Raw genomic sequence first — 72089 nt, forward strand, 5'->3', positions numbered from 1 at the left:
TTCAAGTTCATATTTCAGGCATTTCTATCACAAATGTATGCTACAGGTTAAGCTGTCATATTATTTCTGCAACGCTCTATCAATTCTACCATAGAACAAGTACTGGTATAAACTTGGTCATTATCAACATATCCGGGCATTACAGAACATATTACTCTTTTGACAGTATTTCAAATATGACTTCTTTATTTCGAACAGAATACTTCTAAAGGAGTATGTTTTGTTTAGGATTGCATGTAGCATATTAAAACAATCGATATTTTACAAGTAACTTATTAAGTGATAATTAACAAATTGATATTTTATAATAAGCCAAATGATACCGCGAAACAAAGGTTAGCTCTAGGCTAGAAACCGTTATTGTATAATTACAAAAGGGCTGTATTTGCTACCAAATGTAAGATAAATCTTTAAATTACCTGTATACATGAAGAACAACAGCAACATTAGGGTAGAGATAAGAAGATATCTGGACATTTGTAAAGCTGACCAAGTTCCTCCTTTCTCACAAAAACACAAAAAGGGATAATCTCCTTCGGCTTCTAGTCGAGATAAGACTACAGGTTTAGACAAAGAAAAAACAATTTATACACCATGTATCGATCAGATCCTGTCAGCCGGAAAAAGTTGGAAACAATACACAGCCAATAGATGTTAGCGAATAAATCCATTAGCTGATTATCAACCATTATCGCCAGAACTAGGGCGTATGTAATCCTCAGAAGTAAAAGAAAGAGATTTAAGCATTGGAATTCCCACGTACAATGATTTTAACAGAATTTTTTTTTGTACTTATCGTGTTTTTCAAAAAGTTTTAAAATGAAAAGCTTGCTCAGAATAACAATGTAGCGTTAGTGATGATAGCAATATTAAGTAGGACAACGGCGATTGTGTCCCGGGTTAAACAAAACACATTAATTCCTCAAAAACTAATAAAAAATATTCCAGAATTCCAAAAAAAAAAAAAAAAATGTAATATGTCGCATAGTTCCCGTGATAACTGAACCACAAGCATGCCGTAACCCCCAGATAACACAAACACGTCATAGTTTCCCAGATAAATAACAAAAAATAGGCCTTTGTTCCCCGGAGTACTTCTATACGTTTACTTTGGATTTTAAATGACCTGGTTGAGGTTGTTAACGCTGACACGATTTGAATAGCCTATAAATAGCAATGGTTGTTGATTGCACGATTCAGAAAAAAATGAATGCAAATCCCGGCAACCAAACCGGACTCAGTCATCAGTGACTCCGTTATACGCCTGGCCGTTATACGCCTGGCCGTTATGCTGATATGCATATTGGAGGCGACATCGTTATCCTCATGATCTACTGACACTGTAGTGTTAATTGCATGAAAAAACCCGAACATGTTTGAAAAATCAATTTATTCGGGTAATTGCTTGAGGTTTGATATGAAGAAGTCAATAGGTTTGTTTGATGTGAACATACCGTTGCAGTACTGTCAAGAAATTGACATGGGTTTGATGTCGCTATGTTTGATGTCAGAGCAGTGAGAACAAAGTGAAATAACGGCAATATTGAAAGTCATGCATAGCGAAGGTGTGATACATTCCCAATAGTTATGTATTGTGCATATCATACAAGCTTGATGACTGATTTTAAAAGTGTATCATAAAGAAAAATTAATATCACTTTTGAGGTTGTGTATTTAAGTAAAGGGTGTGGGAAAAAGAGAACTATTAGATGATCAAAAAGAAAAACATACCTAAACGTCAACAGAATGTTTGCCTACTGGCATGTTTCGCTAAAATGGGAATAATAAACAAAGCATTTAACATCTGATTACATTTACCAGAGTTTTGATGTGGCAATTACTTGAAACAACACGGAGCAGGTCTACTTACACGGGAGGGACGAAAAAATTGCATCTCGGACAATGTGACCATACAATAGTACAAACGAAGATTCACGGTCTTGTGAGCATACACCTCTTTAAGTACAGCTATTTAGTAACCAGACTCGGGATTGTGAACATAAATATCTTTAGGTACAGCGGACTTTTACTCATATTCCTCTTGTACTGCAACGGTCTCAGGAGATACACCTCTTTTTGTACAGTGGTCTACAGAACATACTTGTCTCTTAGTACAACGTCCGGTGAGCATATTCTACTCTTAGTAAACGTCTGGTGAGCATACTTTACTATCAGGATTGCCCTGGTGAGTGTAATCTCCTTCTAGTACAACAGTTTGGTGAATAAATGTAACTCCTAGAACAGAGTAGTATAAGTAAACAGTCTCCTCTCATATTATAGCGATCCTGTAATCATACCTTTCCCTTTGTACATCAGTCTAGTGAGTATACATCTCTCTTAATACAGCAGTCTAATAAGTAAACGTCTCTCTTAATACAGCAGACTAGTGAGTATACGCCTCTCTGAATACAGCGGTCTAGTGAGTATACGTCTCTCTTAATACAGCAGTCTAGTGAGTATACGTTTCTCTTAATACAGTAGTCTTGTGAGTATATGCCTCTCTTAATAGGCAGTCTAGTTAGTAAACGTCTCTCTTAATACAGCAGTCCAGTGAGAATACGTCTCTCCTAATACAGCAGTCCAGTGAGTATATTTCTCTCTTAATACAGCAGTCCAGTGAGTATACGCTTCTCTTAATACAGTAGTCTTGTGAGTATACGCCTCTCTTAATAGGCAGTCTAGTTAGTAAACGTCTCGCATAATACATCAGTCCCGTGAGTATACGTCTCCCTTAATACAGCAGTCTAGTGAGTATACGTCTCTCTTTATACAGCAGTCTAGTGAGTGTACGTATCTCTTAATACAGCAGTCCCGTGAGTATACATCTCTCTTAATACAGCAATCTAGTGTGTGTACATCTCTCTTAATAAAGCAGTCTAGAGAGTATACGTCTCTCTTAATACAGCAGTTCAGTGAGTATTCGTCTCCCTTAATACAGCAGTTTAGTGAGTAAACGTCTTTCTTAATACATCAGTCCAGTAAGTATACGTCTCTTTTAATACAGCAGTCTAGTGAGTATACGTCTCTCCTAATACAGCAGTCTAGTGAGTATACGTCTCTCTTAATACATCAGTCCAGTGAGTATACGTCTCTTTTAATAAAGCAGTCAAGTGAGTAAACCTCTCTTGATACATCAGTCTGGTGAGTATACGTCTCTCTTAATACAGCAGTTTAGAGAGTAAACCTCTCTTGATACATCAGTCTGGTGAGTATAAGTCTCTCTTAATACAGCAGTCTGGTGAGTATACGTCTCCCTTAATACAGCAGTCTAGTGAGTATACGTCTTCCTTAATACAGCAGTCTAGTGAGTGTACGTCTCTCTTAATACAGCGGTCTAGTGAGTAGACGTCTCTCTTAATACAGCAGTCTGGTGAGTGTACGTCTCTCTTAATACAGCAGTCTAGTGAGTGTACGTCTCTCTTAATCCAGCAGGCTAGTGAGTATACGTCTCTCTTAATACAGCAGTCTAGTGAGTATACGCCTCTCTTAATACAGCAGTCTAGTGAGTGTACGTCTCTCTTAATACATCAGTCTATTGAGTGTACGTCTCTCTTAATACAGCAGTCTAGTGCGTGTACGTCTCTCTTAATACAGCAGTCTAGTGAGGATACGTCTCTTTTAATACAGCAGTCTAGTGAGTAAACGTCTCTCCTAGTGAGTATACGTCTTCCTTAATACAGCAGTCTAGTGAGTGTACGTCTCTCTTAATCCAGCAGGCTAGTGAGTATACGTCTCTCTTAATACAGCAGTCTAGTGAGTATACGTCTCTTTTAATACAGCAGTCTAGTGAGTATACGTCTCTCTTAATACAGCAGTCTAGTGAGTGTACGTCTCTCTTAATACAGCAGTCTAGTGAGTATACGTCTCTTTTAATACAGCAGTCTAGTGAGTATACGTCTCTCTTAATACAGAAATCTATTGAGTATACGTCTCTCCTAATACATCAGTCTAGTCTGTAAACGTCTCTCTTAATACATCAGTCAGTGAGTATACGTCTCTCTTAATACAGCAGTCTAGTGAGTATACGTCTCTCTTAATACATCAGTCTAGTGAGTGTACGTCTCTTTTAATACAGCAGTCAAGTGAGTATACATCTCTCTTAATACAGCAGTCCAATCAGTATACGTCTCTCTTAATACATCAGTCTAGTGAGTATACGTCTCTTTTAATAAAGCAGTCTAGTGAGTAAACGTCTCTCTGGATAAATCAGTCTAGTGAGTATACGTCTCTCTTAGTACAGCAGTCTAGTGAGTAAACGTCTCTCTGGATAAATCAGTCTGGTGAGTATACGTCTCTCTTAATACATCAGTCTAGTGAGTAAACGTCTCTCTTAATACATCAGTCCAGTGAGTATACGTCTCTTTTAATAAAGCAGTCTAGTGAGTAAACGTCTCTCTGGATAAATCAGTCTAGTGAGTATACGTCTCTCTTAATACAGTAGTCTAGTGAGTAAACGTCTCTTTTAATAAAGCAGTCTAGTGAGTAAACGTCTCTCTTAATACATCAGTCCAGTGAGTATACTCCTCTCTTAATACGGCAGTCTAGTGAGTATACGTCTCTCTCAATACAGCGGTCCAGTGAGTAAACCTCTCTGTTAATAAATAATTACAGTGAGTAAACGTCTCTTTTGATACAGCAGTCTAGTGAGTAAACGTCTCTCTTGATACATCAGTCTGGTGAGTATACGTCTCTCTTAATACAGCAGTCTAGTGAGTAAACGTCTCTCTTGATACATCAGTCTGGTGAGTATGCGTCTCTCTTGATACAGCAGTCTAGTGAGTAACGTATCTCTTGATACATCAGTCTGGTGAGTATACGTCTCTCTTAATAAAGAATTATAGTGTGTACACGTCTCTTTTAAATACAGCAGTCTAGTCAGTATACGTCTTTCTTTATACAGCAGTCCAATGAGTATACTTCTCTCTTAATACGGCAGTTTAGTGACTATACGTCCCTTTTATACAGCAGTATAGTGCGTAAAGGTCTCTCTGAATACAGCAGTCCAGTGAGTATCCGTCTCTCTTAATACAGATTTCTTGTGAGTATGCGTCTCTTTTAATACAGCAGTCCAGTGAGTATACGTTTCTCTTAATACAGCAGTCTTGTGCTTATATGTATCTCTTAATACAGCAGTCTAGTGAGTATACGTCTCTTTTAATACATAGTTCTAGTGGATATAAATGTACGTTTCTCTTATTACAACAGTCTAGTGAGTAAATGTATCACTCATTACAGCAGTTCAGTGAGTATACGTCCTTCTTAATACAGCAGTCTAGTGAATATATGTATCTCTTAATACAGCAGTCTAGTGAGTAAACGTCTCTCTTAATACAGCAGTATAGTGAGTATAGGTCTCTCTAAATTCAGCAGTCTATTGATTATTCAAATGTAGCTTTAGAAGGGAAGGTACGTGTAGCTTTAGCAAAATTGAATAGTTCTTTTCGAGCTAAAAGGTGCGAGAAAAAATCAATTACCTGTAACTGAGCGAGATCAGGTTATCTCAGTCTCGGGCTAAGATTCTGTAACTTACGCTTCGGTTGGAATTTTTGTTACATAATCTTAACCCTCGACCGAGATAACCCGATCGCGCTCAGTTACAGGTGAAAGATTTTATTAGTCTCATCAAAGCCTTACTAAACGCCTGGTCTTGTCTCATGTCAGCCTTCCTGAGCACCTCGTTTTGTCTCATTATAGCCTTCCTGAAAACCTTCTTGCCTCATGTCAGCCTTCCTGAGCACCTTGTCTTGTCCTATGACAGCCTTCCTGAATACCTGATAGTTTCTCTGTATTCGGTGGTTTTGCGGTGTATTTCAATTATATTGAGTGTCTTCAGGCATTTTGTTATTTTTTTTCAATATGAATAGGTAGATATCAACCGTTTCTTCATTTCATTGTATAGGGCTTACATACAAATTAATTGGTTAACTGATAAAGTCTATTTTAACACTCTCCCATAGTGTTAAACAGCTCGTACTATGTACACACCATGTTATTTAGATAGATAATCCTTATATAAAAAAGGTTCATATGACAGCATTCAGTTATGATTTGCACTTGTTGCCTTGATTTTGTATTCAGTTACCGCTCATCATAACTCACCAGTGCAATGTCATTACACCAGCGTGTTTTCACTAGACATAGAACCTAGAAGTACATGCCACAATCGAGGGAAGTACATGCCACAGTCGAGGGAAGTACATACCACAGTCGACGGAAGTACATGCCACAGTCGAGGGAAGTACATGCCACAGTCGAGGGAATTACATGCCACAGTTGAAGGTACATTGTAGTACATGTCACAGGTTACGGTAGTATATGCCACAGTTGAGGGAAGTACATGCCACAATCGAGGGAAGTATATGCCACAGTTGAGGGAAGTACATGCCACAGTCGAGGGAAGTAAATGCCACAGTCGAGGGAAGTACATGCCACAGTCGAGGGAATTACATGCCACAGTTGAAGGGACATTGTAGTACATGTCACAGGTTACGGTAGTATATGCCCCAGTTGAGGGAATTACATGCCACAATCGAGGGAAGTACATGCCACAGCCGAGGGAAGTACATGCCCCAGTGGAGGGAAGTACATGCCACAATCGAGGGAAGTACATGCCACAGTCGAGGGAAGTACATGTCACAGTCGAGGGAATTACATGCCACAGTTGAAGGTACATTGTAGTACATGTCACAGGTGACGGTAGTATATGCCACAGTTGAGGGAAGTACATGCCACTGTCGAAGGTAGTACATGCCACAGATGAGGGTAGTACATGCCACAGTCGAGGGTAGTATATGCCACAGATGACGGTAGTACGTGCATATGTATGTCAAAGTTGATTTGCTGTTCTTAGATTTTTAAAATATCAGCATGTTTTTAATACATTTGTTTGACAAATGCATGTACACAGCGTAGCAATAGATTGCTATCAGATATTTCCCATCGACGCTGAGGAACGTTTACGGTCAAATTGATGACCTGATTTCCATGTCTGTATTTTTCACTGTATATAGATTAATTGCGAGCTGCATTAGTCTGAAGGTTCTCTTTAAACGTTTGATTGTTGGGGATATTCCGAACGACCTCCATAGGATCTTTTTTAATGCAAATTTTCCTGGACACTTTCATGTATATCGGAGCATCTCTTTATACTCTCCATACAGAGATGGATTATTTGTTAATCTATGACATTTTTTTAAGGTTGACGGTAACAACACAGGAAGAAGAGGCCGGACATTGCACGTTGAAGGTTAAATGGCCTTTATCAGTGCAGACTCATCATTTAAATTGCCTTGATCAGAGCAGACTCATCAGTTAACCGACACAAGGATATATGAAGAAGAAAGGCTTATCTTGAAAACTGTCAGTGCCTTAACAAAAGATGGTGTATATAAGGTATGTATAGTCAGCCATCACTAAAACATCTATCTTCTTTTGAAAGAGATGTCACCAAAATATTGACAAGATATTGATCCACTACGCCCACCTTATATGTGTAAGTGATTAAAAATATGGTCTATTACAGAAAGATACGAGTCAACCATTGATAAACGTTTGTGATGACTTTAATGTGTAACTTGTTATTTAATAACCAAGTTGCTATGTAAAAAAAACTCAGCGGTTGATATATTGGTTACAACTTAAAAATATCAGTTGAACCTGTGAAACCGTTAATTTCAAGTTGTAGTCTTTATGATTGTCACAAATCGACAGCAACCTCTTGTATACTGAAACAAAAATGAAAATAACATTAAGAAGCCATACAATCATCAGTTAGGCAGGCTTAGCGACATCCTCGATATCCCTGGCTAAGGGTCATGTTCACTTGCGCCTAAAATATGTCATAGGAAAATTTAAAGCGCGCGGCTAGCTAAATGTATTTGATTTGTAAAAAACACCTGACCAATGACAAGGCAGGTAACTGTCTTCTAAAGATCACATAGGAGCGACGTTCAACTTCAAAACAAGTCAATTTTACCGCTACGGGACAGTGAGATTCTTTTGATGAACATATTAAAGGATCAAACTAATTTTCTTGTTTTATCATCAAGGTGGCGCACATTGAGCCTTCGAATTTGCTATGACATATTTCTGGGGTCCAGAGAGCGTAAATGACCGTAACCCTGAGGACCTCTCCCGAGTGTCCGTTCTATGTGGCAAATCTATTTGATGACGTGGATGATATGTACGGGACACATGAAACACTTTTAAGATAAGGTCATCGATGATCAAAAACCACTGAAACAAAGCTACCTGGGTGTAAGCCAAACCTTCCATCCTACATGAATTATTCATATAGGAATATTATTTAAAAAATATGCCAAGCTAGAAATGTAAACAATCGAAAAAAAAGACCAGATTGAAAGATTTCAAAACCAAACCCAAAGGAGATTCAATTATGATATAATATAAAATGATATGTTATGGGAAAATGTTGGGGAGTACCAAAGTCTTATTACCTTTTACTCACCAAAAACTCTTTCCTGTCACAAAAATATTTTGTTACGAATAAAATAAAACAAATAAAATATTAATACATTTGTATTTGACCCGAACACTGTTTGTGAGAAATTAGCAGTTTATTTGTAGATATTGTATGAAATATTGGTATAAATATATATGATATAAAACAGACAGGAATGAACACCGACAAAGTATCAGCGTGATCAGGTAAAATAACCTTTCACTGTGAATATGTCAATGAAAAGCAAGAACTAACCAGTATTAATCAACTCAATGTTTAAAAACAAACAGATGGAAATGATATACCAACTATAGTTGCGTATCCAGCCTTGGTCAAACCTATATGTGCACAGACAAAGAAGTTATTTTCTACTGGCACATAAAGGTATACAATTTACACGAACTTGTAAAAAATGAACCGTTGCTAGTGGAGAAAAAAAAACATCGTTCTGTTAGCATTTTAACCATTTTATCAAACACAGGAAAGCTTACTGAGCAATCAGCTAAACATTCACGTAAATGCTATTGACAGTTTAGGCCATTCGGGAATTATTTGGTTGTCAAACTTGCATAGAAATTTTGATGAAATTCAAACATTTTTCACGGGATATCGCACAGAAACCATGTGACGTTTCAAAAAAGGCAAGATGGCCGCTGGTGGCAATGCCTGTTCATAATCATCATTGGTACGGTATGTTTCACAATCGAAATTGAGTGGAACTAATTATTCCAATGCACATGTAGAAACTTAAGGCCTTCAAGGGCTATTGCATGGAATCGTTCGCGCGGACGACGACGCCGACAGAGTGCTATGCCTCATTTGCATCCCAGGCGACAAAATAGGTTACAGAAGAAGAGTTTCTAGACACTTTCGGTTGTATTTCTATATTAAAGCCGATATTGAACAACAAATGTTAGCCGACTCAGAAGGTTAAAGATTCAAGGGAAGGAGAGGCCGGACGTTAATAAACATAAGGTTCAAGTTGTGTGTAAAGAATGTGATCAATGTCTGGCCTAATGACAATAAACATACATGTTTCCTCGTTGACACAGGTACAGTACAACGCAGTGTATTTAAAAAGAAACTACCAGGTAACCAGTTCAATCCACAATCTCAATTACATGTACAGTTCCCATGTGTTTTTCAGATATTGATTCCTCACACTTCCTTCTCTCTGTGTGTGAAAAGACGTTTAATGGAATAAGCGTGTACATTACAGATTCCAGCATCGACGTTTCAAAAGATTATTTTTTTTAATTGAAAAAAAACACATTGGCAAAACTTTTTTCTATTATTCTTTCACCTGCGGATTGATCAAACGAAAAGAATGTGTCTGTCGGGATACCTAGCCCAAGTGGTGTGCGCTGTATGAATAGGCATTTCAATACCATTAAAGACGTTGAAAGCATCAACATATTGAGCATGTCGGGTGGAGGAGGTATGTCTGTCAAAGGTAGTTGATGACTTGTTCCGAGGTGTTTTGTCGTAAAGACTTATTTATTGTGATTATGACTTATGTCAAACAATCGTCAGTGTGTCACATGTTGGTGTGAGATATTAAACTGTTACTGTGTCAGTCAAGAGGTTTTAATACATATGTATGTTACTGTATATTTCAACCGGAAGGTTCTAAACATTTAAATGTGACAGTCAGTAGGTTTTTGACGTGGAGATGCGCAAGTCATAGGTTTTCAACGTATTTATGCGTCAGTATTTTACTGTTTAAATGTGTCGGTCAGTAGATTTTGATGATATTTTAATGCGTCCAGCATTAGGTTGGATCAAAGTTTTAATGCGTCAGTCAGAAGTTTGTTTATAATGTGTCATTGCGTCAGTTAATAGGTTTTCAATGCTTAATGCTCAGTCAGAAGGTTTTCCCAATGTTTGGAAAGGTTTTCAATATTTTAATACTAAAATGAATTGGGTTTTTTTCTGTGCTTTAATGCGTCAGTTGTGGGTTTTGTCATTGTTTTAACGCGTCAGTCAGAAGTCTTTTTGTTCAATGTTTTAATACGTCAGTAAAAATATTTTCATTTTTCCAATGCGTCAAACTGAAGGCTTTTCCAATATTTCGAAAAGGTTTTCAATGTTTCAATGCTATAGTTAATATTTTGTTCAATGTTTTAATGCGTCAGTCAGTAGGTTTTTGTCAAAGTTTTAATACATCAGTTAAAAGGTTTTCAATGTTTCAAGGCGTCAGTAAATATGTATTTTTCAGTGTTTTACTGCGTCCATCAGAAGGTAAATTCAATGTTTAAATACGTCACAAGCAATAGGTTTTCAATGTTTTGATATGTTAGTCAAAGGGTTTTCAATGTTTCACTGCGTCAAGCAATATGTTTGCAATACTCTGATGCATTAGTCATTATGTTTAAAATCCATATCAGATCCTTCTGCGGCACATTAAATGAAAGGAACAAAACCTTAGTTCTTACTTAAAAATCGAGTTTCCAAAAATATACGGTTTTAAGACATTAAAAGACATTGGTCTAAAATAAGGACTGTGTTACTAGTTAAAATTGGGCATAGGTACCAAATGTGTCGTTCTGGGAAGTTGTACAAGCGGAACATGCGCCCACAGCATTTTTTTCTGAAGTAGTTTGGATACCATTTAAGATAATACAAATCGATTTCGAGATCTCTATCTAGAATAGGTGAAAAATGCGAAAGCTACACGGTTCTTCTTTGTCTTACTTACAAAATAAAAATTCAACGCGATATACCCCAGGCAGTTATTCACCGATTCTTAAGCAGTTGGTCTCGTCTGAAAGTTCGTAATATTGACTTTCAAAACATACCCTGTTTTACGACATTGGTCCATCAATAAGGAGTTTGGACCATTTTGAAAATCCTTCTTTGTTACTAGTTAGTAGGCATAGGTACCAAATGTGTTTTTCTTGGAACCTGTACAAGTGGAGCATGCGCACGCAGAATTTATCTGAAGTAGTTTGGATACCAATTAAGATAATACAAAACAATTTCGAGATCTCTATCTAATGTAGGTGTAAAATGCGAAAGCTACACGGTTCTTCTATGTTCTTTCTTAAAATACAAATAAATTCCAGTGCGATATACCCGAGGCATTTACATTGTACAAAAAGGTTTAACGGTAAAGTTAGTGCATTTTAGCTTATATAAGAAATGATTTAGAAAAGCCAGCTTGTAATCTGGATTACTATGTTGCATGTATGTAAAACACTATACAAATATATAAGGTACGTACGATTAATTTGTTTTATTGCACGTATTATCAATAATACTTGATAATTGTACAATTTGGGAAAACAAATTAACAACAATATTTCAATGTGCTCTGAATAAACTGGATACTGTCCGATCCGGACCTTTTATCTTAACCGGTAAATTTGTTTGGAGTTATAGTAATTTACTCTGGCTTATCCAGACGCAGTCTGTTTTTGTAAACCGGCCTTGTTTCCCGGACTTATGCCTTCTATTTTCTAGTAAAAAATATTATCTGTAAACCGGCCTTGTTTTCCAGTCTTATGCTTTCTATTTTCTAGTAAATATTATTATCTGTAAACCGGCCTTGTTTTCCAGTCTTATGCCTTCTATTTTCTAGTAAATATTATTATTTGTAAACCGGCCTTGTTTTCCAGTCTTATGCCTTCTATTTTTCTAGTAAATATTATTATCTGTAAACCGGCCTTGTTTTCCAGTCTTATGCCTTCTATTTACTAGTAAATATTATTATCTGTAAACCGGCCTTGTTTTCCTGTCGTATGCCTTCTATTTACTAGTACATTTCTAAACTGTAAACCGGCACCGGATATTATTCTGGTGTAGTGCTGATGTTTATACAGTCCTAATTACTTTACATCTTACCCAGGTACAATGTTAATATGCTAGATGAACACCTGATCACTTTTTATCTATTATAATACTTAACTTGACTTTTGTCATTGTGACGTGTGATGTGTTTGGTTTGACGTAGAGTAAAAAAACATCCGTACCAATTCTTTGCATACTTGAAAAAGAAAACATCTCTTTCACATATGCATTCTTTTTTTTGTTGTTACTTTGTTCATTCAGAAATGATATCTATACATCTGTAAATCCTGCAACGACCTCTTTTCAGTACTCTGTGCAGCGTGCGCGTCAGCTTGTTTAAAACGGTGTTCTAATAAGTGCAGGGCTACTGAACTGGCAGTAGTAAGTAAAAGGAAGTGGAAGTGTTACATGTTTTATATGGTAATTTATTTGTAGATAGTAACGTTTCAGGATAAAAGATAAACTATTTGAAGTTAAAACAGGGGTGGCTTGCTAGGGTCTAGGCAAGCTGACAACGCTAACAGCCGCCTTGATAGAATCAATAGTAGAAGAGGTAATTATGTCTGGAGGTAGAGCGTTCCACTGGACACGGGCTAGGGGAAAGAATTAATATTTATAATAGTCTTTAGTTGTTGGTATCTGTGTGTATGAATGTTGATGAGCATTTCTGGATTATCTCAATGGATGCTGTATGTATTGCGGCATTGACATATAAACCAACTGATATAAAACCTTGTAAAACAGACACAACCTGTCCACTGACAGCCTGTGTTGGAGAGTTTGCCCACCCAGACTCACCAATATGTCGGAGACACTCGAAAGAGGGGTATGGCCACGCTAAACTCACGTGCTGTTCTGTGGTGGACTATCTCTGATTGGTAAGTACGCTGTTGTGTTGGCGGATCCCAGACACAGGCTGAATACTATAACTGGGGACGAACTAGGGTCGTTTACGCCGTACTACTAATTTTCTCGTTCTTTACCGTCAAGTTCCTTTTTAAAAACCCTCATGACCTATTAACTACTCACCCGATTTACATGTTTATTCCACGTAACGTTGTGTGAAATATCAACTCCAATGTATTTTTCGTGTGGAACAGTTTCTAAAGTTTGGTTGTTAAGTACGTAACTTGATAGAATAGGGTTTTTTACCTTGTAAGTTGTATGAACTGACATTTACTGGGGTTAAAATCCATATTCCAGGTATTTTCCCAGACTTGCAAATGTTCAAGGTCTTCTCGGAATATGGCTGCATCATTGATATTGCAAAGGGACAAATATAATGCGGTATCATCCGCAAAAAGACGGACCTATGATGTTATATGGTCAGGGAGGTCATTAATAAAGGCTAAAAAACAAGATCGGACCGTATACTGACCCCTGGGGTACACCGGATGTTTTCTTGACCTTTGACGATGTATCACCCTCCAGGATATCCTGCTGGTACCTGTCTGAGAGAAAGCCTCTGAGCCACTGGAGGTTGTGTCCCTTTACTCCGTACTGTTGTAATTTGTATAATAACTTAGAATGATTAACTTTATGAAATGCCTTGCTTAAATCCAATACAACCACGTCTGTTTTCTTACTTATATGTACATTTCTTGCAAGGTCTTCTGTTAACAGGACTAGCTGTGTTTCGCATGAACGTTTTTATCTTAATCCATTTTGAAGGTCATACATGATGCTATTGTTATGAAATGTTGTACCAAGTTGTAGGCGATGACGTTTTTTAACACATTACATGGGATACAAGTACATTGTAAGTGAGATCGGACGGTAGTTAGACGTTTTATTTTTCTCACCTTTTTTGAAGAGTGGTGCAACATTTGCTGATTCCATGGAGGAGGGAGTTGACCACTTTGGTATGACATTGCAAATACTACCTGCAATATAGGGGTCAATGTGTGATGGAGCTCTCTCAGGACTAGGTGCTTTATAGAGTCTGGTCTAGCTGCCTTGTTCGGGTTGAGGTTTTTGAATAACTTATCAATGCCTGGGATCAAAAAAGAAATATCTGCCATTAGTTCATACTAACCTGTACAGGCTGTAGGAACTGTCTGTGGATTAAGGTTTTTATTATACAACATATTAGCTACTCCCTGCTGCTGGCATAGATGTTTCAAGCTCAGTGGGTCATTTGGCTTGAACACGGATTGAAATTGTTTTTTTTAAATATTAGCCTTGTCAATGTTACCTGTGTAAAGGAGTCCATCTCTTTGTATTGGTCCAATACCGTGTGCGTCCTGCCTGCTTAATTTTAAGAAGCTGAATAGGTTTTTGGTTGATTAGGATTTTCTGTTTCTAGTATAACGAGGAGTTCTTTGAGGTTTCTGTTATGTGATGTTTCGATTAATTTCTGAGTTAGCCGGTTTATGGTGCAAAAAGTTATTTAGTCTCTTACCATCCGAGACTCCCTGTACTTGTAGTACAGACTGTCTCTTTTCCGGATATGTCTCCTGATCTCCTGCGTTATACACGGACGAGTTCTTGGATCCTACCATTTTTGCTGGGATAGCTTCATCAATACCGGTGTTGAGTTCTGAGATAAGCTATAAACAGAGACCCCGTGGTGTTAAAGTGGTGGTTCTTAATGAAGTCTGATTGAAACGACTTCATTCTTACCCTAAGTTTACCCCTGTCTGCCTTTTTATTCAAGTGTATAACCTAGGTTTCTGCTTGACTGACTTACTTTGTACAAGTGTATAACCTAGGTTTCTGTTTGACTGACTTACTTTGTACAAGAGTATAGGCCTAGGTTTCTGCTTGACTGACTTACTTTGTACAAGTGTATAGACCTAGGTTTCTGCTTGACTGACTTTTTTGTACAAGTGTATAGACCTAGGTTTCTGTTTGACTGAATTATTTTGTACAAGTGTATAGACCTAGGTTTCTGTTTGACTGACTTACTTTGTACAAGTGTATAGACCTTGGTTTCTGTTTGACTGACTTACTTTGTACAAGTGTATAGGCCTAGGTTTCTGCTTGACTGACTTACTTTGTACAAGTGTATAGACCTTGGTTTCTGTTTGACTGACTTATTTTGTACAAGTGTATAGACCTAGGTTTCTGTTTGACTGACTTACTTTGTACAAGAGTATAGGCCTAGGTTTCTGCTTGACTGACTTACTTTGTACAAGTGTATAACCTAGGATTCTGTTTGACTGACTTACTTTGTACAAGTGTATAGACATAGGTTTTTGTTTGACTGACTTACTTTGTACAAGTGTATAACCCTTTGTACAAGTGCATAACCTAGGATTTTGTTTGACTGACTTACTTTGTACAAGTGTATACCTAGGTTTCTGTTTGACTGACTTACTTTGTACAATTGTATAACCTAGGTTTCTGTTTGACTGACTTACTTTGTACAATTGTATAACCTAGGTTTCTGTTTGACTGACTTACTTTGTACAATTGTATAACCTAGGTTTCTGTTTGACTGACTTACTTTGCAGACTTACCTTAAGTTTACCCCATTCTGCCTTGTGTACAAGTGTATAACCTAGGTTTTTGATTGACTGACTTACTTTGTACAAGTGTATAGACCTAGATTTCTGTTTGATTGACTTACCTTGTACAAGTGTATAGGCCTAGGTTTCTGTTTGACTGACTTACCTTGTGCAAGTGTATAGGCCTAGGTTTCTGTTTGACTGACTTACTTTGTACAAGTGTATAACCTATGTTTTGGTTTGACTGACTTAATTTGTACAAGTGTATAGACCTAGGTTTCTGCTTGACTGACGTACTTTGTACAAGTGTATAGACCTAGGTTTCTGTTTGACTGACTTTCTTTGTACAAGTGTATAGGCCTAGGTTTCTGTTTGACTGGCTTACCTTGTGCAAGTGTATAGGCCTAGGTTTCTGTTTGACTGACTTACCTTGTGCAAGTGTATAGGCCTAGGTTTCTGTTTGACTGACTTACTTTGTCCAAGTGTATAGACCTAGGTTTCTGTTTGACTGACTTACTTTGTACAATTGTATAACCTAGGTTTCTGTTTGACTGACTTACTGTGTACAAGTGTATAGGCCTAGGTTTCTGCTTGACTGACTTACTTTGTACACGTGTATTGACCTTGGTTTCTGTTTGACTGACTTATTTTGTACAAGTGTATAGACCTAGGTTTCTGTTTGACTGACTTATTTTGTACAAGTGTATAGACCTAGGTTTCTGCTTGACTGACGTACTTTGTACAAGTGTATAGACCTAGGTTTCTGTTTGACTGAATTATTTTGTACAAGTGTATAGACCTAGGTTTCTGCTTGACTGACGTACTTTGTACAAGTGTATAGACCTAGGTTTCTGTTTGACTGAATTATTTTGTACAAGTGTATAGACCTAGGTTTCTGTTTGACTGAATTATTTTGTACAAGTGTATAGACCTAGGTTTCTGCTTGACTGACGTACTTTGTACAAGTGTATAGACCTAGGTTTCTGTTTGACTGAATTATTTTGTACAAGTGTATAGACCTAGGTTTCTGCTTGACTGACTTACTTTGTACACGTGTATTGACCTTGGTTTCTGTTTGACTGACTTATTTTGTCCAAGTGTATAGACCTAGGTTTCTGTTTGACTGAATTATTTTGTACAAGTGTATAGACCTAGGTTTCTGCTTGACTGACTTTTTTGTACAAGTGTATAGACCTAGGTTTTTGTTTGACTGACTTAATTTGTACAAGTGTATAGACCTAGGTTTCTGTTTGACTGAATTATTTTGTACAAGTGTATAGACCTAGGTTTCTGTTTGACTGACTTACTTTGTACAATTGTATAACCTAGGTTTCTGTTTGACTGACTTACTTTGTACAATTGTATAACCTAGGTTTCTGTTTGACTGACTTACTGTGTACAAGTGTATAGGCCTAGGTTTCTGCTTGACTCACTTACTTTGTACAAGTGCATAACCTAGGATTTTGTTTGACTGACTTACTTTGTACAAGTGTATAACCTATGTTTCTGTTTGACTGACTTACTTTGTACAAGTATAGACCTAGGTTTCTGTTTGACTGACTTATTTTGTACAAGTGTATAGACCTAGGTTTCTGTTTGACTGAATTATTTTGTACAAGTGTATAGACCTAGGTTTCTGTTTGACTGAATTATTTTGTACAAGTGTATAGACCTAGGTTTCTGTTTGACTGAATTATTTTGTACAAGTGTATAGACCTAGGTTTCTGCTTGACTGACGTACTTTGTACAAGTGTATAGACCTAGGTTTCTGTTTGACTGAATTATTTTGTACAAGTGTATAGACCTAGGTTTCTGCTTGACTGACTTACTTTGTACAAGTGTATAGCCCTAGGTTTTTGTTTGACTGACTTACTTTGTACAAGTGTATAGACCTAGGTTTCCGCTTGACTGACTTACTTTGTACAAGTGTATAGGCCTAGGTTTCTGTTTGACTGACTTACCTTGTGCAAGTGTATAGGCCTAGGTTTCTGTTTGACTGACTTACTTTGTACAAGTGTATAACCTAGGTTTCTGTTTGACTGACTAACCTTGTACAAGTGTATAGGCCTATGTTTCTGTTTGACTGACTTACTTTGTACAAGTGTATAGACCTATGTTTCTGTTTGACTGACTTACTTTGTACAAGTGTATAGACCTAGGTTTCTGTTTGACTGACTTACTTTGTACAAGTGTATAGACCTAGATTTCTGTTTGATTGACTTACCTTGTACAAGTGTATAGGCCTAGGTTTCTGTTTGACTGACTTACCTTGTGCAAGTGTATAGGCCTAGGTTTCTGTTTGACTGACTTCCTTTGTACAAGTGTATAGACCTAGGTTTCTGTTGGACTGACTTACTTTGTACAAGTGTATAACCTAGGTTTCTGTTTGACTGACTTACTTTGTACAAGTGAATAACCTAGGTTTCTGTTTGACTGACTTTTTGTACAAGTGTATAACCTAGGTTTCTGTTTGACTGACTAACCTTGTACAAGTGTATAGGCCTATGTTTCTGTTTGACTGACTTACTTTGTACAAGTGTATAGACCTAGGTTTCTGTTTGACTGACTTACTTTGTACAAGTGAATAACCTAGGTTTCTGTTTGACTGACTTTTTGTACAAGTGTATAACCTAGGTTTCTGTTTGACTGACTTACTTTACAGTCTTACCTCGACATACACTGCATCGTCATCCGACAACCCTGGTAGTGTGGTGACTCGACTGACCAAGGTGGGATTGCTTGTCAGGAAAAGATCCAGGATATTATCCTCGCTGGTTGGTTTACTTACCATTTGTCAAGGTTATGATCGTCCATGATATTGATGAACTCTTGGTATATGGGAGTGATGGGCTGATCGTCCTTCCAGTTTGTAAAGAATCCTCCCATGTGAATCGGGGGAAATTTAAATCACCCAATATCCAAGTATGACTCTCGTCATTTGTTTTTTGTTTTAATGTGTCTGATTTAGTAAGCTCTTCCACACTCACCTTATCATGCTCCTTTGGCTTGTAATAGGAGGCTGCATCACAGGTACTAGCCTCGTCTGTCAATACACCTATAATTTACTCAAGGTTACTAACTCTCTCCCTCTAGTAAAATGAGCCCGTTCCAGAAACTATGTGATTTTGTCATAACCGTTCATAGTATCACATCGGGAGTAGTCTAGATCGACAGGGAAATATTGTTTCTTTAATTTGATGTATGATTTGCCATATTTCATGCAGGTCAATTTTCGGTAGACTTCATGAAATATCGAAAAATGGTCGACCTCTGCGCTGATTGGTCCGTTAAATTGAGAAGCCAATCAGCACAGAGGTCACAGAAGTTAGAGAAAATGGCAGGCTTTGTTCAGATTTCCGATCGTCAGCCCGAACAGCTTGAAAACTGTACTCGGGTGTCCGACATGATAATGTAACGTCATGAACTATAATACAAGTAAGTTTGTTTCCTAGAAACACTTTACCGACATTGAATAGTGGACATGGCGTGTGTTAGGCGCTACCCACTAGGGATAAAGTGTGTCATCCCGAGGACAGCACAGCGTCCAACCAACTGAAATTCGATCATTTTTCGATGTTTCTTAAAGTCTTACGAAAAGTATACTGCATGATATATGGCAAATCATACATCAAATTAAAGAAAACAAATGTTTCCTGTCGATCGATACTGCTACCGACGTCATATTGTGACACCATTGCATGTTTTATGTAACGGGGTCATTTTACTAGGGGGACGGGGTTAGCAACCTAGATTATATTATAGGTGTATTGACAGACGAGAGTCTAGTACCTGTGGCTACATATAGCGGTTTAGAATCACAGATTTCTTATCTCACCCGAATCAGCTCACAGTTGGTCGTAAGATGTGGTTGACCACATCCTCGATCTCTCTACACTCTTGGAATATGTCATAGCAAAATTAAAGGCACGGAGATAGCTGTTTGATTGGTTTCATGTGGAAAAAACCTGACCAATCGCTAGACTGATACCTCTCCTCTGGAGATTACAAAGGAGAGACGCCCGACTTCAAAACCTGTCCATTTTTACAGTTAAATGATGAAAGACATGTCCTTGGTACAGAGACACATACATCGACATGAAGATATAAGGGAGATAACTCGTATGGAACTGTTACAATTGACAAATTCTGGTTACAAAAAAAGCGATATAAAATGAATAAGGTAATTGACGCTGTTGCATAAACGATGAATAGCAATATGTTGCAGCAAAATATCTTCTTTGTTTGGCTTTCTGCATCCTCAAATAAATATTTCATTTCTTCATATATTTACCAGTTATTTTACACTAAACAAGTTAATTAAGTACCTTTCATAATTGAACTTTGCAACGGACTTTGAGCACTTCTACTCACACAGGTGTTAGGTTTCACATCCCTAGTACCCCGAGGTGGCAGAAATAGCAGTCACTTTTTCCCAATATTGTTTTGTGGTTCACCTCGCAGGAATCTTTCACAATTATTAGAACGTAGCTTTCGGGCGCTGAAGGGGCCCGAGCGAAGCTCTTTAATTACATATGCGTGCGTAAACAGAGTTGTTCCATATTGCCTTCAATTTTGTTATCGCCCGGAAGTAGACGTCAAAGGGGGAAACCGGAAGTGTATTATTGATGCAAAGACAATTGTGTTTCAATCCATACATGGACATCTTAATATAGTGAAAACAATCTTCATGTTTTATTACTTGTTTATTTAGATAAAAAAACTAGTATACATTCCTAGTAAAAAAGGTAATCACACAAAATGTTATACAAACAGGCATGAACTTTCGTTCAGAGATTATCAAACTATGACGTCACAAACACGTCCCACTCAATCGGCTTTCATCGGTTATTTTCGGAAGGATGAAAAATAACCGGAACATTTTGGAACTGATGTCCTTTGCATTTATCTCTTTCTCGGAGCTTAAAGACTTTTTTTTAATTCAGTTTTTGCCACAGGGACACCAAGTAAAAATGCGTATATTTTCTCGAGATCCTTTTTGTCATCAGCCAGATTCTGTTAAAATTTCTACCGGGAGATATCTTCAAAAAGAGCCGGCTTTAAACCAATAAGTCAACGTGTACATTTATGTTTTCATCATCAAAAATTTCATCAGCTTTTGATTTCCATTTGTTGAGAATACGAACGAAACATTTTACATTTTTGAAAGTCTGGTTACAGTGTTTACATAATTTAGTTATGCATCGCCACCACTCGTAAAAGAAACAATAATTAATGCATTAATGTCGAAATCAGCAAAAACGCCTCTTTTCAGCAACGTATTACTTGTTCACAACGCGTGCCGATTTATAACTAGTAACAGACAGAAACTGTTTAATTCTATTTGGCATCATTACCTGTCAAACCTCGGTGACAGTTACACAATTTGATATTCAATCCGGTGTTTCAGGATGGAATAGTAATTGAGACTGCATATCGATATAACGACAATCTCAGTTACATCAAAGTATTACAATGTTGTTGTTTTTTTCTTTCTCTTTTTAACTTACATCTCTATACACTTATTTAGACTAATTGTCAAATATGTAATATGCACTTTTTTCTGTAGCAATAACCAAACAGATTTTTCCCAATTTATCTCAATCATTCTTTTTTTGTGCCGTGACGGAATCACGCAGAGGATTTAATTCTTAATGTGGGAGAAAGCTAGAAAAATCCAATGTAAAATAACTAAACAATAGAACATAACTTTTGAGAGGGTAGAAAGAAAACCATGATCTCGCTTCTAGTAATGCGAACTTTCTGTAATACTATACTGCTGTACGATAAGAATTTATTGAAATATCAATTTGGGACTGAACAGGTTCAGCCAATGATACCGTGGCAAGTTCGACCCATGTAACACATACAAAGTCGTAAAATTGGCGGTAAAATCTGACGTTGCATGCTTCAGGACGTCATAATTGAGCTGATTCCAATGAGAACCGAACTTAAGCGAATGACTGTCCGAACTCACCCTATGGTGGGGCTTGTTCGGCCATCAGATTTTCCGTTATGAAAAGTTAAATAAGGTTCAAAAACGGACGTGCGGCTATACTCCCAAGAACGGACCATGACAGAAATGGGCCGAACTTGCCCCGGTTTCCCCTATTGTTATGTCGGTCATAATCACATTAGAGCTTGTGTTTTTTTGGTATTCCTCGACTTGGCGACATTAAATAAAGTTTATCTTATCTCATTCTGAAAGCAGTATTCTAAATCAGTAAATATCAGAGCTCAACAAAAGCTACGCTCTTTTACGGCTTTTCATATTAAGTGGTATTTTGTGTTTTTGAAGTTGTCTCCCTTTCTTCATAGCTTACAGGTTTTAGTGGCAGCCATAATACTCAGAATAGTGTTGGTACTTTTAAGACTATCTTTCTGACATTATCTACAGTTATCTCACTATTAAACTGTCGAGGAAGGGATCGCAGTCTGTCGATCAACCTTTGCTGATCCTGTAAAACTATTGGATATATATTTTGTTTGTGTTTTGTTTTTTTTGTATTTGACTTTCTTTCCTCACCTTGTAATATCTGGAGGCAACCAGTTTGCAATTCTTAGTCCTCGTTTACATTAGGGTCGACTTTTTATATCATCAACATATTCTTATACATCGTATGCACTTTGTAACGACTATGTGTGTGATAAATTAGCTTTAGTTATTTCCAAAGAATGAAATAATCGCTGAAGCCCATTCATTAGATAACTTTATCAATAAGTCCAAGGGGAACAATGCATCTTAATTAGACAATGTGTTTCACGGAATCAATAGCACTCTTTGTGTGTGGTACGTGCTGTTGGATTGGTCTCTCGATAGAAGGGGAATTCCCCGTTATGTTAATTACATAGTAACTAGTAATATGTGCACCTACCCAATGGGAATATAGATATTTAAGTGGTATGCAAGAGGGCATTCTTTAAACCGCTGTTCTGCTATTGACGAGCATGAACGTTCCAGTGATAAAATGTTATTAATTACTGCAAATGCGATACTACTCGCCTTCATCAACCTGTTACAGAATACAGGAGCACAAGGTATGGACACGTTTCAGTCTAATCAGTCCCCGTTATAGCTTAATACTTCATGCTTTATATGTATTTCTACAAATCTACCATTTTTTTATGCTTTAGACATCTGAGTTAACATTATAATGTTTGCATGTTTTTTAATGCCAATCATCCGATATTGACTCTATTAAAGACGCCGATGAATGTTTCTACGATCAATTAGTTTGCAATTGCTTACTATTCGGCATTTAAATTTTTAATATCATTGATTACTGATTTTAATGAATAACATATCTTAACATATGCAGGAATTAGTTACATCTGTTTTTACGAAAAAATCGTATTTGATCATCGATATTCCTTTTTTGATATTTAAGGCAGCCTTAACTTTGATGAAGCTTTATTTGTAGCTTTTTACGAAATTTTGTTTTGTTTTCAGTTGTTATCAAAGCAGTATAAGTTATATTATGTACTCCTCCTGTCTGAGCTGACTTTACATTTGGTTCTAAGGACAGATTTCACTTTGCTATCTTGAATCATCATTAGTCCTACAATACTCTGTGGTGTACATGTATATACGTATTCTACATTAGCTGGTTCTTGTTCATATACTGACATAAATCAGAAGCGTAGGAATGTTAACGTTATTCTCAAATACATAACGAATTGTTAGGTTGTAATGGGTTTTTTTTCGGGAAGGCAATGTCAAACTAAGTCCTGAAATGTATCAAAACATGTACAGCTGTGCATTATTTCACCAATGTAAATATTTGATTGGATTAAAAAAATACAAAATATAAAAATATCTTAATGATCGTTACGCAAGTTTATTTCTCTTGTCATATTGATTTCATTTTATCGCGAACAAAACAAGTGTCTTAATAAGTGTCATATGACAATGACCTTTTGTTTATTCATGTAAACAGTTACAAAGAGATTTTATGGAAGCAAGAACATATTGTTCTTTCATTTACTAGGGAGTTTCATAAAGTTACTAACATGTGTGTACATATGTAAGTAACGATTTGAACGAAATAGACACGGCCGTAAACAAATAATACTACATTCTTCAATGCGTATGCCTTGTTGTATAACCGTTATAGACTGAATGATGACTATGCTGTAGGGCCTGGTTAAAGTTCTACAGTTAAATTCAATGTTTAACCGGAGCACTCCGGTACAAGATAGCTATTATAATCCTGAGCTTGGTTTTGTTGGTTAATTGGTTGTATAGGGTTTAACGTCATATTAGTAACTAAGGTTTGTTAAGGACGTATGTGATCACTGACTAAGAAAACACGTAAACTACTAAATTGTATTTACATTCTGTATGCTTGGACCCATTGGCGAAAATTACATTTATATTTTCATAATACAGGTGACCTCATCACTGCGTATTGGTACTTTTTACTCTTGGGAGCAGGTATTGATTGTTACGTCATTGGTCTGTGTGAGAAAATTATGTCGTGTTCTCAAAAATTGATGACGTTTCTCTCACAAACAAGTGACGTAACAATCAATACCTGCTCCCAAGAGAAGATAAATCTGCAATACGCAAAGACGGAATAGCTCAAATGAGGTGTGTAAGGTGCATGACAATAATATCCGACTTGTGTACATTCTACAAATTAAGTTTTGAAATAGGAAATATATTCTGTTTGTTTTGTTGTCATGTTGCTAGGACCCCCAGCAAAAGTTTTGTATTTTCCCGAAAAAACACAATGAAAGCATAAATAAAAATAATTCCGGCATTTGTTTTTATTGCTGTTCGTTACTACATAAATAAATAGAAACAAATGCCGGTATTATTGGTATTTATACTTTCATCAGAAAAAATCAAAGCACTTAAAAATGTAAATAAAAGGAATGAAATTATTTTTTTCAACATTCATGAGGTCATAACAAAATTGGCTTTCTGAACATATACCATGAATCGCGTTAGAGATATTGCGGTGTACTGTGGTGGTGATTAAATCATACAAGTAAAAAGAAAATTGCATATTATATATATATATATTTTACGCCTTTGATCTCTTGTTGTAACTAAATGTATTCCTGCTTGCTGCTTACGTCTCCTTGCTAAGGTATATTGTGTTTTAATGGTGGTGATCAACTTGAGTCGCATCATGGATATAGTTAAGTTTGGTTTCAGTAAAGAAGAAATTAGGTGTAGCTCACCAAACACTCGCTTAAATGGTATTTAACTTCCATTTTAGCTTCCTATCAAAACAATAATAGAAAAGTTGAACGTTCATATACCACAAGGTCAAAAATATATGCCAAATTCCGAACCGAGCGTACTTCAAACAGATTTTAAATAAACGTCAACAACTATGTCTGATCTTTGTTAGTCAAAATGTTAACAAGTATTATGAAACATTAACCACTTTTCAAACCGCATGATACTTACATTTGTACATGTATTTTCAATTTTTTTTTATGACAAAATGTACTTCAAATCGCAAACAGATGACATGGCTTCACATATGTAATGTGCCCTGTAGAAACACTGTTTATCATTTTCAATGTGAAAAATCCAAAACGAGTATCATCAATCTTATATGAAGGGAAACGAATGACAGATTCTTTTGATCACATATATATATTTTTTGGGATATAGTTGTTTTTTTTGACCTGGTATTTTTTGCGATAATAAATTATCTCTTTATCCTAAAGGTGATATTATAAATATACATACATATCATATATAGAGGATCTGTCATAATTTTCCCTTTATAATCGATTTATGATACAAGGATTGGATTTTTTGTGTTAACGAGCCTCTGGCTAGAAAATATAAAAAATCCAAAACGAGTATCATATATCTAATATGAAGGGAAACGAATGACAGATTCTTTTTATCATATGATACAAAGTAAACTGTATAATTGTGATATGAACAAATATTTTGCACTTGGCTGCACCTGAAACGATGAAAATTGCGTCCGCTTCACAATGACGTGACGTCACATTGATTGTTCCTATTCGATTGTGACGTCATTTCCGGAGTGATATTGCACACGTTACATAAACTTAATTCATGTGATGGCTTTATGACACTGCATAGCACGGTATGTATATGATAAATGTTTATACAGTACTTACATTGAAATCAACATACTGTTCGATCATTACAAAAGCATTACTAACAGGGCCTCATAGAAACTAGAGAAGTCATTGGGTGCCCATCATGTTAGAGCGTCAGACATTTACATCATTAGTTACATGAGTCTTCTTTTTTCAACAGTATATAAATATACAATAAAGTAAAACGGTGACATTTCAAATTTAAAAACAGATTTCATGATATAAGGGCGGGCGTTACTCACCATCATTCGCTTACAAAATAAAAGCAGCACTATTTTTAAATATACACTTGTTCGTCGATGATACTTGTTTCAGAAACTGTGGTCTATTTGGGTGATGCTATTACATTACCTTAATATCTTATGTAAGAATACAAGGTACTGACACCTGGTATATATTCGGGTAATCATCCTGTTTACGGAACACCCACTCACCGATACAGGTACATCATTAATTTGTGAACTCGACAGCCGTTATATATAGGATATAGAAACATCATCAACAAACTTCTACCTCTTTTTAGTATTATTCAACCATTAGGCAGTGAGTAGCTTTCTCTGTAGATGTAATGGAAGCCCTTGGTTATGTGATAATGTCAAGGGAATTTGATGATTTTGATACGCAATCCACCCAACTATAAGTATGATATGTGTCTCAATGTTACAGTTATACAAAACATTTTTGTTCTCTTAATTAATATGATTGATTTGTATTCTATACAGACCCCTGTCTTCCGACAACCTACCACCTTCTTGATGACTCATGGCGCTCGTCTGAATATGATGAATCTGATGTCGGGTGTGATATAACCTTGACGGAGAGATGGTACCGCCCCGTTTCCGGTGCTGGTGTTTCCATGCCGACGGACGCACCGGCCCTGAACAAATGTGGTACTAGGTTTCCGATATGGATGGATGACGGTAGGTGTACTCCCTCCCCGAACAACATGTCATCTTTTTTTGTATTAATGAACAGTGGGGAGATCACAAAGGTATCTTTTCTACTGCTAAAAAGTTCTCGTGTACATTATCCTATCTACAAGTTGGTTAGCTGACAGCTATATCTTAACCAAAACTTCAGCAATTGTCACACTCTTTGTGTTTCTACCTATAGGTTTAAGATATCATTGTGTTTATTGATAGGAAAGTTTAAACTAAAATAAAGTTATATCCCTCATACAAAGTAATATCCCTCACACAAAGTAATATTCTTCATACATTATTTACCTAGTTGTTACTTCAATGTCAGCTTTCTGGTGTATTAGACCGGGTATGCCTATGTCTATGAAGATTCATCTAATGTGTTTCATGCGTTTGTGATCTAACTTGGGTCCCAAAATGTTCATTCTCTCCTGCAATGTGCTTTGCACGAAAATGTCTGTCCTGCCGATGTGATGTCTCCTCATTCTCTTATGATGTCATATTTGCTTTTTTCTTAGTATTTTGTTGTTTTTCAACGCATTTTTCAATTATCCTTTTCACTTTTCGGTAAAAAGACTATAGGAAACTATCAGGGAAGTGCTTTTTATCTTGAAATAAAAAGGTAATATTTCTTCTTTTACAGTTTTACCAGACACCTCAGACATAACAAGTGTAAATGTATGTATGCGAAGCCTGTATTCAGCCTGCAAACATACATGGAGCATACGGGTGAAGAAGTGTAGTTCATTTTATGTCTATGAACTAACACAAACAAGTCTTTGTGCAGCTGCGTATTGTTTCGGTACGTAAACTCTCCTGCTTCTTTTTATAATTGATTATCATGTTTTTTTATATAACTTCATAATTATCTTTATGTGCATAACAATGGCTAGCAAAAGCGTGTAGAAATATCATCAAAAATTCACCAAGCAAATTAACAAACCATTATTAGAAAAGGCAAACGTCAAAACCTTTTCACATATACATCACACATATAAATTAATAATGTCTCGGATTACTTATGCCGTTTGAAACAAGTTGCAATATTTAATAAATAAAAAGAAGAGAGAAAATACCAAATTATTTTGAAATTATATATATTAATAGTATGCAGATAGCTGTATTGAAGTTCTTGTGCTAGTGGTTTTAGTACATTTCAACGTACTCCTGACATGATTGATGTAATGTTCTAAATAGCAAAGTGATATTCAACACCATGTCCATATTAAAAACAATAATGCTGAGGTTCTGCTAAACATGTACAATGTATCATATTGAAGAAAGGTTATTCGGTTTGCTGTTTGTGATAACTATAAAAGGTAAAACATGTACCAATGATATTTTACTACCAAGGATGTTTGATATTTTTAGGGTCTGAATTACCGTGTCCTGTCGGGCAAACATCTGACACTGGCTTCACTCCTGGATGTGGAGGTAGGTTAAATTACATTGACTATTTAATTCCAGTAGTTGTCAATAAGGAGGTAAATACTGTTAAAGCAGCATATATTAATCAAGGAGAGAAATAAAGGTGTCGTTAACTTTAATTAGACTAATTAAAGTCAATGACTTCTGTCAGATTTACTGTAGACATGACAACGTTTATAGTACAACAGTAATGATAATAATGTATTGCTCGAAATCTCACGTATGTGAAATTTAATCTGGAATAAACATACAAATGGTAACAACATGAAGTTTAAAACGTTGCATAATAATGGTGACCTCTGTTCACGTCTTTCTTGTCATTTATTTCTGTTGTGAAAGTCGGTTAAACATAAGGACCGAGATTTGTTATTCCTTCTGCCGTGTAAACTGTAGTAACAGTTTTTGTTTCTCCTTAGTTTCAGAAGTTTCATTGTTGTGCAATGTCAGTTCCGGATGTTATGTTTTTGTTTCCTCTCAGTTCCGGATGTTATGATGTTGTGTCTCCTTAGCTCCGGATACCTTTTAGTTGTTTCTCCTCAGTGACGTATGTTATGTTGTTGTGTCTTTTTAGTTCTAGAACCTTTGCTGTTGTGAGTCCTCGTTTTCGAATGTTATGCTGCTGTGTCTCCTCAGTTAAGGATGTGATATTGTTTCTTCTCCTCATTTCTGGATGTTATGTTGATGTGTCCTCAGTGCCTGATCCTATGTGCTTGTGTGTCCTCAGTGCCTGATGCTATGTGCTTGTGTGTCATCAGTGCCTGATGCTATGTGTTTGTGTGTCAGTAGTTTCGGATGATATGTTGGCGCGTCTCCTTAGTTCCAGATGTTATCATGTTGTGTCTCCTTAGTTCAAGATGTTATCATGTTGTATCTCCTTAGTTCCAGATGTTGGCATGTTGTGTCTGATTTGTTCCGGATGATATTTTGGTGTGTTTCCTAGTTTCCTAGTTGTGCGATGTCAGTTCCGGATGTTGTGTTTTTGTTTCCTCTCAGTTCCGGATGTTATGATGTTGTGTCTCCTTAGCTCCGGATACCTTTTAGTTGTTTCTCCTCAGTGACGTGTGTTATGTTGTTGTGTCTTTTTAGTTCTAGAACCTATGTTGTTTTGAGTCCTCGTTTTCGAATGTTATGCTGCTGTGTCTCCTCAGTTAAGGATATGATATTGTTTCTTCTCCTCATTTCTGGATTTTATGTTGATGTGTCTCATCAGTGCCTGATGCTATGTGTTTGTGTGTCCTCAGTGCCTGGACCCACTTGTATAAAACATCTCTAAGTTTGAAAAATCTCAAGCAATGTATTGTCTATGGGAAATCTTAGACTTGAGGAAATCTCAAGAGTTGAGATGTTTTATACAAGTTGGCCCTGCTGTTATGTATTTGTGTGTCAGTAGTTCCGGATGATATGTTGGTGTGTTTCCTTAGTTCCCGATGTTATCATGTTGTGTCGGATCTGTTCTGGATGTTATGTTGTTGTGTCTCTTTAGTTCCATTTGTTATGTTGTTATGTCTCCTAAATTCAACATGATAAATAATTAGTTCTCCTTAGTTCCGGATGTAGTGTTGTGTCTCCTTGGTTACAGATGTGCTGTTGGTGTGACTCCTTAGTTACAGATGTGATGTTGTGTCTCCTTAGTTACAGATGTGATGTTGGTGTGACTCCTTAGTTACAGATGTGACGTGTTTGTGTCCCCTCAGTTCCGAATGTTATATTGTTGTGCATCCTTAGTTTCGGATGTTATTTTGTATTTCCTACGTTTCGGCCATTATGTTGTTGTTTGTTGGCTCTATACGTGGTATAATATGTTTGCTATTTTACCTGGTTCTGCCTCTATCCTTTCCTGTTTTTCAATTGAAGCCGTTTGTCATTCATGCAAAGGAACTTCATGTTTGTTTCTAAGAAAACAATGTACATTGCACGTACAGCCCTCATGCTAGCATTTGTATGTTTGGTATTTACTTTTAGTTTGTTAAATGTAACTGACCAAATATTTGTATCATTATATTAATATAGTATACAAAGTAGATCCTTTTTCAAATGTTTTATTTATCAAATACATTCACCGAATTGACGTTTTATTATCAAAGTGGGTACAAATGTGACGCTGAATGCGGTAGTGACCCCGGGACTAAAAACGGCTTCTAGAGAAGTGTTTGGAAAACCTGTGATAGTTAAGGAGATACAATTCCAGTGTAACATTGAGAATAACAGTGACGTAGATCTTACTGCCTACGTCTATGATGTACAGTGGTATATTAACGACAACAGCATTGTGACACACGGGAACATACCGTACGCCAACATAACAGAATCGGCGTTAAGGCAGTCGCAATGGATTAATACATTCACGCTCGGATTTCTGGTAAAGGAGTTTACATTTTTAATTATATTCATATCATTTATCAAATTGAAAGGTATTTTAATGGGTTTGTCAATACTCATCAGGTCCAATATTAACAATATGTGTTATTCAAATTGAAGTTTGAAACTTACTCCACCTGTTGTTATTTAGATCACTATACTAGTATGAACTTAACATGGTTATCATAAAAGAAGATAGTTTAATATATCTTAGATGCTTTCATTGAGAATTTTGTTTTCAACGCTTTTTTCGTAATGAAAAGACAATTTTTTATACACAGGTTCAAATTTTCTGTCAGGAAAATGAGGGCAGCTTTTGCTTCTTTTGTTTGCAATGAAATATTCATGTACCCATCTGATATATGATGATCGATTGCCCCAACCCAATAGGTTAAGGCCTACACGAACCAGGCCAATATGACTTTTTTATTTTATTCTTTATTATATTTTCCAAACTTTTATGACATATACATACAATGTTCATGTGCGTCTGGAATCGCTTTTAAATAATGTACATCCTGTTCAAAATATTCGATCGGGTATCAGTATTCGTCATACATATATATATTAACAAATAAGTATACATTCACATTTTTGATATAAAAAATAAACTTCCGGATATTCTTGTCCGTACTCTATTTTAATTATTATTGTATTACAATCTAGTTCTGATTTCCGGTTAGAGTCACGATGGTGAACAGAGTTCGCACAAACGTTATTATATGGTAAATATTAGTATATGTAATGCTTCGTATGGTATAACATCATCCAATTCAGCGAATTAAAGTGTCATGTTAGCGTTATAGTGGTGTGTCTAGAGTATAGTCAGAGTATAATCTATTAAAAAACATTTTCCTTTCCGAACCCTCCCCCCTCAATCTCCCAAAAAATTATCAGGCTTTAATGTGTATATGTGCTAGTTAACATACCTTGCAATACTTTGTAGTTCTGAATTGGTATAATTGTAGATTTTGTATCTATTATTGAGTTTGATTTTGTAAATACTTTTATATTTTCTAATAACACATGCTTAAACATTTTAAAAGTAGATAGTGGTGTCTGTCTCTTGTTTTGATATTTGATTATATTTCTTTTCTTCCAGATAACCCATTTCATTGTATAGACAACAGTGTTTGTTAGTGCTGTGTTTGTATCTGAACATTCTCCTAACAATATTATTTTGTTTGTTCAATGTTATCAATAGTCCCTGTATTTTATTTATAACATTATTCTGTGTGAGTTGTACCATTTGAGTAACAACGTTACAATGAAAAAATAGGTGGCTAAATGTTTCTAATTCAATATTACACATATGACATATACCGTCGGATCGGTTCATAACATGGAGTTTATATTCCGTATAAATTATTTTGTGCACACATTTCCAGTGGAGTTCCCTTATTGTTGTTTCTGTTGCAATCAGTTTACATTTATTATTTCCCCATAATTTCTCCCAATTAAATGTTATTTTTCATAATTTTTGTTCCCTTACATAATGGCAAAATTGTTTCAAATTTATTATTTATGAAAAGGACTTCTGACTTAAGATTATCTATTTAATTATTTTTAGTATGATCTTTTAATACTTTGAGAAAATTGAGAGGTATAGCTTTCCTAATTTTTGAGATTTCTGTTATCCAATTTTATTTATTGATAAGTTTTGTAAATATAATATCATTCCCTTTAAAATCCTTCATTTCATCATCCCAAATATCTGCTATTTTTGTGATACCAATTAATGAGAAGGACTGTATAAATAAGGCTTTGTTCCGAAACAGTATGTAGGTGTCCCAGATAAACGTTGGTTTAAAATGTCTTTATTGTCAAGAGGCGCGTTGACTCCTTTAAGTTTTGCCCATGCTTTCAAGCTATCTTCATAAAAAGTTGGTAGTATTTTGTTCATATCAAGGCCTTGTAGGTCCGAACAAGTGCACAGAAACGTTTTTGACATATACTTGATATCTAATTTAGTAAGATAGTATCTATCTATAGAGTTTCAGTTCTCATATTTATAGTCGATTATCTTCTATATAGTTTTAATTTATTTATGTACATGTGTTTCAAGATCTACCATTCCAATACCTCCTTTCTATTTTACTATAACACATTTTTCTTTCCAGTTAATTTACTCTCCCATCCCAGATGTAAACCTAAATTATCTTGTTAATTTCTTTTAGATATTTACATGGTATGCCCTTCGCTCCTATTATAGATAATATTAGTGATTTAATGATTAAAGTTTTCAAGCTAAATGTTATGTTTCTGGTTTTCCAAATTTGCAGACAGTTTTTTTTATTTCGTTTATGTTTTCATGCCAAATTTTGTCATTATCTATCATATATCCATGATGAATTCCTAGAGTGTTCACATTTTTTTTGTGTCCATTTTATGATATTAAATGTTGGGTCTTTTTTTCTTTTTTTTCCCCGCAATAATCCTATATACAAACCTTCAGTCTGTTCATAATTAATCTTGGCACCTGGTGCTTTTTCAAACGATTTTGATAGTTTAAATGCTTCTCGACTAAAAATTTCTGTTTGATTGACTAGCTGAGTATCATCTACAAACATACTTAATTTTATTTCCTTATCATTACCTGGTACTCTGATGCCTGCTATTTCTGGGTTTGCTCTGAAAGAACATGCAAGTGGTTCTGCTTGAATAATGTATAAATGTGAGGCGATCGGGCATCCCTGACGAGTTGATCTTGAGATGTTGAAATATTTAGATGTAAAACCATTAGTTTGGATACATGTTTTTGAACTTTTTAAAAGCATCTCAATCCAAGTACAAAATTAATACCAAAATTTAATTATTTAAAACATTTTAATACCCAACCCCGTTCTATCCTTTTGTTGGTCCAGAAATATAATTGAACCATCTCGTTCTTCCCTGTCACTAAAGTCTATTAAAACCTTTAACATTCTATTAGCATCCATACTCTTTCTACCTGGTATAAAGCCTTTCTGGTCAGGATGTATAAATTTGTTTAAATTTGTTTTCAGTCGATTAGCCAAAATATGTGCAACTATCTTATAATCTACATTGAGTAAAGTAATTGGTCGCCAGTTTTTTAATTTCTTGTCTTTCTCCGTTTTTTTTAAGTAATCTTATTATTCCCTTAGTTTGACTCTTCGAAAGTTTGGTTTCAGTAAATATTTCCATGAGTTATTGTATGATCTCAGTTTTGATTAAATATGTTTGGTAACATTCACTTATAATTCCGTCCTCACCAGATAACTTGTTACTCTTTAAAGACTTGACAGCGTCGCTAATTTCTTTATTTTCTATCGATCTATCCATGTTCCTGCTTTCTTCATTAGATTTGTTTATTTTCTATAAATTGTGTTAAAAATTCTGCATTTTGTTCATCCCACTCTTCTGATTTAAAAGCATATTATAAAAAGATGTCTGTTCTTCTAAAATGTTATCTACCCCAGTTTTGTATTTACCATCACGTCCTTTTATCTTATACCACTGTTTAGTTTCAGCATTTTTCTTGTTAAGGTTTAAGAAGTATTTGGTTGACTTTTTCATTTTCATCATATATTTATATTCTGCTCCGTACTCTAGCAGCATCTGTTTGATTAGTGTAGTATCTTTTTATTTTATATTTCAATTGTTCAATTTTATCAGTATTATTTTGATGGCTTTGATTATGTTCTAATGTCTCTAGCTCGTCTCCCGCATGTTTAATTTCTATCTTTGATATATGTATTTTTTTCCTATTTCCATACTTTTGTTTTATTTTAGTTTAGTAATTTCCCATCATTCATTTATACAATTATACATATTTATTTAATTTTTCCACACTGACAAACATGTCTTAAATGCATTTTTAAAAATATCACTTGCTATTACTTTATAATTAATTTCCAATGTTCACGGTCCTCGTTCTAGATCCATCAAAGATAGTTTGATAGTGTTTTAATCAAGATCACTATAAGGGCAGTATTTTATGTTAGCATTAATTATTTGGGAGTTTAAATTATTTTCTGTTAAGATCAAATCAATTCTTTATTTGGAACTGCCACGTTTAAAAGTATATTTTAATGAATCCGGATTTTTTCGCAATATGTCGGATAAGTTGTGGTGTATCATGAGGTTGACCAGTTGTGTATTTCCGACATCCGCGGATGGTTGTAAAAGTTATCTGTCTTTTGTTTTATCCACTACAGAGTTAAAATCACCCATTATGATTTTTTACCGACGAATCATTACAAAAATATTTATGTAAATATGTTAAAAAATCCTTTCTTTCCCTTCCTTGATTGGGACAGTTTATATTTGTAAGATCATACTGTTTTTGTTCACAATGGACTTAACATGCCCTCACTCTTCCACACTGGTCTCTGTAATATTCAGAAATTTTGAAGTCAGAGCTATTGTTAAAAAGTGTACCAACTTCCTTAGAATCGGTCTTACCATTGTTCCATAAACTGTTTCCCCCTCCAACATCTTTCAAGTTGTTATTCTATTGTTTTGAATCAAAATCTGTGCAATGTGTCTCCTGTAAACATACAGTATCATAATTTTGATTTTTGACCCAATTAAATATTCTATTCCTCTTTTTATCATCTCGTAAGCCATAAACATTTAAACTAGCAAAACTGTATTTTTTCATGGAAGTTTGATATATAAATTAATTTATCAATTGGGATACATTAATCTATATCCCTCCACCCACCCCAGTACATTAATTGATTGGTTTTGTGAAAATTCATTTTACCACATATACAAATCTTAAACAATACTTGCACCCTATGGTACATTTTTAGCCTTAACATGGTATTTGAAATAAAATGATCACATATACAATATATAAAAACATTTTTTTCTCCTTTCCTTCCTCTGTTTACATTCACACATAGGTAATGATTAATCCGAGTATAGAAATTGATTTCAAGTGTAGCTATACATATAATATTTACTAGTATTTCCATGCTCGTACCTTCATATAACAACTTTATAAAGTAGTGGCTGTTTTCACTACTAAAACTCGTTTCATATGCATAGATGAGTAGAATACTCATATATTCATCCATAAATACATGTTACTTAGGAATTTACTAATTTCCATGTAACAATTCATTTCATTCCCATACATAATTATAATATAGTTATTAAATACATACTTATGCATGATACAGCCTACTATGAGATATACTGTGGCGCCTTGTTCGTGAAGTAGTTCAAATGGTTACTATTTTCAAAGCACTATTTAATTTCAGATGCATGTATACAGAGTAATACAAATAGCATATTCTTTATGTTTTGTACAATATGTTCATGCACATGTGCATAAATTAACATACTTGTGTAAACAGTTCTATCCTTCCTATCACACTTACTCAAATAGTCGACACTTATTCCCCAAAGCCAGAGAGTGAAAAGTTTTGTACTGTTATTTTTCCATTCTTTACACTCGGACTTAAAATACTATTACTATTTCCTGTATGGAAATACATCGTGTTACATGCATATATATTTTCAATATTATTAACAACTTCATAAAGCATACTCACTGAGACTATGTCTCTTTCATTGTTTACATTCATAATTGTATTTGAATAATTTAACATTTTTTGGTATTAATGGAGAATACAAATCAAACGAATTAAAATGTACTTACCTCAAACTGTAAATACTTTACTTCACAAGAAAATCTTAAGGTGGCACCGTAATAAATAAGGGATCCATCGGACACGGTTACTTGACCGGGGTCCGTAAGCATGCTTCATGACTGATATACCGCGGGGTCTCGAACAAAAATACTCGGATGGTGCCATGCACGTTCGAGCAGGAAATTAGAAACGTCCTACCGTATCTTGACCAGAACACGATTTATCTAATTAGACTATGTTTTCATTTATTATTTGTTTTCTCATCTATTGTAAATTACAGGTTTAATTGTATACAGTTAAAATAACTAACAATAGTAGCATCACTACCAGCATATTTGACAAAGTGAGTGTAAAAAGGGAATGCAAGAATATGTCCAGACAGAGAGTAAGGATGTGATGTTAATGGTATAACATCGAATAAGAATGATGTATACGAGTTGAGCGTGGATACTTGTTATAAATTAAATAATATGACTTTAAAAAGATAAAATACCGATAATGAACAATTTAAAAAAAAAGTGTAAAAACATTAAAAAAAAGAGAGAAAAAAAATACAATGATGAAATGGCTCGGTGCCAAGCACCATATATACGATATAGAGCAGAAAAAAATAACAATAAATTTAACAACCACATGCATTCTAACTACTCACATACTAACAAAAAAAGTAGACTAATGAATTGCAGGGGCTTATTATAATAATTAGACAACAAAAATGAAGAGCCTACTCTAAGTAAAAAAAAAAAAACATGTTCACAGGTGAAGTGCGCAGTACGTGTCCGGGTTGTGTCTGATGGTCCGCCGGCCCCGTACAGCTACAGCAGTGATTTTTATGCAGGCTTTACTGTAAGTTTCCCTTAATAATTTGAATTATTCGTTCGATGTTTGTGTTCACATTTTGTTCAAAATTTGTATTGATATGAAAAGAAGATCACCAAAGTGTTAGATAATTATTTTAATCTTTTCCATTAGCTAACAAATTTTCCGTTTATATGTAATGTCTAAGTATAAGAAAGCATCTGCCGTAATTTAACATGTACCTTCATTTATTATATTTTTCAGACTGACGCTTCCCAGTATACCGTTTTGGAAAGTGGCAGTATTAACGTGACGGTCAGACTGACAATTCCAATCGACTGTATGTATCTAGCAGCATCTACTCCTGCTGAGTACGTATCGCTTTGACCTTTTTGTTCTTTTAATTTTGTTGTTGTTTTCTTTTACATCTCATTATATTGGCTATGTTGATTTATAAAGGGATTCACTAAAAATCCATTTTATTGTAGTATATAAACGACATGGCACAGAATAATCATTCCTCTCTACATAACAACCAACGGTGTAAGAGATCTAACGACACCCCAAAGTACAACGGGGGCATCAGCATCTGACAATGCAAAACTCTAGTAGAAGGAGATAACGCTAATCGCTTCGTATAATCATGGTGTGGTATAACGTAGGCAAATTCTTTTCCAATAACTTATATATGATCATCATTGATCGTTGATGCTTAGTACGCAGAACTACTTACATTAACTATCATGTGTAAAGGAATTTATCATTTCCATACCCGATATCGATATAGTGTATATATGATTCATTTGTAATAGATACATGATCAAAGTTTTTTTTTATTAATGAAAGAAATGTTAAACATCAAAGTTTGCCAGCAAGGGCAATTTTTAGCTATTTTTAAATCCAAATGAATCAAACTTCTCCATGTCTTCATCAACCTCTATAGTTTGAAAGTATTAGAACAAAAAACTGATCTTCTGTCCCATTACAACATCTGTCATTTCCACTCAACTGTTGAAGACGTTTAACTTAGTTACACAAACAAATCTGAAATTTTGTGTTTGTGGTTCACTTTCTTATTTGAACAATTTCCTCCTTAAATCTAGACACAGCGTTCTGATATTTAGCTTGTAGACACTTTGGATGGAGTGCTTAAAATAATTCTGGTATATTAACATTTACTTACTTTCAAGGTCACAGGTTTCAAATATATTAAAAAACACAACAAAAACTGTTGCTAAAGATCCAGAAGGTTTAGATCGATGATACTTGTATATATTATGTAGACCAGCAGTGTAAATCTTTGTCTGGTATATTGTGTTCTTTTCAAAGGTTAACTTCTGGCATTGGGCAAAGTGAATAATGGGTAAACATGACATATCCCTCCTTTTGTTCCTTAGGGCCGAGGCTCATGACATCGATAGAGTGCTATTAAGTAATTTAAGTACTTGGGTTATAACTTGGACGCGGTTGCTATCCCCTTCAAAAAGCAATATATAAGTATGCGTGTTCGGCATGAAGAAAGTTACGTAAGTATGTTACATAGATAAGAACTGGAACGTCGCTCTGCCCCTGCCACTTGAGGCATAGATTTTAATCATTATATGGAAATGATTGAGATCCTAACCCTATAACTATATATCCAAACACAAGAATCTCATTCAGAATTCCTATTATGAAATATCCTTGGGACCAGAGAGAGGGAGACCAAATTGGGAAATGTTTGCAAAACAATTACTACCTTTAAGCAGAATGTTGTGCAATGATTCCTTATATGCCTATCCTTTATCACCGTCTGTTTATTTCCTTCAGTTAAATAAGTTGTTGCTATTTATATATACGATTGGAATAAGAGGAAAGTTTATTTTTAAAATAGGTTCTTGCAATGACCAAACATAATAAAATAACATTTTTTCCAGAATTGCAAAGGCCGTGAAAGATGATTGTACTCTTTCGATTCGTGTAAGAGCGCCAACTTATTATGAAGATGGTCACCTCAGGTGTACAGTAAGTGGAGTAACAGACGAGTCTGTGACCTTTACGAATGCAGGCTGCGGGATAGTGTTTCCCTTTAATGACTGGAATATACCCAGAACCTTACAAGTATTTGGATCAGCTGATAATACCGTCAGCAAAATGGACAGCAGAACAATAAATATCCGTTTTAGTGCAGACCTCGGCGTCAGCAACACAGCATGGAGCTTTGCAACTAAGCCAGACATCCAGGTAGCTATGGCTATATGTTAAGTTTGCTTCATTTATAAATAAAAGCAAGTCGTTAAATGTTTAGTTTCTATATGGGAAACATTTTATATTTCATAAGACATGATTAACTAGGGCATTGAAGATTACATTTTCGAAAGTGTGCTAAGAATATATCGATTTCTTTTTCACTTTATAATGATGTAATATTAAAAGTTTTGGATTGTTTTTTTATCCGATTGACATTTATGTTCCAGTCGTTTCAGTAACATAGCACGATATTTTATTTCTATTGTTGAACTAAATATGGTATAAGAAATACTTCGTAATACAACAACGATCTCTATCTTATAACAGAAACACAACTGCTGGGAGAACACTCTTCAAAATAAAATTAATTAAAAATATTATGTAATATAAACGGGTTTTTTATGACAACTTTCTCTATTTAGTTACTCCCATCGATCGATTCTAAACCAAACTGTATTGTTTTAATACATTCTCTACTTATATTTATTTGAAATAAACTGATATTCCTTTTAATTGAGTTTCATTTAATTAAATAATTGTTCGTGCCTCCCCGTAATTCATAATTTGACGTAATGTATTAACTACAAAATGTAATGCGTCTACCTTTCAGCTGCTATGGAATTCCATAATAAATGCTTGAATCTGATCAGTCGCTGGCTGTACGAACACTCATAAACAATTTCCTATTGATATGTTTCATAATCTCCTAAGATAGTTTGCAAATGAAAAAGCGGAACACTAGTTTATTAGCTTGTTTTATTTTAGGAATTTTAAGAACAGGAAACATTCTACTTAAGACATTAATGTACCGTATTATGAATTTTGTAAAATGGCAGGGTTTTCGATAAATTATAAGCAGAAAAGTAGCACAAATAGGATACTTTTCTATATTCTTCATATAAATGGAGTTGCGATATTTATTGAACAATATATTTCGTTTAAGGTTGTCGTTGAAGACCGGGATATTCTCATAGCATCGAAATCATGCGAGGTCTGGACTGATCCTCATTTATGGACCCTGGATAGATGGTACACATTCTTAGATATTTAACACGATATTTATCAATATACTTACCAGTAAAAACAAAAATGTAGGTATGATTGGTATGATTAAAACTGTACTTTGCCAAAAATAAATGTCAAATAGAATCGGACATTCATCATTTTATCATTTTATCCACTCTGTAAAATCAAATGAGGTTATGTATAAAATATTCTAAAACTGTGTGTATGGAAAATATGGAAAACCACAAAGTGGCCCAAATCCTGCACCTAATGGCATAAGAATCTCAGTCGATGAGCAAACTCTTTGGACTAACATTTGATTCGAAACTCTCCTGTATTTCACATATAAAGCATCTGAATGATAAGAGTTCAAAGGCGCAAAAAATTCTGCTAGTCCTCTCATACACTGATGCTGATGGAGATCGTAAAAGCTTATGCGACTTTATTGATCAGTTGTCCGATAAAACTCGATTTTGGTTCATCAGTCTTAGACGGTCAACAGTTCTTATCTGCAGATGTTGAATCCAATCCATAACCAAAACTGTGTCTGGCACGTTTGCTCTTTTCGAACATCACCACTGAAAAGCCAAAAGGTGTGAGCGAATGAACCATCACTTTACGACCGAAGGTGAAAACTAGCTTTACAATTTGCTGCCAAACTCCAGTCAAATATCCTGCCTTTTAGTCAGTCTCAAATCCTAATTTTCTGAACATATTCGCGCAAAATCAAAAACTCGTCATACCATACCGGATATTACACCATGCACTATACAAAAAACAGATGTTAGTTTGCATTGCATGACCGGGCAAAATCGTGGGCACTGCCCGAAGAACACGAATCCTCTTTTCAGGAGTGAATTTTGATGTTTCTTGCTAATACACAGCTTTACACTGATGGTTTTACCAGACGGTGCATCTATTTTCTCTGCGAAAGCGTCTGCCATCGGTTTGGCCCTTGACGTTATCGATGAACAACGCGTTTTAAAAGGCAATCCTCTGTTCTGACTCGCTATCGGTCATTGAAATTCTGCATTTACGAAATTCAAAATCACTTTTATACAACCCTGTCCATTTTGTATCTTAACGAAATGCAAAGAAATTCTTCAATGGATTCCGAGCCATGTCGGAGTAAATGGTAAGAGAAATTTTAACATAGCAGCTAAAAATACAAATACCTCCCAGCAAGTCAATATCACAAACATATTAAAACCCATTATACGATCGGTCAATCAAAGTGAATGACAGCAACGATGTTCTGCCTAGTCGGGGAAACTGCAAAGAGGAGTATGTCTTCTCGTCGCGCCGTACTGGTCATACTTATCTAACTGATGCTTTAATAGAATGTTCAGATTTTAGATGCATTCGTGATAAATACTTCAATGTCACGGACATCAAGACCCTATTCACCTTCGTAAACATTATCCTTGGCATCATTTAGCTATATAAAAAAACATTGATCTGTTCTAAAAACCGTGATTCCGTTAACCTACATGACTCTTATTACAGCATTTACTCATATCTCTTTATTATTCAAACTCTTCACGATATCTTCATCTAAAGTTTTTATATGTTACCCCCGTGGCACTATTTTAACTTTCTAAACCTATCCAGGTGCTGATTGTATGAGATATGCGATGTTTCCCTATAATTTTAGTTTTGATTCCTGGAATGGTTGCCCTAAATGACCAAAATTGTCGATGGGCCGTTAAACTGAAACAAACCAACAAGCAATTAGATACATGAACTACAAAAAAAAAAACTAGTCCTGTACCTCAACATTTTAATGATAGATATTGGAATAACATTTATTCAAATCAAAGGATATACGCAGATAGAATTTTAGACGTGAATATCCTAAACTGCCCTGTGGATTGTAGTATAAACTTCGGAATCACATTTTGTTATATTTCAATTGATAATTATGTATGGATTTGAGATTATTTGGTCCCAAATTCCATCGAAATGCAAAAAATTAAACTGATTTTTTAAATCGGTGTTTTTTTAAATTTGAAGAATTCCCTGATTAAATTATGAGAATATCTATTAAAGTATCAGGTTAAAATTTGCAGTATTTTATGAAAATTCAATACTGAGATAGTTTTATGCATAAATGTATTATTATGTTACGATGGGTTACGAAAATGAGTTTTCTTCGCCATTCATCGGTCATGCAATGCCTGAAAAGGAAATATTATAATACCAACTAATATCACAATGTTATACCCAGGCCACGATATGCAGTACTATACTAAAGATAGTGCTTTAGTTTAAGGTATTTTATTTAAACACTAGACAGTTATATATGGATACAACTTTTCCAAATAGATCGGCCCCTGGGCATATGTTTTTATTTGGTGAGGGCCGCCATGGTTGAGGGGTCCTGGACTCAACTCTCATCACCCCCTCTCCCCCATTCCTCACATCTTACCTCGCCAACGATAAGAATGTTTCCTACGCAGAACTCTGCTTTCACCAATCTTGTTTACATGTGTTGATTGGAAGGACATTTTTTAAACTGAGGTTACGATAAAGTATATTTATTATTAGTGTAAGGTATACCATTTTAAAATAGTGTATGGTATACCATTTAATATTTAGTGTATGGTATATCATTTTGTAATTAGTGTATGATATGCCATTTCATACTCAGTGTTGGTAAACGACTTGATGTTAACGTATCACGGACTTTATGGCAGTACTGTTTTACTTAAGTACATAGAAAACATATATCTTAAACTCATTGTACATATTATGAGGAAGATTTCTATTTTGTTTTAACGTTGAATTCTATCTATAATCTATAAATGTGACAGTTTCCTTTAACACTTTCAATAGTGCGTCACTATAAGTTACGATTATGAAAATTCTGCAACATGAGTGTTATATAAATGACATGCAATGGAAAACGATTGGTTTTCTGTTAATGATATATTTTTTAAACTTTCATACTTTCGTAACTACTGAGAAGTAATCATAATATTCATTGGATCTGTATGCATAGTTTTAAGAAATAAACAACCTGTCTTAACTATACATATAAATCGACTTTTTCAAATCCAATTCTGAATATAACAATATAATAAAAAGTGTTATGTATTTCCATTGCAATTTCAGGTACATATCATTTCAAAAGTTGGGGGAGTTTATTCTGTTCAAGCATGAAACGCTACCTATACGGGTAAGTGTTATTGACATCTAACTAAACACAGCTTCATAGCGTATCAAATTGTCATTGTCATTTATAAACACACTTCTCTGTAAAAGAGTTGCAGGAATGAAATCATCTAATTGTATGATAATACATATTTTATCTTATTGTACATAGAAGTCAGTTATTGACAAAAAAAAACTTTCAATGATGATTTATGAAGGGCGTTACAGACTCTTCTACTTTAGACCGATACCTCGACCTTCCTATTGTGACTTACAATATAACTGACATGAACGGCTTACTAATAACCAGTACGATAAGCATGTCGATTCTGTTTTCTCGACTGTTAATATTTCTTTTCTTAATAGCAACTTCTTCCAAAATATTTAGTAATTTTACACCGGATATATCACAATTGCTGTAATAGATGCTGACTGATGGCTGACAGATTTACAATACAATGTTTGGGAAAATGTTGCTTGAAGGAAACTGTGGGCAATATTTTGTTATAGTCGCCAACACAATCGCAACCTGAAATTGCATTGCAATGTCTTGCGGTTTCCTTGTTACTACTGGTTCTCTATTTCTTTTTGCTTACGTACATTTAACATCGCTTTGCTTTCATCAAAATTCACATGGCGCGTAATTTCGATATTTTTCTCTAGATTCATCAATATTGAGATAAAATTCGCCAGTTGTTCTGTTTATAATAATTCAAATACTTTGGTCTTCATGGTTTATGGAAGCAGTCTTTAAAAATCTTTCTTGATTTTTAATTTATGTTCGTTGTAAGAATCGCTTAATATTGAACTTCACACTTTCTCATATCGGACCCTACGGAAATTAGTGTGGGCATACACAAAGACAACATTTAATTAAATCTTTTAAGCATGAATTCTGTACCTAAATAATCTTCTTTTGGTATATTTTGTCATGATTGGTATTGCACATTGAAAATCAACCATTTATGCATTCAAACCGTCTTTGTTCCTAATTCAAATAATGAAGGTATAATTTACATTGTACTTCCAGATACACGCCGTCTTTGACTTGTGTTCAGGTACACGAGGGACATGCACATGTGGCATTGCAGTCAGGAACCAGGATGCTGTTTTCATTATCAACTTGTGCCGAAATAGGGTTGGTTCACCCTTGATAAGTGGTTCATCAAATACCAACAGATACATAGAGATGAGAGCCTGTGACGACACGCACATGACAGTCACCTCCAGTGGTTCTAAATACTCGGTAAACAACGATCATATTATACATTTTTAAAAAGTTTTGTATATCTACTAAATTTACATTTGCGGCTCTCAAACACACCGAAAATCAAATAGCAGAAACGACGAATCAAATCAAAATATCTATATCGATTTACTTAAGAATATATTTTAATTTTCACAGGTAACACTTCCATCCGGAACTTTGATTACTATTGAAGCAATATTTGGCAGTAACCCATTTATTCGTACCTTCATCCTCACACCTTCTCTCGTGGACTGGAAATCATCATCCGGATTATGCGGAATTTTGGATGGAATATGGAAGAATGATATGAGAAAAAGAGATGGCACGCCCACATTTGATTACGAGGGATTTGCACAGGATTGGAGGTACTTGCATATACAATTATACGTAACGAATAACCATTGAATAGTTTTTAGTGTATCACTATTAATGCTATTAATTTGTAATATATCTAATCTATATAACATCATGTCTGATTGGATTATATTAGTCACAGGGAAATAAACATCACTTTCTCCTTACGCGCTCGATTTTCCCTATCATATTTCCCTTGTTAGGAACATCTATAAAATAATGAGCAAGATATCACACCTTAGTTCCAAAGACTGCAACAGACGATAACAACGCTGCAGAAAAGTTTACACCAACACTCTTTATTGTCCTATCTCGGTACAGAAACCTAAACACCAACACTCTTTATTGTTCTACATCGGTGTGATAAAAAAAGTTATAGTCCTTGCTCAAAGGGGAAACAAATACGTATTTCACGAAGGCGTCACCCTTTCGAAACATGGCTAAAAGAACCGTGTTCATCTATGACAAGGGCATGAAGTAATCAAATTATATAAATTCAAATATTGTATAAGGTGCATTACTATGTAGAACATATCAATGTTAAATGTCGTTTTGAAACGTGTGAATTATATTTTTATATTTCAGGCTTAATACTGCTTTGGATGGAAACTCACTCTTTGCTGTATCGGAGCCACTTACAGTCATTCCGTTACCGCCATTACAGTACTGTAAATGTCCAGTTGAATCCAACAATCCGCCGACTTTCAGTTCCCAAATTCTGTGTAACATAACTTCAACCATAACGGCATGTACTAAACGAACTAGCTCAGTAGGATATGTTCAGGTATGCGACAAAGCTCTTGGCCATGCTAATCGATACCGAAGATCTACAGATGAAGAAGACTATGATATTGCTAAATTTGACGTTATCCTTGATGAAAATTATTCAAACGTGGTCGAGGTATTTACTGTGTACAATTTTTTCTCTGATTGTTTTGACATCAACCGTAAAGATACTTTTTTTTATTACATATGCTGTCTATAGAACGAAACAGCTGTATGACGCAGTGTGATTCAGTTTGATTCTATTACAAAAACGATCAATCGATATTTATAAGTTAACAATTATGAAATGTTCAGGGTATGAATTTAAATTGTTGTATGTAGATTATCTTAAAACAGCAACATAATTCTGACTAAAATGTCGCATTTTGTACTACAGATGATCTGATAAAGCCCGACATTTTATCTTATGTTTGGTGTTGTTAGATTATATAGCAAGATCTGATAAAGCCCGACATTTCGTCTTATGTTTGGTGTTGTTAGATTATATAGCATGATCTGTACATAAATAGGAATATACTAGTGATTGTCCGTCAAAATTGTATAGGAAATCATACCATTAAACTTTTAAAGTTCATTTTGGCAATTGGAAACCAATCTTTTTCTACTTTAATCATTCTTTTCTAATTTTGATATTTGGATTATCAATATGTTTAAGAATCACACATGGCAAAATGGCTGGACGGAAGCTCTAGCGAACCAGTCCTGCCGGGAAGCAATGAATGATGATCCGATGTTGAATAAATGTAAAGAAGTTTTGCCAGTGATGAATGATGCTATCGACGAAGGAATGCACAATTGCATTAATGATATCAAAGTATGTGCATTCGTATTTTAAATTAATCTTGGCTGACAACAACAATTCATTCATTTTTGTTCATTCTGATTCGAAATATTATTTTTTTAATTAAAAAAAAACACGAAAATTTATCTATATATATGAATGACAAGTTTAACTACTAAGGAACAAACAAACAAAAATATCCAGAACGTTGTTTCGTTCGAGAAAGCAGACACAACAATATGCTAAACCGCAGTGTTGTCTTTTTTCATTCTTAATTCAGATTTCCGGCGGTACTGGGTTTTTGAAAGACACGGTAGAGTCAGTAAAAAGTAGCTGTCTTATTAAAGCCAGTCGTTTCGAAAACCTTACAACAGAAGGATCTGAAAATGACGACGGTGCGACTTTTCTGGACGAGTTATTGGAGTTAAGTTGTCCAAACAATTGTTCTGAAAACGGAAATTGTACCAATGGTATGTAAAATCTTAGCGTTATAGAAATCAGCAGAATAAATCTCATTTATGTAGCCTCTCGTATGTATGAAATTATCTGATATATGAAACATCTAACATATGTGACATTTTCTGATGTATGTAAAATTGTATATATTTGACACTCTGTGATATATTTGACATCTTACATTTGTGACACTTTCTGCTGTCTTTGACTTCTTACAAATGTGACATTATCTGATGTATGTACAATTTTATATATTTGCCACTACATTGTATCTGATGTATGCGACATCTTATATCTATGACATTATCTGATGTGTGTAGCATCATAAATAAACGATAATATTTGATATATGTGACATCATATATAAACGACAATATTTCATATGCGACATAATTTGATAAATGTAAAATGTTATTTATGTTATATATATAATATCTAATATATGGCATATTATCATATACATGTGCAATTGTAACATTATCTGATGTTTGTTAACTTTATATAATCAAAATGTATTCAAGATATAAACCCACTATTTCTGATAAAAAATCTGATACACAGTTAATACCGTTTATCAGCTAGACATGTCTTTATCTTATATACTTAACTCATGTTTTAATGTTTATTTCGACAAATTCATGTTGTTACATACGTTATTCTATGTCACTGATAAAAAGAAGAAACATGCGATGCGCATTATTGCTCTTTCCTAAAATACATTTTTTTAGGAAATTGTGTATGCTACACTGGTTTCTATGGAGAAGAGTGTGCTCTGGAGCGTGACACAATTCCTGAAATATTGCACGGAGGAATGACTTGTTCTACTGACAAAAAGTCATGCACAAATTTTGTAATTTCTGGAAGTAACTTTCTGGATATCAATTTGACTTGCCAAGCTAGATTGATCAAGGTAGATTTTTTAAGTATCACGCTATTCTATTGATTGTGAACAGTATACATGTCCACTTTCAATTCATTGAAACTATATCGTCTAGCAATATGACTGCATGCGACTTCATTAAAATGATGAAAGAAAGAAACAGATTTGTATTTTCTTGTGGTTTTCAATGCATGAAAATAAAGTAGAGTAAAGTAAAGTTTTGCGATAGCATTGAAAATACATGCAAAGGGTTTTAAAGTACACTTGTGTACATTGTATTTGTGTTTCATTTACTCGATATTTATTGAAACAAATATGATTGTTTTAATACTTTATTGATTGAATGTTACAGTTTACAATACCATTTCTGTTACTCTCATATACATTGTTGTACACACCATATCTGGCACTGTAGACGCTTATCATTCCTATGGAGCTAGGTTCGGGAATTTCATGGTTTCTTTGCCTTTGATTTCTACTTTGTTGGCGTTTTGTCCGTGACGAATATGACTTTCGAGCCTTGTGTGTCGACGTCATGCTCTTCTATATTTTACTTTTGTTTTACAGTTCTGCTCACTTTTCACAGTTATAAATTACAAAATTGTGTTCAAACAGGTGTATATGAACCGATGGGAATTACTTGGTGCACCCATTCTATTTCCTGCAAGATATCTGAATGGTATCAACTGTGTGTGTATCATCCCGGACTCTGTCCGGAGACGGCGGGCAGCTGATGAAATTTTTGGAGAAGGATACTTAATAAGTATTTCGAATGACGGAATCAACTTTAGCAAGGAGACGACCGTTGTTACCTACGACTCAACTTGTTACGAATGTGACGCAACTAACAGATCTTGTACTAAACTGGTTAGTATATTATCATAAAGTTGGCTCAATTCGAAAACTGAACAATTACTGCATAAAAGCATACATAATTTTATGTTCGTGATAATTGTAATATAAGAAAGTTCACAAATCTTGATTTTAAGTTAAAGTAAATGGCAACAATAAAATTGTACCAGAATAATACAATTGTCCAGATCACATTTCTTTTTCTTCTAACTGTCAATATGTTGTATACAAAAATGCAGATAGGATCTTGACGAATCTGTGGTGTCTTTAGGACAGGAGTCCACTGGGAGTTTTATCTATGAAAACAGCATAATTAATAGTTGATTGCCAGTGACGACGTTGTCATTGTAATCATGTTTTTAGTTCCGCTTAAAAAGGATAATCTAAGGGAAAAGTGAAAAAATTGTGTTGCTTGCATACTCATGGAATTCATTAAGAAAACGCTAATAATTAAATGATGCGGTTGTTAGTTTTTGTTTTGGATCGCCAGTGCTTAAGAATATTGTTCCTATTTATTTCTTCATTTAAATAATACGTTGATCCAATTATGGTATGCAGGAATCATGTGATTCAACAGCAACTTTGACGACAATTCCTTCAGATTCCGAAAGAGGAACTGGAACTATTCAACCCTCTTCAAAAAAAGGTAAAAAAAAAATACGTATTTAAACCCATCATCAAAACGCTTACAGTAATATTTTTCGCTTATATAAACATGACAAAGTGACCAGAACATTACGATTACTGAAAAGAATGGACGTAAATTATCTGATATAATGATATATTTGTAGCAAACGTCATTTTATGTGCTAGCGCCAATACAAAAATCAACTTCAAAGCGATAAAGATACCTCAACATGGCAGCTTTCATTTAAAGATTATGTTATACGTTATCAAATTCATACTCTTGTTTCATTGTTGTTTTAATTGTAGAAGATGGCTTACCTTTGGGAGCAGTTATAGGAGGTACAGCTGTTGTGCTCGTCTTAATTTTAGCAATTACAGCATCACTGTTGTGCTGGGATATTTCGAAGAGCAAGAAGTATGTATTTGATTTCTGCTGAGTCCTCTTTATTTAATTAATGCAATTATAATACATAATTTTTAAGGAGAAAGATAAAATATCAACTACCGCCCCTTCCTCAAACAGACGCCAATAGCGTTTGCACTCCACCGTTGATGTGCTATTCGAGCGTCTGCTCGTTAACATCGTTTTAGAAATGCGTCTTTTTTACAGTTGAACTACTTATTTACGAGTTACTACTGCTCGACAATATTAAGCTGGTTTTTGTCACTTTTCAGGAGCAAGATATGCATGTCCAACGCAGATATGACTGAATGTCCGGGCAGGGAGCGATACAAAGCGGAGTCAGATGATCTGCCAAGCCGACCAACCTCTACCAGAGGAATCAAATTAGCTTGGTGACGACAAAGTTCATTGCAATTGAAATTGACTACGGGAATAATAACATTTTCTAGCCTCACGCTACTAAATATTTCACTGTGTTTTATTGCTCAGCTTTTGAGTTAATAGCTTTAATATTGAAGTTCAAAACTAGTGACACTTGTCTTCATTCATAAATGCATACATGCCAAAGGCTGAAAATGCATTTTATGCAGATTTATTGGCATATGCAAGTTTAACAGCCGTCAGTTATTGACCACTGGAAGTTTACTAGCCAAACTGTGGAATTGGAACGGAAACACAATCTGATGATTTACCCATTTGTATTTCTTTTCCAATTGAATACATATAGATTTCATTCAGTAAAAACATTAACAGCTAAATATTTAATTTACTGGTTGGCAACAGGACATTTTTTAGGTACATGTAGGGATTGCCTAGATTTGCCTATTTAGTTATGTGAGTCCTCGATACGATACAGATACTTTATTATTGGGGGGAAATACATGCAGGGATATTATACCCAAGTAATCTAGGGCGACTTGATATTGTTTTCACTGTTTCTTTCTAACTATGTTTGAGCTCATCTGTATTTTGATAAATACTACAATTGGAAATACGTATTAAGAACAAACTTAAGGACCAGTGAAGTGCCGATTTCTATAATTACTTTGTATCTACTCCAAAGTGACTTTTTTTTGTTTAGAAGCAAATTAAGTGTCGGTATACAATAATTCTTATTGTGTATTTCTATTTAGCTTTTTATATAAATCTTATGTATCTTTCAATCAAACCATCAAATTTAAGGACATGTTTAAGACACATTGCATGATTCATAGAACTTTGTTCATAATTATCTGTATATGACGCTTTATAATTCTTGTTTCATTATTCATGATTTCTGCATCATTTGCTTTTTGATATTGTTACAGGAATTACTATATATATCACACAGACTATTCCCCCCCTTGTTATCATATTTATCGTTGTCGTGTATATGTTATGAAATATATTTTTATAAGTTTGATAACCGCATTGAGACTAATCGAGCCAATTGCTCGTCTTACAGAGTCGACATGACTATATATTGTTTTTAACTTGGTAAGAAAACAATTTATGGTTTGTTGTTTAACAAAGTCAAAAGCTTGAATTTTTGTTCATGATTAAATCAATCATTCACATTTTTTTTTTTTTTGATCTTTTTTTTTTAAGAAATAAAATTCCTTTTGATTTTTAGGATGGTTCTGCCAGATTGAAGACATACAGAAGCTATTTTTTTATATATATATTGGAAATGTAATCCATCTACGAAATTAAATAAAAATCCATTTGCAGTACATGAACATGTAACGATACAAAAAGTACATTTCTGCATAAATAGGAAACAACTTCAAAAAGCAAGTTTTTAATTTTACATGTATGTACATGTATAACAATAAAAATATAAAAAAAACTTTTATCTCCCTTACATAACGTAATACTCATAGCATAAGTATTAATAGTATTTTCCAGAGATACTTACACAATTTGGGAAATAAAAATAACAACAATACTACATTGTGCTCTGGGTTAACTGGACTGTGTCTTGTCCAATGAAGTGGGAGGTCGAATGCTTTATTGAATGGAACTTATAGACAAAATATTAAGGAAATATCTCAAATAGAACATTTAAGAATCAGAGCACACTAATTATATTAGTATGAATCATGTAACATCTTAAGACACCCATACACCTTATTTTTATGAAACATTGTCATGCGCTATCAGATGTTAGATATGTTATTATTATTATTGATTCCTAACAGGATAAAAAAAATCCCGAATTTCTTGCCCATTATAATATGTTCATACATTATCCTTTCCGTAAAAATAACCCCATTATCAACGACATTGACACTGAAAAACGAGCTTGTGCAAATTAAACTACGAAAGTAAATGAAGACATAAAGACCCTATTTAAAGATATAATCAAAACCTACTGTGACTGCAGGAATCAAACCCATGTTTATAAGCAAATCGTAGTTCAAAAACTCTAGCCCAAAAATCAAGTTTATTGACCTCATCAGTTTTATTTCAATATGTTAAAACAGGTAAAATTAATCCCACGTTAGTCTCCATGTAACTTCATCCTACGTAACGTGGTCGACAATAAATAAATTTGAACACTTCAAGATAAAACTGTGATACACGTATTTTAATCACATTTTACTGTTTCATCTTGTTAAACTTTGTGCATTTCAATTTAAATCCATCGACTTAAATAACGTATAAACATTGGGTTCATAAAACGCGAGCTGATTTGTATTGAATACATTTTATAGTCAGAAACACAGAACTCCCGCAGACCTTATATAAGCCATTGTCGAGACACCAGGAAGAAGGGTCAGAAACAATCTGAAGTAGGGAATACCTATATTTACCAGCCAATCCACAGGTAACTGGGTCTTTGCCAAGGTCTTATCAACTGCGTTCCACGAATCAGTACTAAGATAATTACTGAGTATGGGTAGTTTAAATGAAAGAAGTTATGTGTATACCACCTGCAATGTATTAAGCTATTTAAACTTATTATTCTAAATACTGTTTAATTGGTTTTAGATATGACTGTATTAAAACCTGCTGTCGGCAGTTGAATTATCTTGTTTGTACTATTTTCTTGCACATTGTAACCTAGGAGCAAATCGATTAACTTTGTTTGTGTGCGATACTTTTGGTTACGTTTCTGGTGCTGACGCCTTTTACGTGGTTCCCTGTGCCAGAAGTCAACTGCTGTATCATCATCTGCCTCAAAATATGTTTTATCGGCGTGTAAAATATGATCTTGCAATTTTAAAAACCTTCAGGCAGTTCTAAACTATAAAAACAATATATACAGATCGTACCTGATTTTACTGCGAAAACAAGTTATGAAACATTTGAATGTTTTAGTACGTGGCTGGCAATACACTGTATAATTGGACAGGTGTATGTTATGTCCTTCTCCTGTCTGAAGTTTGTTAAAGTTAAGAGCAGATTAACAAAACAGCGCCATAAACACCAAATTAAACCGGAATCTCGGAGTCGAAGCAAAGGGATTATAGAGCTACCCAACGACATCATAACACCCCTCCACGAAAAAGGCTACCTCTGTTCATCTTAGCTGGTACGAATACGTGTCTCTTGACATACATACCCAGCAAAACATATTTCCGAATAATAAAATCATGCAATTCATCAGTAGCGTCCATGATTGTAATGGGCAACATTAACACTAATGGATTTGTTCCACGACGTAGTAAAGCTATAGGTATATTGCCGGTCGATTTATACTCATACAAATAAATAATGTATGAATAGTGTTACAAACATATTACTTTTAATTTCATAATTATTAAATTTCCTGTAATAGGAAATGATATTCCAATCTCCTCTGCTAATACGTTTTACACATCACCATTGATTCACAAGGTCCTTTTCTAAGTATTGGGAATATCCTGTGGCGTCTTGTTGAATACGGGTTTCCATTTGTTGAAGACTTAGTCATTGTGTCTGAATATGTATTTGGAGAACTGCGCAATGTCTTTGATGGGTATTCGGAAAGATTGTAATAAAACAAGCGAGATTAGCTAGCATTTCGCCTTTGACAAAAATATGAGATGTGTAGGTAGGATTGTTTGATTTTCGAACAAACCTCAGTTCAAGAAAGTGTGTCTTGATATGTAGGATTCTTCACCGAAACTCTGTGACGTGGTCGTAAAGTGTATTTTTGGTAAGCTCTCCGGTATGAAAGGTGCCCTCTATTATCTTTGGAAGCAAGGCTATTATTGGTCAAAAAACCTCTGGTCAGCGAGATGCACTCTTCAGCAGCGGGTTACAAGGCTTATTCCTTTGGTAACCACTCAGTGACAGAATTGACAACACCAAAACGTAGAGTTAACTAAGTCTGTTTAATAAGTTTTTGCATTCATTAGAATATATATATGTACATTACGAACTAATATGGCACTATAGAAGTCTCTAATGGAGTACACTCTCCTCATAGTCTAAAACAACTGACTATCACAATAACAGACCATATATGAGTACTTTGTTCCGTTCCTAGTTCCATATATGTTTTAACAATATATATAAAAGCTTTAAATAATAATAGGGAAATATCCATAATCACAATGTCTTAGATCATAAAAAGAAACTCTTTGTGTATGGCGTTTGATTCTCGATACATAAGTATGCCATAGATAACATGAATACTGACTAGTACATGTGATAATATGAACATTGACTGGTAAAACTTAAATAACATAGATAATGACCAAAACCGGGAAAATTTCAACAACCCTTTGCCCCTTCTAACTTAATGCTGTATATAAGACACTCTTCTTGAGCCAGTGAAAAGATACATAATTATTAACTCCTCTTACTTATGATATAATTGATACACAATGCAATTTACAACCTACAGTATTGGTCAACATTCAAAACTTGCTCTCTGTGCTGAATAAGGGGAGGAGGGTTGATTTTTATGAAGATTTTGAAGTCTTTTCAAAATAAGTATTTTCTTTTCTTCGTTTTGTTGAATTATGGGTTCCCCAAAGGAATATTATTAAATGAAAACATTTTGTTGTCCAAACAATCGTATATAAATATACTTTTAATTATATGACGTCGCTAGACGCCTACATCGCTAGTATCTAGGAAAGGTAGGGACTGAGTTACGGCTGAACTAGGTTAGCGGTTCTGAGATCGAAGAACACGACTTACCTCTACAACAGCCAGAGTGTAACTGACGATGGGGCAGTGAATATTCACGTGAAGCTTCTTCGAGCACCGGACATGCGCAGAACACGCTACCGTAGCAGAACACACTGCATGAAGTTTACAAGATTCGCGGTGCCTAAAATGGCCCGTAATACGATTAACAGAACATTACTAAGTTAATCTATATAATTATTACATAGCGAGAAGAATACCGAGCAGTAAACGTAATCTCGATATCAAGTCCTATAAAACTTACAATCTTGCAAACTCCTCTAAGCAAATCCGGCGAGTAAATGTAAACAAACAGTGGTTACGTTTACTCCAAGCTACAATAATTGAACATATTTAAAACTGATAGTTAACTTACATTCTCTAACAATGAACAACTATACACTCACATATTCCTAAACCTCGTTTCGTTACAACTCCCTTAGCTTTGCATTATAGATAGTATTTAGATCGCCAGTCACTCCATGTCCAGCTGGACTTATTTTGTATTGCCATGATTAATGTTAATCACATTAAAACATTAAAACAGTCGTGACTATATATATAGACAGGCTAAACCAGTCGAATTAGCGCCACATCCAAAACAGCGTTATGAAGTCTCGACCCTACAGTGTGGTTCGAACGTGGTAAACATCCAGTTGTTTCTTCATAGTAAAATAAGGTCTTCGACAGAAACACTGTTTCGGGTTGGACTTTTGTAATGAAGATATCAATGACAACATTACCATCTCTTTTGAGGAGTGAACAAAAAAATACATTAGTATGACCCATGCCGGACTTGACTATATCTGAAGTATATCGAAGACTAATCACTTGTATACCATGTTTTCGCAAGATGATCATTTAGGATCACTACTGGCTGAGAAAACTGTTTTGATGCCAGCTACAAAATGATAAATCAATATTCTCTACAAATCAAATGATGATTGGGCCAATACGAGCTTTGAGCTCATTTCCCGGCCATCCGGATCAAGGTAAATCGTAACGAAGTCAATTATCTATTTGGATGCCCTACCAGTTCTACAGAGCCTTCGTAAAAAATGAGGATTTTTTTAAATTTGAAAATAAAAATTATTATAATTAAATTATTAGATAAAACTTCATCCAAATGTAACATTACGTTTTGCTGGGTTTCCGGACATATGGGAATAGCTGGTAACGAAAAAGCAGATCGTGCCGCCAAAGCCCTTTTTTTGCAACTCGTTGATTTTAAACTTTATTTTACAGATTTTTAAACTCTAATAACAAAAAATGTTAGGTGTCAGCGCCAAGAAAATTTGTATTCAATATTAATATTTGAATATCATAGACGACAAAAAAGACTCTATTTAACCGCAAATAGGTGCATGACATGCCTTAGGTATGGAGAAATGCACGTAGCCGAGGTTGTCCTGTTCCGTCTCTGACTGGTTCACTCCTGCATGTCATTACCTTACATGTATCTATTGACACACGAAGGCTAGCATCCATGTCATTTAACGAATATTTTACAATGAAACACATGTAATCAGATTAAGTTGACATTAGGCCAACAGACAGTAATTCAAGCTTTTAATACAGAACGTGGTATGTAACATGTATGTTTACGTCCCTTTTATTGTGTTTTGTATATACTTTTTACCATCTTATAATATAAAATATGTATTGAACATTAGCAAATGAAGAAATATACGGTATTATGAAATACAGCAAAAAGGTCAAAAAGTAAATAGAACTCCCCAGCTCCATTGCGAATGTGTTTCCAAGCTAGGTATTTGCGAGAATACGTATCTATGAAATGTACAGTAATAACTGCTTTTACTTTGCAAAAAATAATATTAATTGACTATTTGCAGTATCTTAAAATTTCCTATCGGTATCTGACGAATGCAAAATGTACATCGTGTGATGTTAAAAGTGTATAATTAAATATATCAATACTGTATACAAAAATGTTGTATTGCCGCTATGACTAAGTATATACCTAAGTCACGTGACGTAATAACGGTAAAATTAAGTGTATTATAGTTTTTACAAGTTTGCTGCAGTTATTTGTTCAGATTTGTTAATGTCTTAGAACGCAAAATGTTTGTCATTTTCGTGTTGGGTTTAATATCTTTTAGCCTTTACATTACTACATCCATAAAACCAACGAGAACAGAGAAAAAGACAGACATAGAAGGATTGTGTATGCAAAGGCAACATCATATGACCTTCCTGCCAGAAGCGAGAACATTTAGACCGGATAATATCGATCCGATTACTTTCTGCCCAATTACCTGAGCTAAGGTACGAAATAATTATGTTGTAGTAAAATTTGTACAGAAGCTTTTCGTACTGAACCTGCTGCTGTAAAATTATAGTGTAGCAACCCATAATGATATATCTTTATAGTCTTGATAGCATGCTCTACGGGGGAAAACAACACAAAAAATGGATAAGATTATAATCTGATATTCGATAAATGAATATTGAACAAAGGTTTCAAACTGCTCAAAATAACATCAATTATGAAACCTATAAACCTAGCGAAGGGGAAAATGACGTTGTTCAACATAAAGAGAACAAGCTTTTCTGTATTCATACTCAACTAATCAACGATAACTCCAAATAAATACACAATTACACATAAACTCTGTCAATACACAAGGACATTTATTGACGTTACCCACGTAGTTAAGATGATCCCTTTCTGTAATAATAGAAAAAGGTAAATATAGACAGGTGGTTTTAAGGCACGAAAAAATAGAAAAAAGTCTGGTTTCAAAAAGTGATGTATAGGTTAATTTACATATAAATCTAATACTGAAAAAGTAACCTGAGACATTGTGAGGGGTATCACTATTTGATACTGGAAAAGTAACCGGTGACATTGTGAGGGATGCCAGTCTAAGATGCTTGAAACGAAACATGAGACATGGTGAGGGATGCCATTATTAGATACTAGAAACGTAACCTCAGACATGGTGAGGGGTGCAACTATAAGATACAGGAAACGTTGACTGAAACATTGCGAGGGGTTCCACTTTTATATACTGGAAACGTAACATAAAACATAGCGAGGGGTTCCACTATTATATACTGGAAACGTAACATAAAACATAGCGAGGGGTTCCACTATTATATACTGGAAACGTAACATAAAACATAGTGAGGGGTTCTTCTTTTATATACTGGAAACGTAACATAAAACATAGCGAGGGGTTCCACTTTTATATACTGGAAACGTAACATAAAACGAGGCTACGTTTCCAGTGCTGACCTCACCATGTCTCAGGATATGTTTCCAGTATCTTATAATGGCACCCCTTGCAATGTATCAGGTTGCATTTTTCTGTATCTTATAGTGGCATCCCTTAAAATATCTCAGGTTACGTTTCCAGTATCTATTAATGGGACCTCTAACCATGTCTCAGGTTGGTTTCCATCATCTTAGACTGGCATCCCTAACAAAGTCTGAAGTTAATGTTTGAGTATTTAATAGTAGCAGGGTATGCCATTATTAGATACTGGAAACATAACCTGAGACATGGTGAGGGATGCCACAATAAGATACTGGAAATCTAAGTTGAGACTTTATGAGGGGTGCTTTGATTAGATATAGGAACTTAAACATTGGTTATATCTAACTTCCCCTTTAATTGGTTTGGCGTTTACTCATTTTCCCCTTTTCCCCCGCATTCTTTTGTTTGATAACACGTTTTAGTTTGCCCTCTTGTATTGATAGAATGGTGTGTTTTGTTTTCATTTTTTATCCATGATGACTCGGCTACAAGCTATTGGAAACACTTTTACAGACATTCTTATTTTATTCATTGCCCCAATAAAGGTTTTATTTTCATATTGTAAACACTTTCAAACATGCAATTAGAAAAAAAAGATAAAGCTAAACGTTTCGAAAAGAGAAAAGATAATAAATTGGACACATTTAATGAGTTAGTTTTCTTCAGCAACATTAAGGATGTTTATTTCAATATAGATGGCGTATGTTCAATAATTTTACATTTACAATGCCTGATACGACTGATCAACTAATAAGACTTACACTGGAGTGACTAAATGTTTGCATTATTATTTCACATTGACTGTTTTAATTATGTACTTTATAGCGTATGAAGCGTTAAGCCAACCATTGCACCCACTGAGTATAATTTTATTTCTCCTTTGTTATTGCATTGTTAACAGTATTAGAAATGCATAGGAATTCGCTTCCATTGTTTGCGATGACGTTGTTTACGAGGACACATATGTTTTTTGCTAATTTGATTATAATGCACTTTCAATAGATGTAATGAGACACAATTTGCTATTTCTAACTCGCTCTTCCGTTGTAAGTGTAAATGTATAACAGTTCAAAAACGATACTTTAAATGTATAGGCAAAATTACAATGAATTTACATTATATTCAAATACCAATCTCGTATGATTTTAATAATATCAGACATTGAAAGGGAGTTTAGATAATGCGCTCCAAAAATAAGTTTAAAATATAGCTATGACCCTTTACCAAGGTCGTAATGGTGCAACTGTGTCAAAATCTTTAACCCAATTCTTCTTAAAAGCCAATAGTTCAATACTCAATATTTAGAAAATAGCATACCAAAACGGATAAGAACTTCATTTTAATAAATGACCGTCATTCTTCGATTCATAACTAACTTAAGGATGAGGACATCTAATTATTATTTTTGTTTTCTTCACACAGCTTATTGCAATATGTTGTATATCGTCGCAACTTGTATTTAGACAAGACAACTTGTTTGCCATCTTTAATCCTAAGATAAATGTCTTTTATATTTCTAGCACAAGGCATAACCGTGTAGATATTAAATAGTCATTTTTGTCGGATAAGAACCTTTAAAAAAGAATGTGGTAAACACAACAGTACATGGAATTGTGCCAGGCAGCAACGTCAAATAACTTCAGCTCTGTTTCATATATCAAGAAAGGATCACAATACTTGACATAATCTATTAACCAGGTATTGTTCTGTTTACAAAGTGTATTGTTGTCTCTGTACTGTTATCTGTTAACTGTTGCCAAAACATTAAAGGTCCAAGCGCTGCTTTGTTCTACTTTGTTTGGCATGGTTTAAACTTCCGGGTACATGTTGTTACGTACCACGCTGTTGCTAAAAATTGTCTGTAGCTAGATAACTCTTTAATTAGACAGAAAGAGGATATACATTTTACGCCTGGTTGGTTTTTTGTAAACATACAAATTGATGAAAAACAAGAAACCAGTAATATTTACCAAATGCAAAGCGAATTTTAAGCATAACATGGATTTTTGTATCAAATCACACCCTAGCCACATGCTTTATTAACTTTAATAAACTAACTAATAATGCCAGGTAAAATCAGTTTTATAGATAGGTTTTACACAAGTCTGTCCAATAATAAACAGAAACATGCTTATATACAAAGAGAAACAGAAACACAATAATTTCATCCTAGTGAAGTTTATTTGACGTCATGAGTGAACATACAAAGGTCGTGACCTACCTGTATAAAAATGATGTCATGAATGAGAATACATAATTATGACGTCATGGCCTACCTATACAATAATGATGTCATGAATGAAAATACAGAATTATGATGTCATGACCTACATATATAATAATGATGTCACGAATGAGATAACAGAATTATGAAGTCATGACCTACCTATATAATAATGATGTCATGAATGAGAATACAGAATTATGACGTCATGACCTACATATGTAATAATGATGTCATGAATGAGAGTACAGAATTATGACGTCATGACCTACCTATATAATAATGATGTCATGAATGAGAATACAGAATTATGACGTCATGACCTACCTATATAATAATGATGTAATGAATGTGAATACAGAATTATGATGCTATAACAAAATTGATACCGGTGACATTTTTTTCTCGTTCATAGGCATTACAAAAAAAAACAAAAAACATTTAATCATTATAAAAAAATATCCGGCGAATTAGGTTAGGAATAAATTAGCCATATAATCAATTAAGCATCAAAAACTATGCAAACTCAAATCCCTGAAAAATACCCATAGCCATTTACCAGAAATGCCATATTTGCATTTCGTGTACGGCCTGGTGATAGTGGAAAATTTCAGAAAAGTACGGTGACGTCAATGCGACATCATTTAGAAAAAAAGGATAGCATTTCCATTGTCCTCATGAAGTATTACCTGGTACATTGGTGCACTCGCTGAATGCGTTGACCATGAGGGGATTTATAGTTCCCGGTCACTTGTCTTAACCCTGTGTAGTCTCTTTAAGTAAACACAATAATAAAGTGTATATTTCATTGCCTTTTTAAAACTGTTCAATTCAAAATTTCCAAGTATTTCGTGTTGTTCAGAAATGTATCTTGCAACAAACTCTTTTATGATATTATTTATTTAAACATAATAACAATAAATATTCATTTGTGCGGAACTGATAAATTGATAATGTTAACGCTACATTAGCGTATATTCTGTAATTTTTTACCCTTTGTCACAATGACATGTATGTATATTAGACGCATTATGCGTTTCTTAAATCTTCTAAAATGCAGCATGAGAATGTATGCATTGCATGATATTTAGCCAACTTTTTATTTTCCAATACACGTGTGACATATTTTGTTGTAAGCCTGTGTGATATCACATACCAATATATCTGTGATATGTATTACGTAGTTTTGTTATTGGATACAGGATGCAAGAGTGTGTTGTTGTTTTGTTTTTGGTTTTAAAGATAATACAATGTTTTATTACCTGTGATATGTTACTTAATTTCTTATGTATGTACGTGTATGTCATATCCATGTTGTAAATATTGTACATTTTATGTCGACCACATGTGAGACGAGTCATTGACTCAATGTGTTATCGAATTTAAATAAAGTCTATTATTATTATTATTATTTAATTCGGCAACCTTTTTCTACTTTAACAAATCGAACAAAGAAGTAAAATTAAGTTTAGACTAGATCATTATCTAGTACGTATATCAGTGTAATTTAACATGATCATAATCAGGGCGATACGGGACACCCGACACAGTGTTACTCGTGTTACATGTCAATGCTCTGTTGTTATTGACATTACAAGACAATACGCCATTGTTACTAGCATTATGCCACGGATTCCATTGCTCTTATCATACCATGACAATCTTACGTTGTAACTAGCGTAGCAGGAGATGTTTCGTTGGTTCATGCGTATAAACGAATGTTTGATTGTTACAAGCGTAATAATAGAAAATCCAATCATAACTACATATAGCGTCATAATAATAGAATATCAAACAAATGTTTTTTTGTTACTAAAATAACAAAAGAATATGTCTGTGTTACTAACATAACAAAAGAATGTTTTATTGTTAATAGCATGACAATAAAATGTTTCATCGCTACTAGCATAACACAAAAATGAATCATTGTTACTAGCGTTATAAAAGAATACTTCTTTGTTACTAACATAACAAAATTTTATTTCATTGTTACTAATATAACAAAAGCATGTTTCATTGTTATTAGCATAGCAAAAGAATGTTTCATTGTTTCTAGCACAACCAAAGAATTTTGCATTGTTACTAGCATCACAAAAAAATGTTCCATTATTACTATTATAACAGATAATGTTTCATTATTACTAGCATAACAATAGCATGGTTCATTGTTACTAGCATAACATTGGATCTGTCATTATAACTAGGATACAAAATAATGTTTCATTGTTTCTAGCATACTAGCATAATGTTTCAATTTCACTAGCATAACACTAGATAAGTTCATTGTAAATAAGATAACGATAGATCGGTACATTTTTACTTTAATAACAATAAAATGTTTCATTTTCACTAACATAACAATAAAACGGTTCATTGTGACTTGCATAACAATGAATTGCGTCATTAATAAATATAAAACAGCATGGTCAAAGAAAAATAACAGCAAGTATCTACTGTAATAAACGGCGTCGTATCAGAGGATGAGGAATGTTCTCTCGCAAAGTAACGTAGTTACTAACATGAGTCGGCAATGACAGAAGGTACATGTACTTTGGTAATGAACAATTGAAGTATTTTGTTATAATTATATTTATAGTATATAAAATTGTTTCCAGTAGATAAGAGTACGAACATTTCGCGGGAATCTCTAGCTAACTTGACTGCCATTGTAATTAGAGTAGAACAAACGCATTGTTCTGAATTATAATTCTAACTGATTAGTTGGAATCACCAGTGACCTACTTCCATTGATATGTTACCTGGAACAGTTTGTCTCACGTGGAAATTTTACCAAGGACAATAAGAACACGTCAATGCATCATTCATGGGTATATTATCGTTCACTTAGTTGAGTTAAACAGATTGATACTACTGATTTTGTATGACGTAAATTGCCCTCGCTTTATTGACAACGATATGATGAAGTAAGCGGCCCGTCCTAAAAAGGTCAAGGTTGAACTAATATGATCACGCCGTCGGGTCGGGAACAAGTGTCCTACACCTGTGTACACACATGGTTTGGTTTGACGCGGTTGGCGAAGGTAGCAATTATCGTGAAGTCAGTAATCTGTGGTCGATATTTTGATTTGTACGTAGCAAAACAATTTCAAGAGAGATATCTTAGTATACAGGAGATTGATATTGAATTCTAAGTGCAGATCGCTCACATCAAGCACACCTCAGTCTGACCCTACATTATTTATTCGTGTTTCATTCTGTAATTTGATGATTGAAATGCCAGAATGTTTAATTCTGATCCTTTTATATAGATGTGTGGTAGCCCACTTCAATGATATATCTAACTTAGCATCCACATATATATGTTAATTTATATTTAGTCAATAATTTTGAAATTATAAACTCTAAGACGACAGCTGATCTGTCATGTGGGTCAGTAAATATTCAGGGCATGTATTTAATTGCTATTTTCTAATTGAATCAATCTCAAAACCCCCATGCGTATAATATTATACTATATTGTACAGTAAATATTGTTCAATATAAACCCATAACAAAACTTGTTTAATGGCACATATTTGTATTGTTAAGATGTATATTTATTTGTCGGTAACATATAATTATGATAAAATAAATAAATATACAACATTTGATACAGAATGCCTTTTCCCGACGTCTAGCTGCTGTTAGAAATGCCAAAAAGGAAGCAACCTAGAACAGAAACGAGGGCTGCGAAGCGTAGGGCACAACAGGACGAGCAGGAGGCTGAGCCGGAGGTTCAGGAGCTGGTCCCTGAGCAGGATGAAGAGCAGGAAGTGCCAACTGATTCATCAGGTGATAAGGCTGACGTAATTACCCCAGTAGTCAGTGTGTACTCAAAGCTGGGTGAAAATGTCTATGAGGGTACCCGAACAAAATTATAATTGAAAGGATATATGTGAACCTTGTGACTTTATAAAAAGGGGGCCCGAAGCACTTTCAGCAGCATAACCTAGCCTTTTCCTCACGCAGGCATAGCTCTCAATTTCCATACCCAGGTAGCAATCACGAAATGCCCTTCAAAAGTACAAGAGAGAGGGGACGTGGGCATAGATATATGGGCAGGGATATATTGGCGCTGGCGGCCACACCCATCAAAACTGAAAACTTAATAACTTGTCTAAGCCAGTACCCAAGAATGTTTGAAGCAAATGAATTGTTGAATTGGTTTTATCATGGATTCCGTTTCCATTATTTAGGCCCCAGACATCCAACAGAGTGTTCAAATTTAGTTTCAGTTTCTGAGAACCTTGCAGTTGCAAGAGAAAAGATCTCGAAGGAAGTCGGTTTGGGTAGGATTTTAGGCCCATTTGAAGTAAGACCTATTTCAACACTTAGGACATCCCCTGTTCCTTAACCTGATAACACATGGAGGCTTATCATACACCTGGTTTTCCCTTTCAATAGTAGTGTTAATGATTTTATTGAAGAAGAATATAGCATAGTGAAGTATTCCAAATGTTATGACATCATTGAAATGATAACCAAGCTTGGTAAGGGAACACTTCTTGTAAAAATAGACATAAAGTCAGCCTTTAGATCACTTCCAATAAATCCAGGTGATTTTGATCTGCTAGGATTCAAGTTTGAGGACAACAACCATATTGACAAATGTCTCCCTATGGGCTGTTCAGTTTCGTGCAACCTATTTCAAAATAAATCAACGTTTCTGCATTTGGTAGTGGAGAACAGTGTAGGCTTTTCTAGTTTGCATCATTACCTTGATGACTTTCTCTTCTGTGGGGAAAGGGGTGCAAATAAGTGTCGACAACTGTTCGTGTGCTTTCAGGACATATGGTTGGAGTTGGGGTTTCCATTAGCACAGGAAAAATGGTTGGTCCAGTCACTTGCCTCGTTTTTCTTAGATATGAAATTCTTATTGTTGAAATGATTATCAGAGTACCACCCGAGGAAATGTTAGAGCTAAAACAAAGGCTTTTGACCCTGCTACATTCACAGAAAATCACTAGGTCTAAGTTAGAATCCAAAATGGGGTATCTCAGTTTCTTTTGTAAAGCCGTTGTATCAGACAGAGCATTCTTACGAATGACCTATGTGACAGCAAAGTTTCATCACATTCGTATGTCGCAGATAATGAAGGAGGATATTACCATGTAGCTGACTTTTTTGTCAGAATTTAATGGTAAAGCCTTCATCCATTCATCTGCATGGCAGGACAACGACACACTTAGTCTTTTCACAGATAGTTCAGGTTCTGATGATTTGGGCTGGTGGGCATATTTTGCTAGCAGCTGGGTATTTTACCAATAGCCTGGAAATTGGGAAGGTAAACCAATCCTTGGTAGCCGGAGTCTCTTGGAGTTTATTCCCATATTACTTTCGCTGCTGTATTGGGGACCTCGACTGGCCAATACAAGAGTAAAGTTTCGGGTTAATAACTTAGCTTTGGTCTCAATACTTATCACTCAAACATCTCGATCCCTAGCAATCATGGTCTTGGTTAGATATTTCGCTTTGCTTATCATGAAACACAATATCCAGTTCAAGACAGCATGTTAGGGGTGTTGACAATGACATTGCAGACTCTATTTCTCGCAAACAGTGGAAGCGACACCTGAACCTAGCACCAAGGACATCAGAGTTCCCAGCGGCGATTCCACAAGAATTTCACTCTCTGATCTTAATGCTGAGTCGACCAATTGTTAGAATTACCAGTGGCCAAAACTAAAACCTTCACATATGAAACTGCTTTGCGAGAGTTTGAACGATTTTGTGCTTCGGGAAATCTAGATAATACATGGCCTCCACCTATGAACCATGTTGTTCAGTTCGTAGCTTACCTTTCACTACAAAACAAGTCCCCATCTACAGTAAGATCCTATTTATCGGGGATTGGGTTTAAATGCAACCTGTTGGGAAGTGATGACCCAACACTTTCATTTCTTGTTAGCAAGATGGTAGAAGGTATGCGTAGATCGAATTCTCGTAAAGATTACCGTTTACCCATTTCCGTCAATCTCTTGATAGAGGATAGTGCACTCTCTCCACGTTATATGCTCATCTATATATGCAGCAAAGTTTTGCATATGTTTTAGCATTTGTTGGTTTCCTTAGGGTGGGTGAGTTGACCTTGACACACACAATGTCTGCACAACACATCGTACAGTATGGGGCCATAGCTTTGGATATTCCTGGAAATAGACCTCTTCTAAATATCCGTTATTCCAAACTGGCCAGACTGGAAAAGGCGTAACCATAGCAATCTCCAAATTAGAAGGGAATCTTTGCCATGTTAAACACTACATGTATGTACCACATTTCGAGGTATTCGAGCGAAACACCAGGGCCCTTTACTCTGTCATTATAGGGGATCTCCATTAACCCGATAACAATTTGGGGCAGTTCTACGTAAATCCCCGAAATATCTTGGAGTAGAGGCAAAATGTTACAAATCTCATTCTTTTATAATTGACTATGCCACTGTCCTTCCGAGGCTGGGGTCCATGGAACTGAGTTAGAAGCAATTGGTAGGAGGTCTGCCGCTGGTGTCCCTCCTCCGACCCACGCCTGTGTGGGGGATGTGACAGTGTGCGGCAATCTTTACTTTTGCCTCTTCAGGCATTAATGATATCTAGGACATTTCAGGTTGTGATTTGTGGATTCAAGATATGAAATACAAGGTTGGATGATATATTGATTATGTACACTAATGGTAAATTGAAATTGATAATGAACAAATTCATTTTTATTCAGTATATTGAATGTTTAATGATGACTGAACGTTGAATTCAGAACTAATGAATACAATGATGAATGTGTTATGAGATCTTAAATTCTGACTGAACTGAACATTCAGAATTTATCAAAAATGTTGAATGTTATATGAGTTGTTGGGTATACTCTGTTGGCGCCCAAATATTGGAATTAAATTAGAATAAAATAAAATTCAAAGCCGTGTCCTATATTAGCCAAACGATAGGAATTATAAATAAATTATTATAGAGAAAATTCTGTTGTTTATCTTTTCATCAATAACAATAAATGTTTCCTTTTCATTAAAATAACAATAACATGGTTCATTGTGACTTGCATAACAATAAATTGTGTCAGTGTTTTAATATAAAATAGCATTACTGCATTCAAAGGAAAATAACAGCAAGTATCTACTGTAATAAACGGCGTCGTATCAGATGATGAGGAATGTTCTCTAGTGTTACAAGGTTACGTAGTTACTAACATGAGTTGGCAATGACAGCAGGTACTTTGGTAATGAACAATTGAAGTATTTTGTTATAATTCTATTTATAGTATATATAATTGTTTCCAGTAGATAAGAGTACGAACATTTCGCGGGATTCTCTACCTTACTTGACTTCCATTGTAATTAGAGTAGAACAAACGCATTGTTCTGAATTATAATTCTAACTGATTAGTTGGAATCACCAGTTACCTACTTCCATTGATATGTTACCTGGAACAGTTTGTCCTGCATGGAAATCTTACCAAGAACAATTAGAACACGTGTTGTACTTAACGGCCAATCATACACAACAAGGAAGTCAAGGACCGGGCACTTATCACCTGGATGTATACATATATTTCTAAGTGAATGGGATGTCAGCGATCTCTTTGTCATTAAAACAGTAAGAAATACAATCCATTGAGCAGATTTGATTGTGTCGTTCAAGAAGGACTGAATCAATTAATTCAATTGAATGTATGTTTTCGATATAGATGATATAGTGGTTGTTTCTTCTACCATTGATTTTAGCGTTATTCTTAACAACTCTTTTGTTTTGTTTAATTGTACTTAAATGCCCAGATTGAATATGTAGGTAAGAACAAAGATTTTGTAGAACAAAAGAAGAACATACTTGTGTTGCATTTCATAGACTTGAAAGTTCCATATTTATAGATGATTAGCTATGCTAGTACAATGGCCGGTATATGCCCTTATACAGAACCTATCTACTTCACAAATTTAACATTTCATTACTTTTGCATTTTAGCGTAAACATGCTTATTTCCGTTTATCATAATGACCCCATGGTTATGATACCTACTACAGTAAGGATGCATTCCATTAATGGATCAAGCTTCATGTGAATGCAAAACCTTGAGTTTATTATTCAGGAAGAATTTTTCTTTTTATCGAGATATCACAGGTGAAGCTATTTGAAAACTGACAATTAAGATAAATAAATGCATAGCATGGTATAAACATAGCATGGTATGATATTTTAATACTGAACATATAGTGAATACAATGGTTGAATATCATGATAAATTAAATTTATTTTATATTGTCTTATTCTCCGTTTCTCACTGTTGTCATTTCGCATTATGTTTTGCTTCGATTTCGTTAGGCTATGTTTTGTTGTTAATAATATTTTCTGTCGACGATGAAGATTTTTTACATCTTTTTACGGCAATTCTATTAAATATTTCGTTTCGGAATACTTTAGACATGTTCATTCTATAAATAGTTATGCAAATAAATTGAAGTAGAGTATAGCAGTTTCATGTCTTTAACCTTATGAATGCTTTCGTCTTATTATTTCCATCATGGACAGATGACCCATGCCTTCCTACGCCGTACCAAGCTATAGACCACCCATATGTTGTCACCCCTTAACTATAAAGCGCAGTGTGATTCTAGCTTAGTGGTGAAATGGTATCGTTCAACTTCCGTCGCCGGTGTAACTTTACCCACAACTGCAATGATTTAAATGCATGCGGAACGGGGTGTCCTTCATGGATGGACGACGGTAAAAACATTTTTTATTTAACACAAATCGAATGGGGGACATTAAATAACGTTAAAGCAAATAAAATAGCAGTAATTAACCTAACATACGAGTCCGTACACGACCAATCAGTACGGGTTTACGCCCGGCTTCAAAAGAAGGTCGGTTAAGTTAAATAATGGAAACAGAATTAAACATATCAAATTAACTCTTTAAGTGGGACTAGATCCATATCGGATACAGGAGCATCCTTCTATTTGTCATGTAGGAGGAGTGCGATTTGGGGTTATGATGGGCGCGGTATACATGTGTATATCTATGATAAGTGTGAAAAGAAAATCAGTTATATATTTTAGGTTAACTTATTGAATTTCAGAGTTTCCAAATGATGTAGAGACAGCAGAAATAAAGATGTGTATACGTTCTATGTTTGCATCGTGCCAACTGACTTGGATTATGGGCGGATTGGTCGAGTGGTTAACACTCCGGCCTTCCACGCAGGCGGCCGGGGTTCGAAAAAGAGAAAGTGTTTTTCTCCTGCCAACACAACTCCAACAACCCAGGTGAGGTATCCATTGGTGTGGGGTGGATGTTACGGTTTCTGTGCTGTAGCATTCAAGTGAGGTGGCACTATAAAGAAGCACGGCCCCATTACAAAACAGAACACAATACATCTCCAGCACACACACAGGTATATATACACACATAGGGAGATATGAGCCAGGTGACATAGGTTTAGAGTTAGGGCCTAATAAGGCAGCTCCTGCGAATTTCTCAAAACATGTATTGATAACTGCATATGTTCATTTTATTAACTGTATAACCATGTACTCTAAAGTGCTTTAGAGTGGCTTATGTTAGTTAGATAGGGCGCTATATTAATAATATACGGATGAAAAACTGCAATACGTTTTATGTTTCCGAATTGCAGCAGGCATCGACGTGTCCATCAGCGTACATGTATTGTTTTGGTAAATATGTATTACATATAGTATACATTGTCATATCTAAGAGTGATATAATAGTAATAATAATAGTATACAACATTTTATGGTGCCCTATTTGATTTGAAAAGTTACTCGAAGGCGATTTACAATACATGGATATTAGTATTCCTACATTGCCAGTTATATATTTAGTCGTCAAAAAGGCATACCAATCAGCAGTATACATAGAATATGATACATGTCTATCCTACGCATCCAAATAGGTTTTAATTACAACGTGTCTTTTGCATGTATCATATTTCCATTTCATAAGTTAAGTTAAAAATAACTAGACGTAGTTTATAAGTAAATCTTCCCTGTGGTTGCGTAAAAAAGAAATGTTAAAAAAATGGTAAAATTTGAATTGTGTAAATTCGTTTGAAAAACAGATTTCGAATAAGTAAAACTTTTTTTGTCAATATCATGCATATATTTTTGTAACAGGTACTATTTCGGTATATACTGAAATAACTGATTACTTAACAGTTGTAGATGTCGAAAAGCATTGATAATTACATATTGATTTTATCTGAATAAATCATGGTCGTTTTTTTGTCCATTGTAACGTCTTCTTTTTCTGTTAGCAGAGTACAGTTTGCTAGTTTGAAATGTCTTTCGTATAGCACCGTTTTTTCTTCTCACATAATACCGTCATAATTCGCTGCTCTAAAGACCTGTTGACTGCCCAAATTATCGCCTGCGTAATTTAATTCTCCTTGACTGCCCATATTATAGCCTGTGTAATTCAGTACCCCTTGACTGCCTTTAATACCGCCTGTGTAATTAAGCGTTGTTCGTTTGGCTGTAGCATCGTCTGTCATTTGCCTACTGTAACACCCCCTATGTAATTTATTTTGAACATCTCCAGCAAGGATAGAATTATGCTCGTCATTGTTATTTGAGGGTGACAAATTTAAAGCTAATGATAGACATATGATTCCCCCCTCCCCCCCCCNTAACATGAATCATTACTTTGATTTATGTTGGATTAAGATAATGCAAATCCATAACACCTTGCTTGGTCCGGATCTGTAACATATAGAGTTTGATACATATACGTATTCTAACCCTAACAGTAGATATGTACACTAAACATTAGATATGTACACTAAACAATAGATATGTACACTTAACAGTAGATATGTACACTAAACAATAGATATGTACACTAAACAGTAGATATGTAACCAAAAAGGTAAATATGTACACTTAACAGTAAATATGTACACTAAACAGTAAATATGCACACTAAACAGTAGATGTGTACATTGAACAGTAGATATGTACACTAAACATTAGATATGAACACTTAACAGTAGATATGTACACTAAACAGTAAATATGTACACTAAACAGTAAATATGTACACTAAACAGTAGATATGCACACTAAACAGTAGATGTGTACATTGAACAGTAGATATGTACAATAAACATTATATATGTACGCTAAACAATAGATATGTACACTAAACAGTAAATATGTACACTAAACAGTAAATATGTACACTAAACAGTAGATATGCACACTAAACAGTAGATGTGTACACAAAACGGTAAATATGTACACTGAACAGTAAATATGTTCACTAAACAGTAAATATGTACACTAAATAGTAGATATGCACACTAAACAGTAGATGTGTACATTGAATAGTAGATATTTACACTAAACATTATACAAGTGTATATGTACGCTAAACAGTAGATACTAGATATATACATTAAACAGTATATGTATACTAAACAGTAGATATGTACACTAAACAGTGTAGATATATACACTAAATAATAGATATCTACACTAAACAGTAGATATGTACACAAAACGGTAAATATGTTCACTAAACAGTAAATATATACACTAAACAGTAAATATGTACACAAAACAGTAGATATGCACACTAAACAGTAGATGTGTAAATTGAACTGTAGATATGTACGCTAAACATTAGATATGTACACTTAACAGTAGATACTAGATATATACACTAAACAGTAGTTATATACACTAAACAGTAGATACTAGATATATACACTAAACAGTAGATGTATACACTAAATAGTAGATATGTACACTAAACAGTAGATATA

General features: G+C 34.7%; 1 protein-coding gene across 1 annotated transcript; it reads left to right on the plus strand.

Annotated features, from left to right (window-relative positions):
- The first annotated feature begins 22607 nt into the window (after nucleotides 1-22607).
- On the plus strand, nucleotides 22608-52695 carry LOC110445795 (von Willebrand factor D and EGF domain-containing protein-like). Its single transcript, XM_021490585.1, has 20 exons — nucleotides 22608-22734; nucleotides 26517-26714; nucleotides 27358-27516; nucleotides 28086-28148; nucleotides 30227-30501; nucleotides 36884-36970; nucleotides 37187-37293; nucleotides 38839-39145; nucleotides 40095-40180; nucleotides 43271-43334; nucleotides 44340-44555; nucleotides 44715-44923; nucleotides 45498-45813; nucleotides 46354-46512; nucleotides 46760-46949; nucleotides 47664-47845; nucleotides 48431-48682; nucleotides 49226-49313; nucleotides 49601-49709; nucleotides 49970-52695. The coding sequence occupies exons 1-20, from the start codon at nucleotides 22665-22667 to the stop codon at nucleotides 50091-50093; spliced, it is 3261 nt and encodes a 1086-aa protein (XP_021346260.1). The 5' UTR covers nucleotides 22608-22664; the 3' UTR covers nucleotides 50094-52695.
- The last annotated feature ends 19394 nt before the right edge of the window (nucleotides 52696-72089 follow it).

The sequence above is a fragment of the Mizuhopecten yessoensis genome, unplaced genomic scaffold (assembly GCF_002113885.1).
Source record: "Mizuhopecten yessoensis strain PY_sf001 unplaced genomic scaffold, ASM211388v2 scaffold2369, whole genome shotgun sequence".
Lineage (NCBI taxonomy): Eukaryota > Metazoa > Mollusca > Bivalvia > Pectinida > Pectinidae > Mizuhopecten > Mizuhopecten yessoensis.

Excerpts from the sequence above, each read along its gene's own strand:
- LOC110445795 (XM_021490585.1), top strand. The coding sequence starts at position 22,665 with ATGTTATTAATTACTGCAAATGCGATACTACTCGCCTTCATCAACCTG. Across the intron at positions 27,517-28,085 it reads TGCAGCTGCGTATTGTTTCG|GGTCTGAATTACCGTGTCCT; the intron begins GTACGTAAACTC and ends TGATATTTTTAG. Across the intron at positions 47,846-48,430 it reads GCCAAGCTAGATTGATCAAG|GTGTATATGAACCGATGGGA; the intron begins GTAGATTTTTTA and ends GTGTTCAAACAG.